The following is a 62,113-nucleotide window of genomic DNA, read 5'->3' as shown; positions in this document are numbered from 1 at the left end:
TACAATCATCACGGAATTGCTCGGGCCCCCTGACTCCTCATCTGTGAAAATGAGCTTGGTAATGGATGAGGGTGAGCTTCAGACAGGACCTTGTGTGCAAGCAATGTATACTGAGTGCTTGCCTTATGCCAATCATTTTGACAGGGGTTATTTATTTAATTTAGTTCTATTTTATTTACTTCTCCAATTCCTCTGTGAGCTATATGCTAATCTCACCTTCATTTGGCAAATGACCCTGTATTTAGGACACCTTACATTGTCCCCACATCCCTAGTCCACCAATGTCCTATTCTTCTTTAATAAAGATATGTCCTTTCAGTTAAGAATGCCCAAATATTCTTGGAGATGTCTATTTTCTCAGCAGCCACATAGCCATGAAAGGATTTCCTCTGTATGTGGAATTTCGGAGGGATTTCTCTCTTAGGTGTGTGATAGTATGTATTTGCTCTAGCAATGAAGAAAGGTTCACTTAGTTAATAATTAGCTTATTACAAGGTAAGTGCTTTACAGATATTCATCTTTAATACAACTCTATGAGATAGACTGTTATTATCTTCACTTGACAGATGAGGAGACCGGGGCACAGAAAGGTTAAGTGATATGCCCAAAGTCATACAGCTGATTCCTGGCAGAACTGGGACTCAGGCTCAGGCAGCTCTTCCTCACTGCCATTGCTCTGCCTCCTGAGAAGGCACCCGACAGAGAGAGTATTTGTACTCCCTCCATCCTACCCATCTCTGAATGGCCTGGACCCTGGACTAGACTGCTACAAAAAGGCTTCAGAAAACATGTCACATGCACCCATCAAAACTACAAGCCAAATCCAAAATGTATCAGGTCTGCTTCATGGGGAGTTGAAGAAAAATTAAATAAGCTATCCTCCTTCTTGTGATTTAACATAGGAGCAAAAACTGAATTGAAAACATTTTATTCTCATACTCTTTGCTATGTAGAAGCAGCCTACCTAGGGGAGTTTCTTCAGGATTTTATTTTGAGTTATAATAAAGAATATTTTCATTACAGATTTGGCCTTGGGATATCATTTAATCTGAATGTCTGTTCAGATATCCAGAGTCAAGATCTTAGTTTCTGGTAGGAAACTGGACACTCATCTTCCCCCCTACTAAATTGACATCCTTCGTGCCAATCTTTCAGCACTCTCTGAGGGGACCTTCTAGTGGCCTAATAAAACCATCACTGTGATGATGGACTACACACTTATGGAAATCAAGGTGATTTTATTAAGAGACATTTTGCTGTATCTAGGGAGTTAGATGGCATAAGTAATTTAAGATAACAAAAGTCCTCATTTTGTCCCAGAATTGGCTCCCACTGCTGATTCAGCTTTGGAACAGGTACATGTTGAACGAGGGAAGGAGGCAGAGGGCATTTTCACATTACCTGTTGGTCGGGTCCCTCTGAAGTCAATGGGAGTCCTGTCTGCAGAGATGCTCCTGCACCATTATGGTGCTAATGGTATTATTTTCCTTGGCCATTAGTGTGTGCTGCCCAATTCACTGCAAAATGCTAATAACTGCAGCTCTCTGTGGTTTTTCCAAGTAATGGGCCTGTGGAAATTCATCTCCAGCTTCCAAATCAAGTTGTTCCAGGACCCCTGTGGCAAGTGTGTTTCCTCTAATGCTCTCCTGCATGTCAGGAGCTTCGCAGAAAAAGAAGTGATTCCTAGGAACAGAAGCAAAATGAGGGCTCAGCTTCTAAAGAGATCCTGCTTGGTTTAAAAAAAAAAAAAAATTATCCTGAAGTTTTGACCAAGCCAGAGCTGGGGGCTGTGTCAAAGCACAGGCCACCGAGTGGGTGCCAGGCCTAGGAGAGCTAGGCAAGAGAATGTGGTTCATAGTATCTGAGGTGCGAACCAGAAAGGGTCAGGCAGATCTGGGTGGAACAGCAGCCAGTTTTCAGAGACCAGACAAGCAGTAGGTCAGGGACCAGGGACTGGCTATTGGCCAGGGGATTCCATAGGGGGAAGCTGCTCAGTGAACTTGAGATTTAGCATCCTACTTTCCATCCTTTTGTTAAGTATCCTACTCAGGGGTAGAAAGCTGCCTTCTGCAAGCGTTCCTAATAAGGTCTTCCTTCCACAGGCCTTGCAATATGTCCCCTCCCCCTGGGGTCGGGCCTTGCTCAGGGAAGCAGTGATCAGTGTGTCTTCTAGAAAAGCATGTCTGACCGCTCGTAAAGCCCTGGCAAGGTTCTGCTCAGCCAGAGGACCACAGACCTGGTAAGAAACTCAAGAGAAGGTGGATACTTCTTCCTTTCAGGTAAGAGCTAACTTCAAGACAGAACAGGAAAGTCTTGAGAGGACAGGTGATGGCGGGTAAGTCAGGCCTGTCAGGAATATAGCCCCCTTTTCCCAAACTTTGCTCACCAAGAGTTCCCAAGACTCCAAATGTTCAGGCTCAGGCCCACTTCCCTCCTGAAGCAATTCTGACCAGGATGGACCAGAAGTCAAAGCCAAGTAGAGTAGGACCCTAGTACATGGATCGAGTTGCTCTCGCTGTCACAGCCTAGTAGTCTGAGCTGCCCTTGGATCCTATGGACTTAGTCAAATGGATTGTCACAGCTTTAACTTTCTGTGTAGTATTCTGAGTGATCCCCTCAGATTTGCCTTCCAGTTCAGTGACGTTCTCCTCAGCTATGTAGAAACTGTTGTGTTATAGATCCGTGGAGTTTTTAACTTTAATGATTATAGTTCTCATTTCCATGATTCCTATTTGGTTCTTTTGCAAACCTTTGTTGTTGTTTTTAATTTCTTCTTTCCCAATCGTTCCTACATCTTACATTCTTTAAATGTTTATTTTATAGTATCTTCCAGATTGTTCAATCATCTTTAGTTTTTGTTTCTCCCATGGTGGTTCAGTTTGTCTGTGTGTGTGTGAGTGTGAGTGTGTGTGTGTGTGTGTGTGTGTGTATGTGTGTGTAATCTTGTATAAACACATCTTCGGTAGAAAGTATCTTTGTCTGGGAGTCCATGTTCTGTGGACTATAAGGCATCTGCCCTAATCCTGTGCAGGTATCCACTGGACATCTCTAGTTTGGACCAGTTTTTCCTTAGCCAGAGATTCCTGATCGACATGTGTAAATTCAGATCCCACCCCTGAATATGAAGAGTCAGATTGGCTTTTCATTTGATTCACAATAGACATTTTTTCCTACCTGGAAAAAAGCTTCCTTAATGCCATGGATGGAGCCATTGGATGGAGTTTTCTGGACCCCTTCTCACAAACCAGAAGCCCTTCAGTAGTTCTGGTTTTAGGCTGAAACCTCTCTTCTAACTCCTCACCTTGAGTGGACTCAAGGTCATGTTTTTTATCCATGCATGGGAATTAAAAGTCTAGCTTTTAGCTTCCTGGTCCACTGTGGCTTCAGCTTAAGCTGACTGTTCTGATTTGAGTTCACTCTTCACTTCTGGCATGTAAGAGTTTCCATTTCTTTCTTTTGAATTCAGCTTGTATTGCAAAACAACATTAACAAACTTTTTTTTTCATTCTATTTCATCTAGGATCTCCTGTGTTTATAGCAGGAGGAGTGGCTGAGGCAACTCAGTCCATCATGTTGCCAGATGTCAAGTATATGTACTTGCTTCTGGAAGTTGACTTTTATCTTCTACGGACCTGGTCATTGACAGGTCTTGCTCTGAGCCAGCTGATAACCAGGAACTGCAAGGCTGCTCTCTGCTCACTTTGAGTATCACTGCACCTGGGACCTCTGACACTGACCTCATCCCACAGATTATACCCAGGTATCCTTAGGTGTCAACCAAATCATGACTACTTGTCTCTTCCTCTCAGGACCCTTTTGGTGGCCAGCTAATTACCCTCTGGCGAGCCAGCCACTGAGGATACATGAGAGGAAAGGTTGGTTGGAGTTTCTTAATTCCCTATTCAGACAGCCTGTGCAGGCAACCTGGCTGGACAAGAACCTTTCACCATATAAAATCCTGTAACTTTTGGTGGTCACAAATCCCTTTGGGAATCTGAAAAAAACTGTGTATTCTGTCCTGAGGAACAAAGTATGCAGTACGTGCACCAAAACTTCTGCATACATTTCAGGGTTCACTAACTCCCTGTATGCCACGTTAAGAACATCTGCTTTGGAGGCTGTTTGTTCTTTGGTGAATTGGAAACCCTAGTTTGCTGGCTTTATTCAAATCAACTCTAATGAAAAACCTTGTTAAAATGAGACTCAATGACATAATAATAATAATCTTTCAATTTTTCACTCTTGACGCCATCTTGAAACATAATAATGGTACCAGGAGTAATGTCAATAGCTAGTGACAATCTCCTATAAAATCTTTTAAATTTATTAATTAAATTTTAATTAATTAAAAATCAATTAAATAATTGACTGTTACAGGAGCATAATTTCTTCAAATACTGCACTCTGACTCACCCCTATGCCATCTACAGGGCAGAAAAAGCTTCATGAAATGAGACAGCTGATGTGGCATGGTAGAAATAAAGGTGGATTCTAGATTCAGTTTTCAGGTTTGGGATCTGGCTTTGCTATGAACCATCTAGTGCCTTTGGGAAATTCCCAGTCTTCCCAGGTTTCTTTTCCCTTATCTGTAAAGTAAGGAAGTTGGACTAGCTTCCAGGTTGACAAACTGAAACCCACTGGCCAAATTTTGCCTGTTCCCTATTTTTGTAAATAAAATTTAGTTGGAACACAGCCACACTCATTTGTTCCCATATTATCTATGATGGATTTCATGCTACAACAGCAGAGTTGAGTAGCTGTGACAGAGACCATATGGCCTGTAAAGCCTGAAATATTTACTATCTGGCTCTTACCAGGAAAGTGTGCCAGCCTTTGGCCTAAATGATCTCTCCATCCCTTTCCACCTCTCGATGATCCGTGATTCTCAGAGGTAAAGGGAATGTAATCCAGCCCAACTTAAGGCACATGTGGAATAGAAGCAAATGATGGATGAGCCAAGACAAATCACTTATATTATTTTGTTGAAGCAGTTCCCTCAATAACTTGCTGAGGGAAGTCTAATAAATAGTCAAGTGGAACAACTTAAGACAGTCAAACTTAATGTGTGCTCCAAATTGTTTCATCATCCAGACATTCAGTGATTCAGAATGACCTTTTTCTAGTGTATCCCAATCAGTAGATTTTTTAAAAAATTACTTAGTCTGATCATATACATTAATAAACACATTTAAGTTTAGGAACTGACAGGATAGTATATACAATCCCTTTTACCGAACTTCAATCCTACATTGAAATGAGCTAGAGCATAAAACGACGACAGAAATGTCGCCCTTCGGGTATGAATGATAAGAGTGGTGTTCACCTGAACATAAAGTTTTAGGCTGAATATTTAGGAGACTGATATATTTTTGTGATCCATGTTATCCAAACCATGCTTTCCAAACCTCATAGAGCGAAGAAGTCACTGTACCATTAGGGCACAGCTGCAGGGTTTCCCACCAAGTCAAACTTCCAATAGTCTCATTAGATTGAAACGTATCTATTTTTTTTCATTGTTCTCTTATTTTTTTAATTAAATTTACTCTAGTGACAGTGGTTAGTAAAATTACATAGGTTTCACGTGTAAAGTTCTATAATATCTATTTTTTAAATTTCACTTTCTATTCCTCTTCACTTAGTTCCTCCAAGAAGAGATTAACTGAACTAAGTAACAAGATTTTTTTTTTTTTTTTTGGAAATTAACATATATGAAAGCACTAAGCCTCTACATTAAGTCCTGAAAAATGAGACAGGGACTAGTCCCACAGATGTTCAAAATTCCAGACCCAGAGGAGCGGGAAAATCTCCTATCGTTGATATAGTTTTACCTTATAGTTTCAATCTTTTTCTACCATCAGAGTGCTATTTCCCTTTCTGTCCCAACAGCAACTTTGCATTTGGCCATTGTCATGTTTTGGTGCAGTGGAAATAACATATTATAGTGTGGGCTTTTTCTTAACTGACCCTGAGAAGCTCTTTCCAAACAGCTTTGCAAAATCTCTCATTGGCTATTTTGTTCTAATGGTGGCAATTGGAACAAATTTCCCCAAATGATAGAACACACGTGATGACAGAGAACATAGTGTCTGAAACCCTCTCGCCTTCCTCAAAATCACAGGGAGTCTGGACGCCAACCTAGCTTGCAAGTTTCCTGGGGGTCATGACTAGAGCTGGGAACGTAAACCCAAACCCCCAAAGGTGCCCACACTGGAGGGTGAGCAAAACAGAAGTCAAGTTCCTTCTGAGGAGCTTGAAGAACACTGGAGACCTTCCTGTACCTTGGAGATTAGGAAAACTGGGCACAAATGCCCAATTTTGGCAATCTGGGGAGTCCTGGGTCAGCCCCACAATTGCTGTTCTGGCTTAGGAACTTATCTTCTGCTCCCTCCTAGCTACCACAAGAAATTTGACCTTATCATATACATTTTCTTTGTTTCTGGTGTTCTTTGTTGGGAAGATTCCAAGCATCATTTCATGCATCTTGCACAGCATTCCTCTGCTTTCCTCTTGGCCCTCTGCTCTGATTCCTTTCCCCGGGAATCATGTCTCTCTCTCTCTCTCTCTCTCTCTCTCTCTCTCTCTCTCTCTCTCATTCTCCCACATGGACCTCTCTTCCCCTGACAATCTTTTAACAGTTTAAGATGGTCATGGTTCCATTTTTTTGGTCCGCCACATCCCACTTCACCCCTCCTTCTTGCCGAAAAATTCTTTACTTCACTTGGCATTTGGGAGCAACACAAATCAGGGAATTGTCTAGTAAAAGAGCTTTTGCTGCTCACAGCTTTTTTGGGAGTGGGGCACGTAGCTATGATGTGAATCAAGGATGCAGAGTGGGATGGACATGTGATTTCATGATAGCTTAGACTGCTCGGAACTTACTAACTTTTAGAGTCAACATAGACAAGGAGAAAAGAAGAAAGTTCTGTGGTTGACGTTACAATCCATTACTTTGCTGCCTTTGAATTTCTTTAGTTTTTCTAGTAAAGAAATTTTTTCATTGCCTTGTTTGGCTCTGGAATGTTGGTCGTGCTCACAGCCCTGAAATGAAGTTTTCAATTCCAGTGTCTATCTCCGTTCCAATCTTGAGTCTATATTTTGCTTTACTGTTTATGTTTTCTTATTCAACTTCCTGGTCTAAACTCTGTCGAGTTCACCTTCAGCCTAATATAGTTGTAATACTTTCTAAATTAAGTGCTGGCAGTTCCCAAAATACAAACACCAAATTTATGAATGTAGCTTACACAAAAAGGCTGTCCCTTCTTGCTTCTGGGTGGCATCATCAAAGCGTGGGAGGAAATTCTCTCTTCTTTGGCAGCAGTGTTCACATCCAGCTTCTCAGTGGGGACTAATTTCCCATAGAAACCATTGCATGCGGTGGTCTAGCTCCCAGACCAGCCCACAAAAGCCCACTTAATCCATAACATAGCTGAATGAGTAAAAAAAAAGACACACAGCTAATAAAAAACATTTTTGCTAATGTGTAGGATTTAATTTTCATTAGGGGTTAAATTACAATGTTTCTATGGGAAAATGTTTGCTCCAGATTCTAAAAACTAATTTACAAACAAACTTGTGGAAGAAAAATCCAATCTAAATTTAGAACTTCCTAGATTAGCTCTAGTTTTAAGCACATATTTTTCTTTTTGTTTGCATAAGTCAGCTGGGGACAGGTTTACTGAGGCTGTCTCTGCAGGCTAACCCAAGCCACGAGGTGGGCACCTGTCTGGTGTAAGTGCCCCAGGTGTACAGGAGCCGAGGGAAAGGAACCTCTGTAGCCAAAAAAAAAAAAAAAAAGAGTTTTGGCTTTAACTTGAACCGATTTTTCTGGATTACTCTTACAATGCTATCATCACTCTGCCTGTGTAGAGCAAACATCAGATAGACGTTAAAAGCAGTTTCTCCCTTTATACCTTCTCAATCATATACTTTGTGGTGAATATGAGTCTTCCTTAAGAAAATACACACAAAAGCTAAATAGTACACAACCCAAACTTCCAGATTGGTACATCAGGGAGTGGTTCTCTACAATAAGATGGAATTAAGGCCCATGGGATTTACCCAGAATCTTTTGCTCCTGCAGCCTTCCTGCAGCAGCCAGGTTGGCCATATAAAAACCTGGGGTGGGGCCTCTCTTCCGGTGTTCACCTGAGGGACACCTGAGTCTAATTAACCATAAATGAAAAGGCATCCTTGTGAATGTTGCTCTCAGGACATGAGCCTGGCTACTGGGCCAGGTGCTCTGGGAGTCCTTGCGCCTTGTGCCAAATCACTACAATAGTCAAGGTGTTTCTTACACTGACACTGTAGCTCTTTTGTTCATGAGGCTTATAAGTGGCATTTTATTTAAGCAATAATAACTGGTAGAGAGGGCATTTCCTGATACTTAATGACCAACTGGAGGTATTGTGGGCCTGAGGCAATGCATATAATATGCTATTAAACTCTGAAATTTAAAAATGTAAAGAAAAAAATAATTACCTTCTTATGCATGTTACCATGGATACAGGGTGTTGTTTATAGTTTTAGTCTTTTCCTAGAGGTTAAAGTCCAGTGGAGCACCCAATAGGAAAGAAGAACTTCAGTCTCAATTTCCACTCACTTTATAATGTTTGACATTACCTAGTTAGTGTACGTCTCTTTAAGAAGGTGCACGTCACCCCTGAAATAGGATATGTAACATGTGATATGGATTGCCATAATAAGTATTCATATTTTATTGAACAGTTTGGCAATCAGTATTTAAAATCAGCTAACCTTGTAGATAATCATGTTCTGATTCCCCAGAGTGGCAGTAACTTTCATTCTTTTCCCCCCAAAGAATGAGCCATTTTTCAGTTTCCAAATTGCATGCACATATTTTATGCATTAGTCCCAGAAACACTTTTTCAGTTGGATCTATTATTACAGTGCATAACTCAGAGATTAACATTTAAGCATGAAGGAGAAAATACTCAAGAGATGCACCTAATACTCCATAATTTACATAGTAGCTATTTCCTGTATACTTTTTAAAATCTTGGAACACTTTTTCTTTTCTAACTCTTAGGGAAAGATAGGGCATAATTAAATCAATTTCATAACACTGCAGGAGTGCTGGCCCAAATCAATACAACTAACTCCTCATCTATTCCAGGGATAAAAGAACACTGAGGAAAATTTAAAGACTTAATTTCATCTGCAGCTCCAAACTTTCTCCCACAAATATTTTTTCCATAGTTATCAGCAAGATTTATCTACCTTTATTTTTCTTTATTCTACTATAATCAAAGAGTAATGTAACAAGCCTTTATCCAATACTTAATACAGAAATACCATTCACTTATCCATCCATTTATTTATCTATTAGGTATTTTTAAAGTGTACTGAGCCCTGTCATGAGCCGGACCACAGAAACACGGGAATGAAAAGGCCATGCTCCCCACCCTGGAAGAATTCTAACTGCTAAGGAGTCAGGCATGTAACAGGCATTACAGTTCTTCGCTGGAGGTGCTAAGCTAGAGGTATAACAAGATGCATTGGGAGCACAAAGAAAGGTGACAGCAACTCTCCTGGGAATTCAGAATGGTTTCTTAGAGAAGGTGATGTTTCCTTAAGATGTAAACAGTAAAGCTCTAGACACAATTATAAAGTTATTCTTATTTTGTTTCATTAACTATTCTTCTATAGGAAAACAAAGATGGACAAATTCCTAAAGAGAATACAAGTCAGCTGGTAGTCAAATAAAATAAAAAAAAGAAAAATGATAGTGGTTATAAAGCCCATTTTAATACACCTCCCCTCCAGATTTCCTCCCAAATATTGCTATCTATAAACAGCGCTACATTTACATAGAGAACCATATCTTGACACAGGGACATTAGGAGTCCCTGGGAAAAGGAGGTAGACACCCCTTACTGTGTTGATTTCCACACTGACATGCAATGCTGGAAGCCCTACACTTCCTGTCTTTATACAAGTACATGAGGAGAATCCTGATACCTTTCTTTGAATGATTTTTGTCTGTAGACCTCCAAATCATGAGCATGCCAGTGTGATTTATCTGGGTCTTTAGAATTACATTGTATAAGCTAAAAACCTAAGTTCTGAGTAGAAGAGAAATAAAGGGATCAGAAGAGAATTCACTAAGGAGCCTTACCTAGACCCCTTGAGTTTGAGCAAGACCTTTCAGGATGTAATGACTATATATTCACAGAGAAACGCTAGCATGGACGAAAACAGCCAGACAGTATCCAGATAGTCCTTGGGGATTACAGAAAGCAGATTAGCTTCCCTGGAACAGAAGGGCTGGCTGGCTGGGGAGTAAGGAGAACTTAGATTAAAAAGATACGGACAGGGAAGGGAGCAGATGGTAAATGGCCCCATCATTAGCTGGAGGAGTGTAGAAGGATTGGTAAATTCCCACTGTCCTCCGGACTCTGCCCAGACGTTGTCTCTGGATTGCTTTCCCTGACTCCCACCCCCACCTCAAGTGCCCCTGGCCTCATAGCACTTAAAAATGTTGTAAGAGAAGCCCAAGGCATAGATGGTCCACCAATAGCTAATCAGAGCCGAAAATGACAAAGTTATCAATACTGGAAAAGTTTACTATTAGGTTAAATCGCAGGCTTTTCAATGGAAAAATCCAGGGGAAAGTGCAAATGTTTTTTAAAGGAAAAGGAAAAGTACTACTACAAGTATTTTGACATCAAAACACATATTGATGAGGCAAGCAGGAGGGCTGGGCTCAATATTCTCTTGGACCAAATGCCCCAGGCGCTGGCTAACTCAATTGTGGAGGCCGTCTGAGGAAGGTGGCCTAACCTAATTGAGAAAACATATGGTCCCAGATAAAGCGAGCTCTGACTCACACTCTGACAGAACCTGGGCTAACTCACTTGCCCTGACTGCTTCGTTCTCCTCGCCTCTCCATGCCACGTCCCCCACTGCTCCCAGCCCCTGCAGCCCTCATTACAGAAGGAAAATGGTGTTCGTGTGCTCTACCTTCAGAGTTGGGAGAAATGAGGGGGTTCGTTCTTGCAGTCCTTTTAACCAGAGAGTATTAGAGCTAACCGGATAGCCAAACGATGAAGGGGAGAGTGGGGGGAAGAAAAAGGGGAGGCATGGCCCACCTGTGACCATGTGTGATAACAACATCACGCGATGAGTTAGTCCATATGCCCCTTCCAGTGAAAGATCTGAGAAGTTTGATATCAAGTGGAAAAGCTAGTTCAGTTGCCTCAGAAGGATCATCTGAAAGGGAATAAAGTTCTCAATCTTTTACTCAAATCCAAATTGTGGGCTGCATGTCCACCTTCCTTTGTATCATTTGTCAGAATTGGCCTGTGAACATGGCCACTCAGGCTCATTACACGATGAGTGTCAGCAAAAAATCAAGTGTGTACATTTCTTTGCACTTGTCCCTTAAGGATGCTCAGTATATGCTGTCCAGAAGATTTCGCAGCAGAATGTGAAGACTTACCCTATTTAGTGTAGAGTGCTAAGTTGTGCAAACTTGTGGAAGAGGCTTTCTGAACTACTTCCTCAGATCAATAACATTTGGTCATGCAAGAACGCAGAAGAAGACTTGTTCTTTTCCCAAGTCTCCCAAGATGGAACTTTCTTGCTGAAGAGACAAGACTTGAACTTGAAATGGCAAGAAAGAAAAACTTGCTTTGCTGATTTGTCCAGGCACGTGAGCCAACAGATGGCAGCTGGGGACATGCCGATTCCATTTTCCTGAGCTGCCCTGCGTTCCCCAAATCCTCCTCAGAGCTTATAGAGCTGTTATTGAATGAATATGAAAAGAATCAATTCAAGAAAAGATTCATAGTGTTTGACAAAAATGAATCATGTTTTTAAGTTCCTACAGTTGCCCATGGAATGCAAACCTCAGCATATATCTGAATTATTAAACATTTGCTTTAGCAGTGTGGTTTCAAGAATTGATTGGGCTGGAAAAAAAATAAAAAAGAAAGAAAGAAAGATAAAAACAGAAAAAGCCATGCAAAGAAGGCACAAAACCTTAGGATTCTAGAAATGAATATATGAATCTACAAATTGTCCTAACGTTTTTGACTGTGTATCAAAACTCTGAGAAATGTTCACATCTACTGAGCTCTGTGAAAATGCATTATTTTTTATGAAGTGGCTAAAATCCAAACTGAGAATTGAAATCAGGATTTGAACACTAGCATCTGAAGTGACATGTGCCCAAACTGCTGAATCTACTTAGGAATTCTCAAAAAAAGTTCACTTTGCTACATATATATATATATATTTGATCAATATCAATTGGCAATTAGCAAGAGGCTCATAATTATAGTTTGGTGTTAATAAAATTGACTACTTTTTATAATCAAAGTATTTGCATTTGTAGGCCTCACCAGCCTATGAATACAAATTGTCTCACCTGGTAATAATCTAAGTTTTACTGGCTGCTGTAGGTGCAGTTTATTAAGGAGTGCTCTTGGGATCAATATTTATGAAGGGAGAGGAGGAAAGCAGGATGAGACCCAGGGACAAGTTGAGATGTGATGCAGTGCCAGTGAAAGCATCAGAAAACCCATGGAGCTCCAGGCCTGGGGTAGCCTTTCAGAATTGTCCCAAATTAGGGCAAGAGGGTTATTTAGCACAGGTTGCCTGTGGAAGGAGGTATGAGCTTCAGACCACTAAGCAGGTTTTTTTTGTTTTTTGTTTTTTGTTTTTTTACATAAGGCAAACCCCAAGGCTAAGGGCCATCTTCTGACAGCACTCTCAGGGGCTTGGGAATAAGACCTTCATTCCTGAATAGGAATCTGGACTATGTGGCAAAGCATCCACTACACTCCACCCCTTGCAACACTTGGATCTTCTTATATGTTCTAGGAAAAGCTGTTCTAAATTATCAGTGAGCATCTGTTCCTAGTGGAAACTTAGAATAGGAAAGTTACTCGGACAAATTATAGATAATAACTCTGCAGCTGGTTTCAGGGTAACAACTGATGTTCATCTTCTCCCTCTTCTGTTAGCTACTGAAGATTTCCCTCATTCTCAACAAAGCACCTCTTCTGATTTCTCAGTGGCTTTCCTGGTGGCGAGACCAGTCCCTCATCCCTGATGGGTCTGAGGGCCTGGCCTCTCAGGTTGTAGTCTATTTTCTTTCAAAGCTGGGGAAGGGCATAACAAGAGGGTCCCACATAGATCACCTAGGTTCTGCATTATTCCTCCAGTCCCTGGATACAACAGTAGCCCTCTCTCTTCCTGGTGACCAGGTTTAATTATTGCTTCAAGACAGTGACTCTCCTTCTTGCCTGTTGGCTTCTTGGTGCAAGGAATTAGAAGTGCTCATGGATCAGCCACACTTATAGTTCAATGGGGTGGTTGCTATGTCCCATTAGAATAATTCCCCCTTTAAGAATCAGGACCTCAAAACCCATAGAGCTTAGTGTCAGGAGGATGGGAAGTCCAAATTCTTCAAGTAGGTCACTGGGAGTGATGCTTGGCAGGACCATTCCTGCCGCTACTCCTTGGTTCCTGGATTTGTGTTTTTTATCCATTGTGAACACAGTGCCATGCAAAGGTCTTTGATTTCAAGTGTACCTTGCCTCTTGGAGAACAGTGCCCCATCCCCACAGAGTATCACCTTTGAGCTGGTGTATCAGCTAAGCTCTCAACAGGTTTGTCTTTACTATGCTTTGGCTGGCTGGCAGCTTCTAGATGGTATAGCATGAGATAGAACCAGTGGAGTCGTCCATGGTCATGTTCCCATTCCAACAACTCCTCTGTGAAAAGTGTGTTCCTTGGCCTGGTGTGATGTTATGTGAGATTCCATGACAGGCAATTTAACGCTGTATAAGCCTTGGATCGTGGTGAAAGCTGAGGCCCTAAGGGCAGGAAACATGAACCCATGTCCAGAATATATGTCTTCATGTTAAAATGACTGCTGTTTCTTCCAGGGTAGAAGATGTCCAAAAAGTTTGCCAGACTGTCTGGTTGGTCCCCTTGAGATATGGTGCTATACTGGGGACTCTGTCACTTTCTGCTGCTGGAGTGTTAGCTATCTGGCAGTAGCAGTAGGTAGAAAGGCTTTGGTTAGTTGGTGCCCATGCTAGTGGGCCCTGTATTACCTCCATCCCTGCTGCCCTGGTTCTTCTATCCATGTGCTTGTTGTGCCAACACTGCAATGGCTGATGACAGATGCTGGCTGCTAACAAGTGGTGAGTCATTTTGTTTACATGCATATTTAGTGCCTGTCTCTTGTGGACACTAACATGTATACAAAGATGTTCACACTTTGTGCCCTCACACAGGTCCATGCATGTGTCTATTCCAGAACTTCATGTTGCCAATCTGCCTACTTTTCTCCTTCTAGACCCCTACCCATGGGTCTAAGCTCAGGCCATTTCTCTTTCAACACAATGTAGATGACCAGGGATACCACTTGTGGCTTTCTCTTGCCATTGGCTTTCAAGACCCCCTGGAATGAGGCTATGGTGTGGACACTGTCCATTTTCAGCTGGCACCCACACGCAGTCGGCCCAGCCATGAAGCAGCATGAGTTCCTTCCTCTTCAATCGGCTAATCCTAAAGGACCCTGCATACGGCCATAGGTGTGGGCTGATGGTGCGGTGCTGGTGCAGGAAGAGTGGGTGACGTGGAGCTCCTGTGCAGCTTGAGTGTGTTGTCTGGACCTGCTTGTGCTTCCTTCCAGAGGTACCAGTCCAGCCTTACAATCGATGGTTCCTGAGCCTATCCCATAAGACATGGTGATTCTGACAGAACCCTGTCATGAAGGGCTGCTTTGGCCATGTGGTCAGTTGATGCCCATGATTAGGTGCTTGCACCAGGTCTCACAACGGGCTAGAGCTATTGTGAAAAAGTTCTAGAATTCTCTCCTGCAGATGGCAGAGCTTTGCTCCAGAATCCTGGGTTTCTACATTGTGATTTTCCCACTCAGGCTTGTCACAAACTCCACATGGCATCTTTTCACACCACTGATAGCTCTAATACCAGAAGACTTGTTGGCTCATACGGCCTGAGTGGGAGGGCTGCTTGCACTGCAGACACACTGATGCACTGCCCTTTCTTTTTCTGGTCCTCTCTCAAAGCTGGTAACCTTTGAATGGTGAAGCAGTATTCCCAGGTGCAGAATATGCTGCTTCCAGAACTCAAACGCACTCATCAGGCTTTGAGCTTCTGTCTTTGTGGTGGGAGGTATAAGATGAAATAATGTGTCTCTTACTTTGGATGGGATGTCCCGGCATGCCTCACTACTGTACCCATAAAAACTATACTAATGTGGCAGGTCCCTAGAAGGAAGCCGATAGGAATCCAGTGGCTTATTAGTGATTAAACAAATTTAACAAATAGTCTCCAAATGAAGACAAAGGTTTTCTGCTGCTATTTTTATTATAAAAACCATGATATTGTTATGATTTTAAAAAGCTTGTCACATGGTAAGAGTATTATATGTGACTTTGGGACACTGAGCCATACGATTTTTCTTTTTTTTAAAGCCTACTCACACCAATCTTTGCTTATTTATAGCCTACAAATCCATAAATGGAGCAAGATAAAATGAACAAATAAAAATCTGAGGAGGAAGTTAAAAACACAGATTGGAAAAATTAAACAGAGCCAGGTTGAAGTTAGCAGACACAAGCGCAGGACTAAAGTCGCTGACCAGTTGCCAGATGAGGGCTGCAAACGGCACTCCGGGTCCTGCTGTCGGGGAAGCAAAGGCAGCCAGGATTCACCAGTCTCACTAAGACCCACCACATCCAAAGCAAGGAGGGATGTAACTTCCTCAACCATTTCAAAAACATAATAACTGGATGGAGACTCACACAATGAAAAGAGTGATGGGATGAAGACAGCTTAGACACATAATTCCATCTGGTAAAAAATGTCAGAATGAGTTGGTCTTAGCCTGGGTCTCCTTGATGGCGGATCCTGAGACAAAGGATTGAGTGCAAATACTTTATTGGGGAATGTGATCCAGTGAGTAGGAGTACAGGACAAGAAGAATGAAGCAGAGAAGGATGGAAAACCAATACCAAGATGAGTTATGAGGTTGGCCACAGTCTCTGGCAAATGAGTGCTGGCTTTGTCTGGGCTGCCTGGGGAGTTGTATGAAAGACATCTCAGGACTGTCCATGTGGGGGAAGAAAGGAAAGCATTTACCCATTAGCACTTATGCTTCATTGGTCAAAGGTCTGACCCCAAAACATACTCCCCTACAATTCAGGGTTGGTCAATGCACAGGTCCCATGTGGCTCAGAGAGGCTCCGGGCAAACTCTGGAAGCTCCAGCAGAGGGGAAGGCAAGGACATGAGGCAAGGCCCTTTGAGGTTGCACCTATAAAAAGGCACCAGCTCAGAGGCAGCATCAATGGCTGGAATAAGGGACAGGGGATGCCAAAGGTGGGCGGTGGTACCCAACAGGTCCCTGAGGCACACTCTAGGTCTACAACTAGATGATACTTTTCAAGTACCATCTTAGAGAGAATCTTTTGATCTTTAGCAAATTGCTGATCCCTACGTAGTGACCCCTTGTAGGAGTTAAGTGATGTCAAGATATTTGGGTCCAGCACTGCTCTGGGCATCGAGATTCTATCTATGAAAAGAGCCAACATTTAAAAAATATGTCCTGTTCTTCCTGTTCCAAAGTATGACAGTTTCATGGATGCATAGGGGATTGTATCTGAAAACAGATATACTGCAAACATCTCGTCTAGCAATCTCTGTCCAAGTTAATGCCCTTGCAGAAAATAAAGAGTTGAAGGAGTAAAACTGTTGATACCATACATACGGGTGTGTATCATTTTCAGAATACCTTTGAATTTCCAGAAGCAGCTTTCTTTCATGCTATGGTCTAATATACAGCACCTGAAAAAATTTTCTTCTCTGAAAATCCAGTATTGATTTTTTTCCCAGGGTCAAATTAAGCTGCAATAAACAAGGCAAGAAAGATCCTATTTACTTTTTCATTGTAAGTAGGTCTCTATTGTTTAAAATCATATGGTCTTCTGGATCGTAACCCTGTTGCTGAGGATTTTGCACTTGGCTACTGAATCAGTCCTGGAAAACGGATTGTAGGCTAAAATTTTGAATCTTGATACACAACTGCTCCACTGCTCTGTTTGAGAAAAAATGTTTAATGAAATCGCAACTTAAATTTACTGAGGGACAGCTCAGCAAATACTGTTAAAGAACTGGAATCCTTCTAGCTGGAAAGGCAATGATAGACACAGAATGTTTCACTTGAGGTCAGAAGGAAGCAAGCAGAGAAAAACTCATCCCTCAGGCCATGGTCCCCTGTGATCCCTCTTCACTAACAGGAGACTTAGTTAAATTAATCTATTAGAATGTGGATGCTCAATTTTTAATTAATCAATTAATAGCATGTAAGTAAAATTTATACCCATCATGATAACTGTAGCTACATACAAGAGCTTTTAAAATCTTAGCACCACCACTATTAAGTTAGATACTATTATCTCTAGTCACAAATAAAGTACCTGAGACCCAGAGAGGCTAAGGACTGCCTCCAAACTCACACAGCTAAACGTGGTAGAGCTGCATTCCAGCTCCCGCAGCACCAACTCCTCTTGAATCTAAGCCCTCTCTACACCCTCCATTCTCTCCTTACCGCCAAAAACACAAGAAACAAATTTGTCGCGTGGTGTAACAAAGAAACCAAGTGGAAAAGCCAATCTTCATGCTGGCAAATTAATCTTGTTTAGCTCTCCCCACAGCAGCTCCTTCCACCTCCCAGGGGTTGGGAGAAATGGGGCGGCAAAGTTACCATTTAGCTTCATCCCTATCCTGCAGCTGCAAAATGTTACTATTAATAGATGTCCTTTGAAACCAATAATTTGGGTTAGGACACTGTACATGAGCATGTTGAAAGCTCTGAAATCCTGCAGTTCAGGAACCCGTGTGTCAGGGCCCAACCTGTCTTCCTCAAACTTATTTCATGATGGTATCTCTTTTTGAGCAGCCCCAACCTAACAATGATTCTGCAAAAGACAGTTGTGAAATCACTGAGTGGCAGAACACCACAAAATAATAAATTCTCTACCAAGGCTATATAGCTCCATGTGGTACTCAAAGAATGGCGTAATCACAGTCTGGCCTCACATCCCAAACAAAATGTATGAAAGGACTTCTCATGAACTTAAAAAATGTCTGATTATTGATCAGTTCACCCAATATTTAGGGAGCACGATGGGGTAAACACTGTGCTGGCTATGGTGGCTCTATCCACCAACAAAATGGCCAGTTTCTGCCTCAAGAAGCTTAGAGTTGAACAGAGATGATGAACTCTGCCCACCTGTACATGTCATGAGTATCACAAAAGAGAAGTGCCAGGTGCTACAAAGTCACTTAATGGGACAAGCCTATCTTGTCAAGGCACCAGGGATATGACATTTCCCCTGAAGCCCGAAGAATGAGGAGATAACAGTGGGTTGGGGGAATTCATTCCTATCAATAGCACTTATCACCCAGAGCCCTGGTTAGCTGTTTACCCAGACATAGCACCACTCACAAAGTGGTCACATCTTGAGGACTGGGAGTCTCACTTCTTTACATCCCTGTTCCATTGCCTGATATCTGACACACAGGGGCACTCAATACATTTGTGAAAGACATGGAGGGAGGGAGGGTGGGAGGGAGGGAGGGAAAGAGGCAACACAGTAATTAACTAATGCCTAGCCATGTGTACAGGTTCATTATCCACAATGTCTTGTTTTGGTATATTTTTTAAAAAGGAGAACAGTTATACTCATTGCTTACAAGGAGCCCCCCACCCCCACGCCCCACTCCCCACACACACATTGATTTAGTCTCCAAACATTTGTGTTCTGTGGTGGAGACACAATAAGATGAAGTGTCTTCATTCAAGGAGTTAATGATGTAGTAGTGGAAACTCAACAAAAATGCAATTCTTTTGCCCAAATATGAAGCAGAAAAGGCAGGATGAGTTCTGATGTCAACTGTCGAGGCAGGATTTTGCCCTTGCCTACTGACAGCCAGCTTTAAAACTGCCAGCGCTGAGCACGAGGGAGGGCACAGCTGGAATTTCTCACTCTGGTTGCAATAAACTTTCCTGCCCATCTACTCGTTCTTCCCAGCAATATTGGGAGAGTCAAAAATCCAGGAGACGGGCCGCGGGGCTGCCTAACCTGCCGTGCAGAGCGGGGTTCCGAATCCAGCTGGCTCCAAGTCCCCACTCCCCAGCCATCGCAGCCCTCTCCTCTGCAAACCCGGGATACATCAGTGCGTCGCTGGCGCTCGGGGACCTGCGTGCCCACTCCGTCGACCCGCCCCACCCCGCACTACGTCACCTGGATCACGTGAGTGACCGGGCCCCTTACCCCCCTCCTCTCCTCCCCTCCTGCCAGACTCAGCTGCTCGCCTCTGAACTGGGGAGCTGGGGGCGGGCGGCGCGTCTGCTCTGCCCCAACCCGTCCCCTCCCCCCGGAGCCAGAGGACAGCGTCTAGCAAGGGGCTCCAATGAAATTGGAACCAGCGTTCTAAATTAAGGGGAGCAGATGTCCCTGTGTTGCTTGGGAGGCCTGGGTGGCCTGCTGTTCAGACAGAAATCGTTGAGGCACTGACCTTCCGGGGCTGCTGTCAATCTCCGCGTGCAGATGGCCAGCCGAGCCCTGCCCGCGCCTCTGCATGGGAAATGCGGCAGCGGGGGGAATCCGGGCAGCGAGAGAGAAAAGTCTGCGTGGGGGGTGGGGAGGAGGCCCGGGGGAGAGAGAGGGCAGGAGAGAAAGGCCTGCCCCGCGCACAATGGAGTCCCCGTGGCGGCCCCTCGGAGGACAATGCGTCCCCCGGGATCCGCGGTCGTCTGCGCCAGGTCGGCGGCCCGGCTCCAGCTGCCTCTTCAGAACAAGGCCGTGCAAATGTGCCCACTTGATTCTAAATCCTCTTAGGCACTCTCCACGTGAACGAGGAAAGGGGTGGCCTGACAATCCTTTACAAATCGGAGGCCTGGGAACCCTGATGCTCTGCAAAATGTCTGCACCACGCATGCAAATGGAGCCTATCACTCGGAGAAATAGGCAGTCTTTCTGTCCTGAGTCCGTGAAAAAAAACCAAACAACTGCATTCAGTAAACACTCCTATCCGGCCCTTCACTGCCACTCGGGGATCTGAAAAATTTTCAGGGTGTTTCCCCTGGAAGAAACTTCCTATTAAATGTTCAGAAAAGCCAGCTGAGCTGGGCAAAATTATTAGTCACCCAGGTATTTACACTGTTTTTCCTATTTCCTTTCTCTCTTGGCCTCTGTGGTCAGCAGTATAAAATTCCTAGGAACTCCCACCTAAACACCAGCTTCCTGTTTATGCTCTCAGTGGCTTTAATGTTTAGCTGTTAAAAGCAGTTGACCAAGGCTCTATGAAACAATCAACAGAGGTTTGCAGGTGAAAAGGAAAAAAAAAGAAAAAGAAAAAACTCAAATGGGTAGGTCAAAGGTCCAGGTTCATTTTTAATCACTTATGTCAAAATCACAGGAGGGAAAAGGTAAAATTAAAGTGTAACTTAATGCCTAAGATCTTGGTTCAGTTTCATTTGGCCCCTGGGTCTACATGAACCTATAAAATACGATACACTAGTCTAAAGTATGTACATTTCCATTTCATTTCTAAGGCCTTTTTTTTTTCCATGTGGCATGACATTCCTTTGTTAGAGAAGGTTAAAGTTCACACATAAGCACAGCCTGTGTGTCCTGTGAGTGCCTTACACGCTGCCATGGCTGTTCTTCTTAAGTTCCTGCCGCAAAATATTGCATTGATGTAGCTCCCTGAATTGCAGCCTCCCTGACCTGGAAGAGAATCCTATAGGGCACCTCCTCCAGCCCTTTTCTGATACAGAATTCCGGGTACAGTTCCCAGAGAGTGAATAGCTATTCTCTGATAGAAACCATCTAGAACTCCCTACCTTAGATGATAGCATCTTTCCTTGACAATCTTATATTTTTATAAAAATTTTCTATATATAAAACTGGAATCTGTCTCCACATATGGAGCCATGCAGAATAAATCTAATTTCTCTTTCACATGATATTACCCTCCAAATATTTGGAGACATCTCCCATATCCCCCTAGAGTCTTCTCCCAGCTAAACACCCGCAGATCTGTCAGCAGTTTCTCCCATGGGTTCTGAGTCTTCCACATCATCCTGAGTTATCCCGAGATGCTCCAGTTAAGTCCAAGTTCGTCTGAAACTGAAGATGGTGCTTCAGTTCCTGCGGACACTCAGTTTAGGAGGCAGCACTGGAGGAATATGGCTTAAAACCAACAAGGGGATTCAGTCAGATCATGTCCAAGTGATTCAGACAAAAATAAATTTTAGTTTTCCATCTTATTATTTTTCTACTCTCTCAGTAATGCCAGACTCGGTTATGAAGCCCAGGACAGAAGGAAAAAGTGAAAAGCTGTATTGTGGGCTAGCACTGTGCTTTTCATGTTCTCACAGTTTGTTCTCCCAAAACCCCTCTGAGTGGGTATTATCGTTATTCCTCTTTTAGAGGTTTAGAAGTCAAATAATCCACCCAAGGCCACAGAGCTAGTAAATTGTAGCGAGGTTTCTAACCTGTGACTTGCTCTTTACATAACACAAAGCTGCTGCTATACCGTCACAGAGTTAAAGCTAAGTCTTGAATTTGTTTTTTAGTGTAATCTATAATATCCAGCTTTAATTCCAGGCCAGTTTGTGTACATTGTATTTATACAACTACAAAAACTTTTCAAATACAAGTTAAGAACTTTAAAGGGGCGAAAAAGTTCTTTCTGGAAGCAAATGAAACAGAAATTCCAAGTGGAAGCCAAAAGTCATCCCAAACATGCTTTTATTCCAATGGCATTACTTAACAGCAAAGTGTTATATTACCCTTGAATTTCCTGCCTGGGCTAAGGTTAGGCCAGGCTCTTGATCCTATTTAAATTGTTGCATGTATTTCAGCTCAATCATAAGCAATGCCATTACCCCTGACTCACGCCTGCTCTCCAATATGTCAGTTAGTCAAGAAAGAGGGAAGAATATATTTCCCATGCCCACACTGTAATTTTTTTCCAGTGTTGCTCAGCCTGCCAGAACAAAAGTAAAACCACAGACAGAAGATTTAGATCAGCCTCTTGATCACCCTGCTGCTATTTCACAGTTTTAGAAAGGGTTGGACATCAAACACTTAAAACTGTCATCTACACATTCTGTCTCAGAATAAAGCAGCATTGGCATGTGCCCCTGCTAAATTATTTTCTACCCCAAAATGTTGGAAACACTTTCTCTCCAGGAATATACTCTACAGAAGGCACATTGAATTAATGGAGTTAGTTCTGAGAAAGGCTCTTAGTCTACAGTGAACTGTCATATGCAGACATCCGGCCAGGTGGACTCTACACCTTAGCAGGATGCTGCTGAGACGTTTAGATTTTTCTAATTTGTTTGTTATTATAAATAGTACCTGAGAGACCCTTTCTTACTGTCCATCTAAAGTACCCCCTAAATCACCATCACATGAATCTATTTTCTTCATGGTATTTATTAATGCTTTATTGCTTACGTGTTGTTTATGGTCTACCTTCTTTAGATCATGACTTGTATATTAGACAAGTAACCTGGTCTATCTTGTCTGTTACCTAGCACATAGTAGGTCCTCAGGAAATATTTTTTGAATGAATACATCTTCTGTGCATATATATTGTTTCTCTTGTACAAGTCTCTCCTTAAAATAAATTATTTGACTAGTCAAATTTTTAGACAGAAGTTAGAACATAGCTATCAGGGGTTGAGGGGAGAGGGACTGGGACAGGGGTGTCCAAACTGCGGCCCACAGGGCAACTGCGGCCCACAATCCATTTTTAATTGGCCTGCAGCAAATTCCAAAAATATATTTAGTTTACTTAAATAAACCAGGTGAGGCAATACGTACTTCACCTCAAGTGAGTGGCCTGGCTGTTTGTGTATTTTACCGCATATGGCCCTTGGTGAAAAACGTTGAAAAAAGTTTGGACACCCCTGGACTGGGGAGTTAGTGTTTAATGGGTACAGAGCTTCAACTGGGGAAGATAACAAAGTTCTGGAGCTGGATGGTGGTGATGGTTGCACAAGAATGTGAATGTACTTAATGTCACTGAACAGTATACTTGAAAATGGTTAAAATGATGGATTTCATAGTATATCAATTTTCCCACAATAAAAATAAATAAATTTTTGGAATTCTTGGGTTAAGAGTAAGTGTGTATATGTTAAGTTGGGGTGTATATTACCAGACTTCCCGGCAGAACTCATGCTAATTTATATCCCAACTACCAGCATGCATGAGAATACTCATTTCCCAACACACGGCCAACACTATTTTCTCAATCTCTTTGATCTTTATGTTTGATAGGTACACACATACACACACTTTAATTATTGTTTTATTTGTGTAATTGTACTTATTATTAAGAGTCAAGTATATTTTTATATGCTTGGTATCTCTTCTTTTGTGAACAGCCTATATGTATCCTTTTGTATTTTTGTTGGCCTTTTGTTTCCTTTTATTGATTTTTCTGGGCTCTGTGTATAGGAAAGATAATAACACTTGGTCTATTATATAGTTTGCAAATAATTCTTTCCCAGTTCATTATTTCTCTTTAAATGTTATTTATGACTTTTTGCTATATGAAATTTAAAATTACATACTATATCAATATAATCTTGGGGGTGAAAAAAACCCTTCCTCATCCCAAGATTATAAAAAAAATTATCTATGCTTTTATCCAGTACATTTGTGACTTTGTTTTTTGTATTTAAATATTTGACGCAGCTATACGTTGATGGTAAGAAGTAAGGTAAAGATCCAACTGAATTTTCTTTTAACTAACTAGTATTTTTCATCATTTATTAAATAATTCATGTTTTCTCTCAATAATTTGAAATGACATCTTTTTTTGTAATAAATAACTATATCCTTAGTTCTATTTCATTGATCTATTCCAGCACCTAGACCATGTTGTTTTATACAATAAGTTACCAATATGGTTAGAAGGTGCCTTTTGCCATAAATCCTAGACTAGCAACTAACCCTAGATTATTGACTAATCTCTATGTTTGGGAATTAATTGATTATTGCAAAATTTTAAAATTATTTAAATTGTAAATTGGAAAGGTATAGCCAGATAGAGAATTCCCTCCACTGGGAGTCAGCAAGGAAGAAGCAATGTGTTGGCTGTAGACCCTTAGATGGATCAGGGATGGGAAGGAGGAGGCTTGCTTGGCTGGGATGCTTGGCAGCGTGTCAGCGTCCGTTCTTATATCCAACTCATGTTCCCGAGTTAGATTAACTTAGTTACTGGTATGGTTGGCAGAAAGCTGGTGGGCTTTAACCTCTTGGTATTGAGTTCTCTGCTCTTTCCTAGGCTTATGGTCTTGGGTAAGTCACATAAGCAATCTGTTTATTCCAAGGCTAGTAACAGCTACCTAACATGATTGTTATGAAGATTAAACAGTACACTTAATTGCACTCTGGAAATGATAGCATGTAAACATATTATTATTATTATTATTAATTATTATTATTATGGCTGTAAGGGATGGAGGGTTTCCCTCCCGTGTCTTCATGCTTCTGCCTGTTCATCTGTGTCCTGGTATTGCTCCTTGCTCATAAGACCCCTTGTCCTCCAAGGAAGAGCTGCTGATAGAATGAGGAGACTCAGAGGCCACCCTTATTTGATGGTGTCTATAAGGCCATCTCCCTTCTTATCAGTGTCATCCAGGACACTGATGGCTTGGTCAGTTAGGTCAGGTGCTCTCTAGAGGGCAAACCTTCCTTCTTGCACCCTTTCTCATTCTACAGACATTCTTAATTTGTGAATGCAGTGATTTTATTTATTATTATTTTTTTTATGGGGGGAGAAGGAGGTTTTTGTGCTAGACTAGAAGGTCTGTTTGGCTCTGAGTCTAAACCATAAGCTCCAATCCAGCTTCACCAGGAGTACTCCCTGGGGGGCAATTGGGAGATTACTATAAAATGGCATTTTGATTGCTATTCTACAATTATTCCTTGTGCGCTATTATATACATTGCGCTGTGTGTTATTACACACAATCAAATCCCATGGGAGGAGGATGCGTTGACAGAGAATTGAGCCATTCCTAGTTCTCCAGTTGATACTACCATCCTGGCCATTACATCCTCACTTTTCTGACCTCTAACCTCTGACAATTACCAGTCCTTAGCATGAGTGAACTCCTCCCACAAAAAAGGGATACTCTGCATGGTAAACATAGTCAAAGTTCAATAAATAGTAGTCATTATTATTGCTATTACTATTAGCTCTTCCCCTACAGAAGGCATGTAAATGGGGTCCTCTGTGAAACAGGGGACCTCAGTGCCCAGGTCTCCATATCCATAACCTTGGCCTTTGGCTGACTCCTTGCCCTCCATAGTGCCTTACCTGCAGGGCCCCTGTGCTCCCAGGCCTGGGACTGCAGACCTGGCTCTCCCTTGACCGTTTGCTCTCTGGATCCAGTCTACCCTTTGACCTGGCCCTTGCCTTTCCTTCTCACGTTTGCCTGTGCTGCTCCACATTCTCTGTCCATCTCTCAGGGTAGTGTTTCACCAGGAAGCTTGCCAGGGTGGATAAAAGAAATGCTAACAACTGTTCAAGGCATCCTGGGCCAGAACAGGGGAGGATGTGAGAGCCAAGGAGTTCTGACAACCTGCTGGCCTGGTCTTACTACAGGGAGGCTGGGTCAAGACCATCATGCAGTGTCCATTCAGTTAATGAGTATTTGTTGAATGCCTGTGCTACATAGGGAATCAGAGATGGGCAAGATGGACACGATTCTTAGCCTCAAGGAACTTACAGTCCGACGAGGAAGACAGACAAACACCATAAAACAAGTGAATGAAACAATCCCATGTGGCAGATGCTGTCCACGCATGACAGGGTGCGGAGATCAAGACCAAGGGCTTTCTATCTCACGACAAGGAAGCCCTCTCTTTATCCTTTACTTCAACTTTCAACATGAACTTTTTTTCTCATCCCGTAAATATTTGGAAATATTTCCACCAGCTCTTTCTACATTAGCAAGTTTTCTAGTGACAAAAGAAAAAAAAAATCACAAGATGGTGAGCTAGAGAAACCTGAAAAATAGAGCCTCACTGTTCCCAGTCTTATTTCCCTTTTCATTTGCCCTTTGACACCTTTTACTTGATTGCTTTTAAGCCTGGATTAATTTTTCCTGGCCCAAGGCCCATGCTAATTTGCATGGCTATTCTATATACAGGTCAGATCCACGAAGCCAGCAGGCCAGGCTGAATTCACAAACAGAGTCACATCCATCAAGTGGCCCAGAGTTCAATATACTCACTGTGAAAGAATAGAGGATAATGAGAAATCCTGCCACGACCTGAAATCATGACTCACCAGGGTTGCCCTGTGGTCAAGCTTATGGGTAAACCACTCCATCATCCTTATGTTCTACTTGTCAAACACTTGTGGGATTCCATTTTGGGCTTTAGACATGTAATTATGGTTCCTATTGTTTCTAAAGCCAGAATTAAGCCTCAGATTATATAATTAATTGTGAGTTAGGTGGAGTTCCTTCTTTCATTTTACACTCTCATCTATGATGTTAATACAAATCCTCGTTTTGTTCAGTAATACCATGTATTGCCGAGCCACACAAGTTGATAAAATATGCCGCAGTATTGTCATATTTAGCTGTTGTTATGAATAAGTAACTGGAAGTGTTGCTTACAATCGTAGTTAAAATCCATTATGGGAAACTCTGCTCTTTCCCTGTATTTGTTGACATGGTCAAGAATTCTTGCAGTCACTGGAAGTATTTGTTTATTTATTCACATATTCATTCATTCAATCAATCAACAAAAATTACTTTAGGTATATTATGTGAAAGGAACTGTGCTAAGTGAGAGGTTAAAAAAAAGGCATGGCCTGTGGCCTGAATATTGCACAACAGAGATGGTGCCCACCTTGAGACAGGGAGTGGCAGGCTGTTGTATTCTAGTTCCCTGGGCCACATTCTAAAGTCAGATATGCCTGCCCACCCCATCCCAAACTCTTCTGAGATTCTGATTGGCCAGGTCCAGAGTGGGGCCCTGGCATGTGGATTCTGAATAAACTCCTAGGATAATTCCAGGTTTCAAACCACTGCTCTAATGATCTTCCCAGAACTCCATAGAATTTAGCTCTTTTTTGTGGGACAGCATAGCCATGAGCCCCTCTTCATCCAAGCCAGAGAGTCACCTGAAGGCTCACTGTGCCTGACTAGTGCTAGCAGTACTCCTGGGCTCATGGTCACTAGAATCACCCATTCCCAAGCGGCTGTTCCAAATCATAAAGTCAATCCTGCTCTGGCCACCCATTCACAGGTCAACTCTGGACAGGTATCTCCCTGCTGCACTTTGTCCTCAGCTCTTTTGGGTCCCCCACGCTGAACTTACCTGCTCACCTGACCTCTGAACTTGGCTCTGAAACCCTGCCTTCCAGTGTTGGCTCTGCAATTTCACCTCACACCTGTCTGATTCCCTTTCTGAGTCAAATGATTAGGGCACCCCAGTCATCGGCAGACTCCTGGGTCCCGAGCTGAGAACATGACTGTCCTGTGGGCTGAGGTGTGTGGAGTTGACAAAGTGCTCAGAAAAGTAGCAGTTAGGAAAGTTGAATCCAAAAAGGAGGAGATGGATAGGAAGATTCGGCCACCCCAAGAAGAAGTGAGACAGAAGAATTCAAAGTGATGCCCAGAGGAAGAGCAGCTCTGACAACACAGAAGGTTCATATTGGAGGTGGGTTTGGGAGAAGGCAAGTTCTTTTCATCGAGTGCGCGCAGGTGTGGGAACGTGTGACAGAACAGTTAATAGCCCGACTGGAACACAGGTCTCAGAAAGGACACAGCCCTGCCTGCCACTGCCTCTCTAGCATCTCTTCATTCGAGCTGCTCCCACAGCAGCCTCGCTCCTCGGCACCCAGTCCAGACCCCTCCTGCTCAGCCTCGTTCAGGAGTAAGCGTGACTAAGCCCTGATGATCTGTATAAACATTCGCAGGGACATTGCCAAAATACTTTGAGTGACTGGCAATGGTTTGTCTCATGGAAAGGCCCTTGCCAGCTTGTGAATTCTCATTCTTTTAAAATAATTTCTATTTTCAAGTCTGATTATTTTGGATATGATATCTGCCTGAATATGGCCAATATTGGTGACAAGTCAGAGAAGATATATTCAATATTTTACAATTATGTTTTAATTTACACATGTAACATTTGGCCCAACCAACCCAGATTGAGGTACCGTAAATCTCTTGAATTGGAAAATGGAGTCAATTCATAAAGATTTACTTAAACCAATAAGCTTTATAATAAGTACAAATTAAACCAGATACATGAATTAGCTAGTTCTATTTTTTTCTAGTTGTGGCTATGTACTGGTTCTTGACTTTACATTATAGCATCTTGTTGTCGCAAGTCATTTGTTCATTAATTTATTCAGCTTTTACCGAATACTTACTACGTGGGGTTACCTATGGTGCTTCACAAGCTGGCCGCCAAACCCTGCCTCCTGCGTCATCTCCCACAATCCCTGCCATGTCCTCCCCACCCCACCCCACACATACTACCAGGCACACCTGCAGTATATAGTGAATAGACAGGCCCAATCAGGGGAGGGTGACAGCTATGCATCATTGTTCTGAGGTGACAAAGGCTATGGGAGCATTTGACCTGGGTCTTGAAGGACACAGAAGACAGTTCTCCAGAGGCAACAGGTGCCAAGCCCTGGAGACCAGTGAGTGATGCGGGTAGTGAAGGCTGTGCCTGCATAACAGGGTATATGGCAGAGGGCAGGCTGGAGACGCAGCTGTGTTCCTAAGCATGGCCTGAGCATTCTGTGAGTGGCTGCACCTGAGCGTGACATTCCTCACTCTGCCTCTTCAATGTGACCAAATTCCCAGTCACATGTCCTCAGCCACTCTCCATGGCTTGTTGCTAACGTGGAAGAGAAAACGCAGACCTTTGTTCTTGGGAAACAGACAGGGAGTTGGTTAAGGGTGTTGATTTCTCTCCTTTTTGCCGTTAAAGCAAACCACATTTAACTGCTGCCTGGATCCCTGTTCAGGTGTGCAACAGACCCACAGCATATCGGTCTCTTCCCTGGCGTGGCCCAGCCCCATAGAAGACTCACATCGGAGCCTTCAGAAAGGTCTGCAGCACAAGTCTAAAAATAGGTGAGCAAAGAAGCACAGACTCAGGGATAAATACTCTTACCAGGCCCCAGGACAGCCAGCTGTATCCAGTTCAGGCTTCCTCCCGGCCAAGCCACAGGGTCGTGAGAGACTTCCCAGCTTGGCTTCTGGAGCTGGGAAAGGGGAGGAGGAAGTGGAGGCAGGATGTGGTGGAGGGGCTGTGTGCTGCCTGGAGGGCCAGAGCTCAGAGCAGAAATCCTCCCAAGGACTCTTTGAACGGTGCGAACCGGTTTAAAAAAACAAAAGAGCACACAGGCACACAGCCCCCAAACAACTCTTCGCTTTCATCTCCTTCTGTGGAAACTGGGATTTGGGATCGTTCTCATAGGGGGTGGCCAGCTCATGGTTTCAGGGTCTTCTGAGTAGGTACAACCATCAGCACACCACGAAAAACACAATATTTACCCTGACATCGCTAAATGTACCCCAGGTTTATGGTCATGAATGATGGACAAAACCCAGGGTAACACCTTATCGGTGGTGATTGGCAAAGAACCTGGCTAAGTCGGGGTGTGTGACTATAATTTGAGTCACTTTTCTGACCTCTCTGTGCCAACACCTTTTCCTTCTGCCCTTCCAACAGTTCAGCCTGTTTGCTGAAGGTTAGAACAGTTTCATTTCAGCGGACTTGGGTCCAACGGTTTGGAATGATAAAAGATTTCAATACTGATTCAAAGTATTCAAGGATGGAACAGACACTTCCTCTTTGCTTCTGACCTCCTTCCAGAAGCAAAAAGAAGAAAACTACTCCCAGGAATATACCCCAACATAATCACCCCTGGGTCCCCACGGAACCACTCAGCAAGCTTCTATGAGCAGGTGGAGGTGCTGTTTTCCAAGTGTATTAAACATGAGCAGCTTTGAGCACATTTCTGGTGAGTCACACTGAGGGGGATGACTACTTCTTTAGACTCTGACAAAAATTGTTACTGTAAAATGTAACGCAGCTCTCATCAACGCTTTGGGACTAATACATTTAGAGATATTGAAAGCCTCTACCCTTTTACTTTCTTTTCCAATTTACCTTACGTAATGCACTTTATTTTTTCCAGCTTTATTGAAATATAAATGACAAGGTTCTACCCTTTAAAAATCTTCATGCAACTTAGAAGGAAAGGTCTCAGACACGTTGTTCCCTTCCTCTTTCCTCACCTTGAGAAGAGTCTTTCTTTAACATATGGCCTCTTCTAGGGCTGTAAGATAGGGTTGATGGAAAAGGATAAGAGAAGGAATTAGTAGTATTTCCTGGCTGAATACAGGATTCTAGATCAATGAATGGCCAGTGAGTCAGAATTCTAACCTGGTCCGGGCTCCTCCATCAGACAAGCATAGGAAACTTGGAGGCAGGGTAGCATGTGGTTAAGACTGGAGCCAGAAGTCACATTGCCCAGGTTCATATTCTAGTTCTGTCACCTCGAAGCAATGTGACTTTAGGCACGTTGTTGAATCTCTTTGCAACTCCATTTCTTCTATAAGATGGAGACACTGAGTTACCTCCCCATGGGTTTGTGTGGATTTGAGGAGCTAACAGAAAAGCACTTGCTTGGCGCAGTGTCTGGAATAGAGTAAGTACCTAATAAATGCTAGCTCCCTCTCCTCCATTCATTATCGTTTACAACCAATAGATCTGAAAACACGTTACGTTAATTAAACACGGGTTTATTTGGAAAGATTGGCCCGGCATTAATTGTAACTGCTGCACAAGAACTGTGACTTGTGTTGATGCATATTTTGGGCGGACAAGGCACACAGTGGTCCATATAACAAACTAATAGTTTGTCTTTTGATAGTGTGGAAATGTGTACCTACTCTATGCTCTCCTGGTGCTTTTCACTCACAGAATTAAAGCTCCCCAAGTGGAAAAAAACCTCCACTCCCAGGGAGCTGTTTGGATCAGGCTATTACTTGATCCTTCTCTCTTTCATTTCACAGAGGCTTTTTGCAGTTATTCAATTTAGTTCTAAAGACCTGAAGTGTTATGGAATAAATTTGCTTATGGTGATGGATGGGCATTTTGACAACCCAGGACTTTGCTTCTAAAGCATTTTTATTACCATTCAATATCACTAAACAGTGAAATAGGACAGAACACCAATCAATGAGGTGCATATTCCTCTCAGGTTGCAGAGAGATCAGGTGACCTGTTTAAAACTGCCCAGAAAACCAGTGACAGGCAAATCGGGATGCCATTAGGCCACACTCTTTTACACAAGAGGTAAAATGAAGGCACAGACCATCCTCTGCCCATATGTCTTTAATTAGAAACAAAGGAAGTCAAGACCTTTTATGCACTTGAGAAAAACAGTGAAACTTTACTAGCTAAATTGAAAATCCCTGTCACCAACAGTCTTTGTGATTGAGCTTCTGGAAGGCCAGCCCAGTAGTGAATACAGGCGACATGCCTGTCCAGTTGTAGTGGATGCAAAGAGAGTCCCCAGAGAATGAGGAAGCAGCTGGAAGAGGAGGAGGATGCAGGGCTCGAGCTCTGCTATTCCCAGCGTTCCCTGAAGCCCTCAGGACAGGCACTGTCCCCTTGTTCTGCTCTCCTGAGGAGAAAATTGCACCACATATTTTTTCCAATCCACATGCAAAACCAAAAACTTGACTCCAAATGTTCTCAGTCAAGTGAAAACGTTCCAAGACCTCAGAAATGCTAGTTCACCAAAGACCCTTTTCCTGACTCGTAATTTTATCAGTTATCACCGGTTTTAGAAAGGTTCCGGGTGGTCCAGTTTCCTCTGGGCACTCTGTAGCTTTCATGGTTTCAATTTCCGGAGATTTCTGCTTGCCTTGGAGTTCCAGGGACACCGAACTTGCTGAGGAAGTAAGCGCCAGCAATTCAGCTGTGGAAGGTAGTTCAACGCTGAGGAAAGGAAAACCTAATTAGGATTTCTCCCCCTTTCTTGATACCAGGAGCTGGCCTGGGCAGGGCTGCTGTGGAGATGGAGGGTTTGGAATTTTGATCCCTACTACACCTGTATAACTTAAAATTTCAGAACATTTTATAACAATCTATCCATTTTTCATAAGTGCCATTAGCTCTCCTTCCACCCCTTTGGGGTGTCAGAACTGCTGAGCCTCAAGCTCCTTCCTCCCTAAGGGCCTGAGTTGGTTGTGACTGGTGTGGAGTGAGTCTCTGATTCCTGCACGATTTAATGCAATCCTCTAATTTGAAGTACGCAAACTAGGTTTTCTCCCTTTGGAACCATCCCATATAATTTGGTTGAGGAGCTGTGCACATTTCCCAGCAAGAGGCTAGATAGGGCCCATCCAAACGGGATGGAAATTGCTCAAATGAACGATTTGCACTTGCTGTCCTCCTGGGGGAAAATAAATGCAAAAACATCTGTTGTGAAAGTTAAAGTGTAATCTTCAACTCTTCCACTTTCTCAGTCCTTGTTTTGCACAGCAAAGCACTAACTGAAGACAGGGTATTTGTTTATTTTTTTCTTATGCGCACACAGAGAGTCTAACATAGAACAAGCGGTCCAGGACACCATTGTGCAAGAGAAAAGCAGACCATTCAGGTTGCAGAACAAGACAGAGGAGGTCCCTCTGACAACAGAACTTGTGGAAGAGTGTCAGGAAGCACAGCTGGGCAGCGTGGGGCTATCTTCCCACCAGAGCCGGTCGTTATCCTGCCTTCAGTAATAATAAACACCAGAAAGCACAGCCCCATGTTCTAAGTAAGTAGAAACCTTTCACACTTTTCCAGCTCCAACAAACATTTCTTCTTCCACAGGTTGGGAGATCGCGTGTGTCTTGAAGTTAACCAAATGGCGGACAATTTGAGCCGCCACGTGGAGAGCCAGCTGTCCGGAGTCACTAGATTCAACCTTCACTGCCTGTTCTGGGGGAGCCCACATGGCTATCAGATGGGATATCTGCCTCCCAGCTGCATAGCCATTGTGGGGAGACCAGGCAAGACCAGATCCAGAGCTCTGCATCCAGTTAGCGCAGGTACTTTATTAAATGCCAAACTACAAGTTGGTTTCCTTGTTTCCGTTCAGAGTTGCTTTTTCTAATTTTATTATGTCCCTAAGCTTAACATCAAGACCAATTAGAAGAGAATAAAGATAATGTCTGGGAGTGTGTGGGGCCAAACAGATAAAAGCTGTCACTTGTAGATCAAGTGACATGATCTCTGGTGGATGTAATCTCTGGCTGGAGTGACTTCTTTGTCAAAACCACTTGGAGCTGATCTAGCGGGTGCTTTGACCTACCAGGGCAGCTAAGAGAGCTGCTTCCATCTGATTTGCAAAAGTACCCAAAGTTTTTCAGCGATGACCTTAAATTTTCTCTTCTTTTTGTCCCTTCTCGTCTGTTCAACCAGACCACTCCCTGAATATAGTTTGGTTCCAGGGGTCAAAGATGTTAGAAGCAAGTGCTGGGCTCAGATCTGTCTCTCAGTCCTGCCCTCTTGCCCCTCAGGATGGAGGGATTCTGTGCAAAGATCTTATCTTTGCTGATTTTGGCACCTTCTGATATCCTGCTTGTGTGGGCCCCAGATGAGCCCCCCTGTGGCCAGCTGGATGGATGTCACCAGGGAAAACCTCTCATCACAGCAGGTCACTTCCTTTCTCATGCTACAGACACAAGGACTGTGTCAACTTGGGCTAGGGAAAGTAGGTCAAACCAGAACTAGCTGGAGAGGGAAATCTTGCAGAGTTTATTTGGAGGTGTCTGTGATCCACAGTGTGATAGATAGCCTGACCTCTGTTGAGGATGACTTTGGAATTATCTCCATTGCCTTCTATGTCTGAAGGTCATGTACTGTGTTCCAAATCATGTAATTCACCAAAGTTAACACAGATGAACTGGCTTTTCACATCCAACCTTCTTTTCTGAGCATTAGACTATTTCTACCTTCTGTCTCCAAATATTGCCAACTATGTGTGCCCAGGGTATGAATATAGTGGGGCCAATCTTGGGTTGCCATCTGCACGAAGAGTTGTTCCTTGTATATCCTCCTCTGCTAGTTTGCTGCCTGAAATCCTTAAACAGGAAACTAAATCTTTAATTGTACCATCTGAGCTAAGGATTCTATGCCAATATGACAGGAGAAGATGCTCATTGAAAATGTCCCGCTAAGATTTCAATGACTCATGCAGATTCTTGCCTGAGGTTAAGCTTTTTAGGCAGTTGGTGGTGGGGATGAGGAAGGGCAATCAAGAGCAGGAGGTCCTTGGGTCCCTGAAAAAGGAAGAGGGTATCTGGAAGTACACCAAAAGCGATATGCAGGGAAAAGGAAGATAACGTCACCTTCTGCACAACTTGCCTGGTCTATCAATGGATGATTGTCCTGTCATCAGCAGAGCAGGCCTGTGTGCGAAGTCTTTTGGTGGGAAGAAAGCTGCCTTTCTCGCAGACACGAAGTCCAATAACACATGAAGCTGGGTTTGTGTTCAGTTCACCTTAGACTGTGCGGAGCCAGGAGGAGCTGACTAGGTCTGAGGTCCACTTCTCATTCACCTGGTGATAAGCACAGGGACTCAGCACTGTAGCTTCTTCACCTTTGCTCATGATGCACTTTTAAGTGCAGGCGCATGGCCAACCCAAGTCTCCAAACCAGGAGAACTGATACTAAAGCAGAATTTTCTCTTGATCCAGCCACCTGGACCTTACTGTCAGGTCCTCCAAAGGCCAAGCTAACCTTTAACACACACCAGGACGAGGAACTTCCTATTTGAAAGAGCGCTGTGAGAAGACCAAACCAACTTCCTTTCAAGTGACTACGCTCTCTGCCTGCCTTAGCCCAGCAAGTCCTTCCACCAGCCTCTTCTTCTGCTTGAAGAAACTGCTGGAAAGAAGTATAAAGGACCGATGTCTAACTTTTCTCATAATCACTTCTTAACCATTTTTCCAAAAAGTACAGCCAGAGCACATGGTGTATAAGTACAATAGGAACTCAACCATTGGAATTACAGCATGTGTACTTGTTCTGGAATACCTGGGACCAGGTTGAAAAGACTGGATCACAGCTAGCTGACCCTTGAAAACACTACAAGAGCTGTCAAGAAGTCCTGGAATCACCAGTTGTATTTAAAATATCGTGTGTATTAATATCACAAAGAGTATTTGGTTTCACTATCAGCATTTATTCCAGCATAATTAAAGCCATTTCATTCTTTTAAAAAAATGAGTCTTATATTCACATTTATGATCTGAACTTGAGAGTGCCTTTTAATTCCTTTACTAATTCATCTTTTTTCAAAAATCATATAACATATGAAAAGAAAATGGAAAGATTACTCACTTGACTAGAATCCTGTTTGAAACCACTCTGAGTATATTTCCTAACATTTCCTGATTGATTGCCTGTGAAATAAATAACCCCAAGTGGTAGCATTGTATTTATATTTCTAAGTCAGGAATCTTTCTCTTATTGCTCCTCTTCTAAAATAGATTCCCAAGAAAATGCGTAAATATCAAAATAGCATTTTCAATACCTGCCAAACCTTAACGTTTGCATCTCAGCAAGAATGTGTGTAACTGGTGAGTAAACGGCCTCTTTGTCAAACATAAATGTGGCAAATTCTAAGGTGGCTCCTTTTCAACTAAATTGCCTCAGCAGGCAGAGCAGCAGGAAGAACGTTTGCTATAAGACACGGGCAAAAAACTAATCTTTATATGATTTTTCCAGGAGGGTGTTACATTGAGTCCCAGAGAGAATGATGAGATATTTGTGGTGAAATGGCACATTTTCTTTCAGAATCACCTCCTCCATTTAAATGTGTTCGATTCTTCACAACGTGCCCATAATGTTCCACTGAGTCACACACAGGCTCCCCCTGCCTCCTCTCTCTGATCTTCCTTCCCAAGATGGCAATGAACTCGACAACATGACTCCACCAGGACTGAGCTCCTCTAGACTTAGCCGGACTCCACATACATGCTTTTCAAGAGACACAATTTTGTCTTGTCTGGAGTGCAATGTAATTAGAAAGCAATTTGGCCCACACACACAGCTTCCATGGTCAGTTGGCACGGCCTCAACCTGCCTCTGGCGGGGCTGGTTTTGCTCTGTGTTGGCTGTCCTCCGAAATGTCTAGCAGCTCAGGGATCCTGGTCCTTGCTTGCTCGGAGCCCAGACTTGGCTGGATTCAAGTTGTGTCATATGCTGTCTGCTCGAAGCCTCAGGGGTCACACTGATGCCCTAGGTCAGCTGTGTCCCACATGGCCTCTGGCGCAAAGAAAGGAGGCTCAGCTGCCTGACACCAGCTGCCTGACCACTCTCCTCAGAGTACAGGGACCATCCGCTGGCATATGCAACCCCCAAATCCCTCTCATTATATTTCTGACAAGCTTTCCCTGCGGTCCGTAAATCCCAGCCCCAGTCTTCAAATTGGAAGCCATTTGTAACTCTGCTCTCTCTATTTCTCTCCATATCCACTAAGTTGCCATGCCCTGTAAATTGGGCCTTCTCATTTCTGCTCTCAATACCCTAATTCCAGACTCTTACCCAAAGCTCTATAACAGCCTCCCAGCTTCCTTTAATTCTAGTATTATCCTATGGCCAAATTACTTTTCCAAATACATAGCTTGGGTAATGTTATAATGTCATCCTCCTGCTCACAGACCTCCAGTGACTTCTGGTGACTTACAGTTTCCTTAGCTGGGTGTTCTGGCCCACCGCCTGTTTATATAAATAAAGTTTTATTGGAACACAGCCATACCCATTAATTTACATATTGTTTATAGTTGCATCTCTGCTACAATAGCATAGTTGTGACAGAGACCACACAGCTTAAGATACTATTTGACCCTTTATGTAAAGGCTTGCTATAAAAGTTTGCTGACCCTTGCTCCACATGTTCCCAAATATGGTCCCAAATTTCCTTTCTAGTTTCATTTCCTTATAGGCTGGGATTTCCTGCCTTAGTGCCTTGGCTTAGACTAGTAGACTCTGATCAGGGAAATTCACCCCTCCAGGCCCATCTCAACTGTGTTCTACTCACGGATGCCTTCCTGACTCCTGTTATAGTGTGATGTCTCCCTGCTTTGTACCCGCATAACATTTTGTTATGGCATTTTGCACATTCTTACTTTTACTATAAACATTAATATGTGTACTCTGTTGCTTCTGCTCTCACCCCAGCTGAATCTCTAAGCTCCCTGAGGGCAGGAGCTGTGTCTTAGCCATCTTTAGCTCTTAGCCTAGCTCCCTGCACATAATAATTCGGTATATATAATATTTGGAGACTCGCTTGACTCAAACACTAGGAGTCTTTGCTTCCAGTAGCTCCCAGAATAAAAAATCAGTATTTCCCTCTAGAAAAGACACGGTGGTTAATATGAGGCAGGAGCAGATACAACCTATATTCTTCCTAGGAAGATTAAGATTCTTAGAGAAGGAAGGTTTGAAGAGGTTTTTCGTTTTATTTGTTGGTAAGTGTTTGGGGAAGTACAGAGACCCTTAGGAAATGGATAGAGTAGGACCAGAGGAGTGTACAAATGAGAGAGAGGCTTTGCCTTCTCACCCGTTAGGGCTCCACTGGAGGGAACCATTGCAAGAACAGAGTATATGTTTGGCTGGCCAAAGGGCATGAGTGGGGAGGGTTCATGAGCTTTCACAGAGGGGCTTCAAGTCCCCTGTGGATGAAAATAACACAGTAAAGGAGTCAAGAGGAAGTAGGTGAAGGGTCTCATGAAATGGAGTCTTATGACCAGATTATTGGAACCAGAAGTTATCTGAATGGGGAGAGTTTGATCTTTCAAAATAGACGGTTATTTGGGAGGTATATTCATTTCCTACGGCTACTTAACAAATTACCATAAACCAGGTGGCTTCAAACAATACACATTTCTTCTCTCACAGCTCTGGAGGCCGGAAGTCCAAAATCAGTTTCACTGGGGCCAAAACCAAGGTGTCAGCCGGCCCAGGCTCTCTCCAGAGCCTTGAGAGGAAATACGGTTCCTTGCCTTTTCCATCTTCTGGTGGCTGCTGGCATTCCTTGGTTTGTGGCAGCATCACCCCAATCTCTGCCTCTGTGGCTATATTGCCTTCTCTTCTTTCTGAGTCATATCTTTCTCTTCTTCTTGTAAGAATATTTAGGACTCACTGAGATAATCCAGGATAATTTCCCATCTCAAGATCCTTAATTCAATCCCATCTGTGAAATCCTTTCACTGCCGTAAAAATTTACATTCACAATTCCAGGGATTAGAATACAGGTATGGGGGTGGGGGGGCAGTATTTGCCCAGCATGGGAGGCCTCTAAAGAAAAGCCAGCAAAATGACTCAAAGCGGAGGTGGAGTGTTCCTGTGAAGTGAAGCGGTCACAGAAGTAGTGGTTAAATGTGGAATAAGGGGAGCAGGAAGGAATGCGAGTTGTTGCAAGGTGATGTGGTGCAAGGGACTGTTCTTAGAACAGAGAACCTGACTTGTCCGAGGAGCACAGAACAAAGTATATGTTTACATGGAGGTGAGTCAGTGGAGGCGAAACCCGCTGCGTGAAGGCAGAGGCAGATAAGTTTCCTGGGGACTGTCACTTAGACAATCTTGGAAGATTATTTAAAAAAATAATAATAATCCAAAATTGCAAACATAAAATTTGTTATGAAGTGAATTTTTATTTAGAATGAGAAAAGAAATCACAATAAATCACACACTGTGAAAAGCCTGACAGATGCCATATACATCACATATCCAAAAGATAACATAGTTTTTAAAATGCCTGATGTCACTCGCTGACACTTCCTCCCTATATTTGTTGCCTGTATACTTTGTGAACACGTCTTTGTAAAATAATAATTTTATAATATTTTCCATAGAGAGAGGGGGAAAAAAAGACTTCAGTTATTTCTTCTAGCATGATTGGTCAAAAGGTGGTTTTTATGATTGATAGTTTAGAAAAGTTTTGTTCAGCTTCTCAATCAGTATTGATACTTTTTAAGATGATTGTCAAACTTGGAATAACCTCTTTCAAGTCTCTCTCATATACGAATTGGTAAAAATGTCCTCCCTCCCTATTTATAGTACCGTGAGAGTTACCCTACAGGAATTTTGATCATTTCTATTTTGTGAAAGTTTCATTAAAAAGAGCAAAATGTGTGGTGCAATTATAATTGTCCATGCTGAGTTAAGTGTAAATCCTGACAGGAGAGAGCTTCTGCTTTGGTTCAGCATTAATGAAAAGCAAATTTTCTATTTGTGACTTTACACACTTAATGTTTGGAAGAATTTACCACAGACTAGTTTTTGGCTCTGTACATTTCAAAAGATATCAAAACGTACTTCTCCTGCTGGATAGTGTGGGACCCTATCGTATCTCCTTTGGGTCATCACAGTGGGTGGTATTCCCAGAAGTATTCCTGTACTGGGACGACTAATAGTCATTTAGCCATGCTCAAGAGAAACCACACTCCTCATAAATATAACCCTCTAAACCAACATTAAATGTATCCCCAACTCCACTTCCCCTGAGCCAGATCCCCAAAATGTCCTTGTGCTCTCTGACACCACCCAGCTCAAGGGACCATATGTAGAATGGAATTGGAGTAGAAAGAGGCAGTGGCTTAACTGATTTTAGTTAAATTATCTTACTTTTGCAAATTCAAAAAACAAAACAAAAACTTGACCACATTGTAAGGGCTTTCCCAGGGCCTTGGAAGGAGTCAGTGCAAGGGAGGGGCTGCGAGGCTCAGCTTTGCTAACTTCTCAGTCACTGACCAGGAGGGAGCATGTGCTCTATTATAACGAGGTCTCCAGATCCACCTGGCTCTCTCAGCACTCAGCATTCCCATGGCATAACAGGATCCTTCTACATTTTTTCCACAATCAGGGTTTTAAAACTCTGCAGATTCACTATGCAAAACAGTTTGGCAGTTTCTCAAAAAGCTACACGTAGAACTACTGTATGACCCAGCAGTTCCACTTCTATGTATCTACCCAAAAGAATCACAAGCAGGAACTCAAACAGATACTTATACACCCATGTTCATTGCAGCAATATTCACAATAACCAAAATGTGAAAGCAGCCCAATGTTTGTCAGCAGATGAATGGATAAACAAAATGTGGTGTATGTTTACCACTGGAATATTATGCAACAATCAAAAGGAATGAAGTTCTGATACATGCTAAACATAACTTGACCTTGCTCAATGGATTCCCACTCAGGTTGATATACAGGACTCGGGCTGAACTCCCTTAACCTGTCAAGAGACAATTTCATTTGAAAAGAGAGGCTTAATTTACTCCGAAGAATGACTCTATAATGATAGAATTTGATATCAAGTGGCTAGATCTTTGGGTATGGGGTTGAAGGGGAATCAGATGCTGTGATCCCTAAGGTCTGTTTAATGTGCCTCCTTGGATATCTGTATAGACGCTGACAGCCAGCTGGAGGTGAGGGGTGACCAGGCAGCCTCCTGAAAGTTTCATCCAGAACATAACAGCATCGATATGGGAGGATCATTAAGTGAAAGCGGGGACGCATGTGCTCTCTGAACATTGTGACTTATCTCTCTAAATGTATTAGCTATTCCTGCTTCCCCTGCCCCAGCCCGGGTTCCAGTTGCCCTCTCAGTCACTTCTAGGAGATAGTCAGAACCTGTATTATGAAGGGAAGTAATGCTGCAATTACTAGAGTGATTAGCTCAACAAAAGTCATATTTAGCACTCAAGCAAAATCTGATGTGGCTATCCCTGCTAGGCAGGTGACTTCAGTTATTCGGGGATCTGAGCTCCTTCCATCTTGTGACTCCACCATGTCCTATGTCTTCTGAGTTGTCTGCTGGATCCTATGCGTTTGACCAGTAGATGAGGAAGAGAGGTTGTGCGTAATGGCTGAAGTGGGTTTTTTGGGTTAGGCATGGGCATGATTCACGTCACTTCTGCCTACATTCTGTTGTCCAGAATTCAGTTACATGGCCCCACCTAGCTGCAAAGGAGTCTGGGAGATAGGTTTTGCTGAGTACATAACAATGTCTATTCCACAGGGATCATATAAAGCCACATGATCTAATGCCTCTTCCCATCACTTGTACTATTTTATATTCACTCCATCATGATACAGGAATAGTCTCACCTTCCAACAAGAGGAAATAGAAACACAGAAACCTTGAACTCATGCCTCCACCCTGGATAAATAAGCCTGGCCTCTTGACTGTCCCCAGGAGCTGGCCCTTCCACCTTCCTGGCTGGGTGCCTGGGTACCTTCTCTCGTGATCTTCTCTGAGCTCTGCAGCAAACTAGGACAGCCTCTTCTCAGAGGGAGACCTGTTTGGACATCTGGGATCCAGATGCTGCTGGCTTTCCTAAACGCTCTGAGTGCACTGAAAGGTATTGGTCTTAAGCCCCCAAATCCCGCAAAGTCTGCTTTTTGTCTCTGAGAGATCTTCTCCCCTTTTGCACTCTCTGAGGGCTGAATTCTATGGAGCCAGGCTTCTTTGACAGCTGACAGGGAATTCTCAGTGGAGGACAGTTGATTTTGGAAGAATGCCTTCTGTCAGTCCTATAAAGCCCAGTTTACTGACGTACGGGGCATGATGACAAACCCATCTGCTTTTGCAGTTAGTCATTTGGGGGGCTTAATTGTAAAAAGTTTGTCTAAAGTTAAGCTGAGATGGTGCACAGAAAAGGATACATTTATTTGGTTGGTCATCCCCCTCTCTTCCCTCTTTCTTGTGACTTTGTTCACAGTCCCGTGCACATGGCCAGGATATTAAGACACAGTCTTAATATCTTTTGCCTGCTCTCTGTGCAGATCTCCAACCATTCCTGTCTCGGAATTTTTATTTCTGATAAAAATTATCCTAGAGATGAGGTTTGCCTCTACTCTGTGATCTCTTAATCCATAATAGGGATAGCAACATGAAGAGTTGAGTAGATTCATAAATGGTCAACTCATGATGGATTTTTCAGGGAAACGAAAGGGCACTGTTGCAACTTTATCTTTCCAAGTTTGAGATCAAGAACTACCACACCTTTGCACTTTTCCCCTGTGTGCCCTATAGTCACACGGAGCCCTAACCTGGATGGAAAGTGTGCTGACTCCTAGAGGGATTTTTATGTTCGTGGATAGCTCTATTACTAAAGATGCTTCACAAATAACTGTGAGAAAGGTAAATATGTATTATATTAACGCGTATGTAAAAGCAATGAGGCTCAAAAATACACTTTTTTGAAGATCAGGAAATATAGTTCTCACATGTTCAGGTGAGAGGGATAAGAAGATCTGTGTTTTGGTTTTTTTGTTTCACTAGTTTTGAACATTTGCCTGTTCAGGTTTGCTTCCTTTGTATCATAATGGAGACAGAAGGCATGTACTTTGGGGAATGCTTTCAGATGCAAGGAATAACATACATGACAAAAAGTGGGACTTATTTCCTCACATACCAAGAGATCCTACAGGTAGAATGGTGCCAAGGTTGGATAATTCACTGGCACAAAGACATGATCTTTTGGCTCTGCGGTCCTCAGATGTGCCCACTCATAGCTACAAGATGGCTGCTGCAGTTCCCAAAATCACATCCTCATCCAACTATGGCCAAATGCCACAGTGTCTGTCTTCTTTTCATCAGAGAGAATGACCTTTCTTAGAATCACACAGCCGACTTCACTTGTATCTCATTGGCCTAAATGAAGTCTCAATTCTTATCCTTAATATAATCATTGGCAAAGAAGAATGGGATTATCATAACTGGTGTAGGCCAGTGGTTGGTTTTCGAACTTCAATGTGAATCAGAATCTCCTGGAGGCCTTGTTAAAATGCAGATTGCTGTGTTCCACCATCAGAGTTTCTGATTTAGTATATTGGGTTGGGGCCTAATAACTGGCATTTCTAACATGTTGTCAGGTCATTCTACTGCTGCTGGCCTGGGGGTCACACTTTAAGGACTATTGATTTAGATACATTTTTCATTCATTTTCTGGGAATGGGGAAAAGTCATCTTTCCTGAATGAAGAGTGGGGGTGGGGGTAACTGGGGGAAACATCAGGACAAAGTCAGCAGAAGAAAGCTTGTTAGGTAGGCACCAAGTCCTGCCCACCCCATGTTTTCCTGTATTTTCCCCTCTGTTTTCTGAATACATACATACCTAGACTCTTTTGGCCTTTTTTTTTCTTTTTCTTGGGGGGACTGTTGCAGATTAGATGGTTTTACTGAAGTATTTTCGTGAATTTGATTCCTATAGCAGGTCTTTTTCCTTTGAGAAGGAGATAATTCTAAGTCCATCAGTGTGTACTGGTTAAACTTTGTAGAGCTTAAATTATTCTTTCACTGTCTATTACCTCACTATCTTCTCTGTAAAATGTAGTCAGTCTTTATGTTTGTTCAGTCATCCAGGTTTATTAGATCCATCTTAAGTTTCTCACAATCCTCCTTAGATCTTACCAAACTAAACACTTCTGTGTCATCAGCAGATGTTTCCACACTTCCATTCACTTCATCCACTAGGTCATTAACAAGTATATTGAGGTAAATCACTGGAACTATTAACTTGAACTTCAGGCATTAACACCATCTGAAATGACTTATCAATGGTGGCAGCACCTTAGTTCAGTGTCTCAGTCTCTTATGTTAAAAAATAAAATCCATATTTTATTTCATTGTTTCCAGTGCAGAGCCACAAAATGGAAGGAGCTCAGATCCCCGAATAACTGAAGTCACCTGCCTAGCAGGGACAGCCACATCAGATTTTGCTTGAGTGCTAAATATGACTTTTGTTGAGCTAATCACTCTAGTAATTGCAGCATTACTTCCCTTCGTAATACAGGCTCTGACTATCTCCTAGAAGTGACTGAGAGGGCAACTGGAACCCTGGCTGGGGCAGGGGAAGCAGGAATAGCTAATACATTTAGAGAGATAAGTCACAATGTTCAGAGAGCACATGCATCCCCCCTTTCACTTAATGATCCTCCCCTATCGATGCTGTTATGTTCTGGATGAAACTTTCAGGAGGCTGCCTGGTCACCCCTCACCTCCAGCTGGCTGTCAGCGTCTATACAGATACCCAAGGAGGCATATTAAACAGACCTTAGGGATCGCAGCATCTGATTCCCCTTCAACCCCATACCCAAAGATCTAGCTACTTGATATCAAATTCTATCATTATAGAGTCATTCTTTGGAGTAAATTAAGCCTCTCTTTTCAAATAAAATTGTCTCTTGACAGGTTAAGGGAGTTCAGCCCTAGTCCTGTATATCAACCTGAGTGGGACTCCATTGAGCAAGGTCAATTTATGTTTAGCATGTATCAGAACTTCATTCCTTTTGATTGTTGCATAATATTCCAGTGGTAAACATACACCACATTTTGTTTATCCATTCATCTGCTGACAAACATTGGGCTGCTTTCACATTTTGGTTATTGTGAATATTGCTGCAATGAACATGGGTGTACAAGTATCTGTTTGAGTTCCTGCTTGTGATTCTTTTGGGTAGATACATAGAAGTGGAACTGCTGGATCATACAGTAGTTCTACGTGTAGCTTTTTGAGAAACTGCCAAACTGTTTTGCATAGTGAATCTGCAGAGTTTTAAAACCCTGATTGAGGAAAAAATGTAGAAGGATCCTGTTATGCCATGGGAATGCTGAGTGCTGAGAGAGCCAGGTGGATCTGGAGACCTCGTTATAATAGAGCACATGCTCCCTCCTGGTCAGTGACTGAGAAGTTAGCAAAGCTGAGCCTCGCAGCCCCTCCCTTGCACTGACTCCTTCCAAGGCCCTGGGAAAGCCCTTACAATGTGGTCAAGTTTTTTTTTTTGAATTTGCAAAAGTAAGATAATTTAACTAAAATCAGTTAAGCCACCGCCTCTTTCCAGTCCAATTCCATTCTACATATGGTCCCTTGAGCTGGGTGGTGTCAGAGAGCACACGGACATTTTGGGGATCTGGCTCAGGGGAAGTGGAGTTGGGGATACATTTAATGTTGGTTTAGAGGGTTATATTTATGAGGAGTGTGGTTTCTCTTGAGCATGGCTAAATGACTATTAGTCGTCCCAGTACAGGAATACTTCTGGGAATACCACCCACTGTGATGACCCAAAGGAGATACGATAGGGTCCTGCACTATCCAGCAGGAGAAATATGTTTTGATACCTTTTGAAATGTACAGAGCCAAAAACTAGTCTGTGGTAAATTCTTCCAAACATCAAGAGTGTAATGTCACAAATAGAAAATTTGCTTTTCATTAATGCTGAACCAAAGCAGAAGCTCTCTCCTGTCAGGATTTACACTTAACTCAGCATGGACAATTATAATTACACCACACGTTTTGCTCTTTTAAATGAAACTTTCGCAAAATAGAAATGATCAAAATTCCTGTAGGGTAACTCTCACGGTGCTATAAATAGGGAGGGAGGACATTTTTACCAATTCGTGTATGAGAGACTTGAAAGAGGTTTTTCCAAGTTTGACAATCATCTTAAAAAGTATCAATACTGATTGAGAAGCTGAACAAAACTTTTCTAAACTATCAATCATAAAAACCACCTTTTGACCAATCATGCTAGAAGAAATAACTGAATTCTTTTTCCCCCCTCTCTCTATGAAAATATTATTTTTCCATTATTTTGAGCATCAGAAATGAATTTGTCCTCATCATGCTATTCATGCATAGAATAGTTACATAAAATATTTATGTGAAATGGTTGCAATCTTTGGAATAGACTCTTGTAGAGCTGACTTCACATTAAACACATTTGTATTAGAAAATCTTTCAGGTTAATACTAAGCCAATGAAAATTGATATTAACCTGGTATAGATTCACCAACCTTCCCTATACTTGTCAACAATCAACTATAGATTAATATAATGCTACGTCTTCAAATTCACTGATCTTTTCCTCTGCAATGTTCTCCGGCTGCTTTAGACACCAAGGTTACACAGGTCAAAGTTTGATATGACTTAATTCTCATGCTTTGACCCTCAGCAAGTTACTTACCCTCTCCAAGTCTCATTTTCTTCATTTTTAATTGAGGAAAATAATAGTTCTCTGATGGTTAATTTTATGTGTCAGCCTGGTTAAGTTGTGGGGCTCAGTTGTCTGGTCAAACATTAGTCTAGATGTTACAGTGAAGATATTTTGTAAGTATGATTAACATTTACAATCAATTGACTTTAAAGGGAGATTACCCTTGGTAACCTGGGTGGGCCTCATCCAATCAGTTGAAGCAAAAACTGAGGTTTCTGGGAGAAGAAGGAATTCTGCCTCAAGACTCTAACACAGAACCAGGCTGAGTTTCTATCTAGCCAGCCTGGTTTATGGATTTTGGACTCAAGACTGCAACTTCAACTCTTTCTTGAATTTCCAGCTTGACCTATAAATTTTGGGCTTGCCAGTTTCCACAGTCACATGGGCCAATTTCTTAAATAAATTTCTCTAAGCAGGACAATTGTTATGACCATTTCTTTTGTTCTCTCTCAGTCTCTCTCCCATACTTCCCCTACTATGTATTTGAAATGTAAAAATAAATAAATGTTAAATAAAAACAAATAAGATAAATGTTGCAAACAATTTAAGTGTGTGTGATTGTATTGTATCATTTGAAGAAGGTTATCTTCCATAAACTGCAAAGTACAAGGCAATCTTTAAAGTGAAGTAAGTCTTCTCTTAAAGTGTGTGAATTTATATATTAAACAAATACACGTGTGTAGGTTCAGCAGTTGAGGCCTATGGAGCAAGTGACAGATAGTGTTTTCCCACAAACTTCAAGTTTCTAAACTTACTTTCTGTGTAGGTCTGCCCTGAAATTCCCTTTGACTCTACCTCCTCCCTTCACAGAAGCAGTCATTGGGACTAGTGAAAAACCTGGGGATAAGAGCCAGGAAACTGAAGGTGGGGAACCCAGAGCAGTGGCCGAGTGAGATTGGACTGATAATGAAGCGCCGTGTTTTTATACTGTGCAATGCAGGGCGATCCTTGTACATCAATCTGACTTAACACTCCACCAAGCAAGACGTAATAGCTCTGACTTCTACTCTGGGCCCTAGAGAATTAAGAGAGTAAGAGAAAAATCTTTTAAACTAGAAAATTTTCTGTTAAAAAATATTTAGGCTGTTCTTTTTACAGTGTTATTTATACTATTACCATAATATAGTAAAACCTAATACTTCTGGCAGTGTGTTTTCACTATTAAGCATCTATACAGAGATTATGAAGTGGGACTTCAAGCAGAAAATTTGTGGGGACCTTCATCCTATCAACGCATTTGCTAAAATAGATGTATGTATTAATTCACTTATAGAAATCGTAACTTAAATAATGGATGAACACTTACCACTTTCTCTAGACAAAGGGATTTAAGCAATAGGAGAAAAGGCAATGTATTCATTCTAGTAAACATGTATAATTTATAGCATTGGGAAATAAATGGAGAATAATGATAGGAAAATATTAGATATTTAATTTATCCAGTGTTCTTTTCGCAGTGGATTTAGGAAATGGAAATGTGTAAGCCAAAGCAGTTGGAGTTTTAAATCCAAGGGGATTCTGACATGTGACTATTTTAGTCACATAAAAATTTAAATTTCTTGCTTTGGAAAGAGATAAGACAATGGGAAAAGAAAAGAGACACTCTTATAACCCAAGAAGAATTTTTAAATGGTGCTGTATTTACTCATTTAACCTTCGTGATTTGATTTATGCTATGAAACTGGCACAAATAAACACTGAATGAGCCATTTTAGAATAAATTTCAGATGGAAATCTTTGGTAGAGAGGGAACTATACTGTATATCACTGGTAAATCTCATTTCTCTGAAATTTTTGACTTTCTCAATGCTTTTATTGGCTTTTTCTTGCCAGTTTCTAGTCTCCATAGTTGAGTCATTATGTCTGTTAAAAAGAAAGCCAAATTTCATGAAAAAAAAAAAAACATGAAAAAGAAGACTAGATTAATTTTGAAATTACAGACACTCCAGGAAACAGTAAAGTTAACACACGTAGTATAAAACAGACTTGGACCACTTTCATATTTAATGAAAAATATATTCCACTGAGTATGAACACGAAACAACATTACCTAGAAATCCATTAATAGTTTTGTAGCTTTATTGGAAGATTGAGATTTTATTATTCCCACTATAGCAGAGCATTATACAAAAATGCCTTTAAATCTCAACAACTAACCCTGAAGTCATGCCAAATTACATTTTACCCCCAATCAGTGAATGTGCTATTAAATGAAAATATGAAATTTTCAAGAATATCTATGAAGACAGTACAAATTAAGTATTAAATCATCTCATATAAGATGGATTGATGACCAGAACGGGAAGATTCTCTGAAGAGGACAAAATATTTATTTAAAGGGACAATGAATGGGTCATGGGATACTTAGTGGGTTTGTAATATGTTCAATAAATCACTATGTTCTCACCTTAGGGACGCTGAACTCTGCAATTTCCTCTAAAGTGAATTTTGGTTGTGCAACAAAACCAGATATTACACTATACTAAGAAATAACCTAATAAATAGCAATATAGACTTTAGGTTTCCCCCTCCTTCCTTTTAAACTTCTCTGGAATTTCCTGATTCTCTTTTATGCAAGAGATTTATTTTTTCCATCATTCTTCTAAGGGTGATTGGTTTGCATCATTTTTGAACATGTATTTTTCTTTTAAAATATCAGATTAAAAAATTCTCAGCCTTACATTGTCTCATAAAGTTTATGCTCTGATTAAAACCAGACCCAGATTGTGGATCTGCTTTCATTTTTTTCTGAAACACAAACAAGAGAAGTTTTAGTAAAAACATTCCACTTCCCACCAGAGACGCTGGTGATGGTAATCCAGGTATTACCCTATCTGCAAATATGTGTCCAGCACGCAGGGCCTGCATGGAAGTATTTTAAAAGCTCAACCTAAGATTTTCATATTAAGAATGGAATGTAGTATCTTTTGATTCCTTAAAACCCTAATTTTGAAAAAAAAAAAAAAGCACCATTTTAAGTGATCTGGGTAATGAGCTGGGACTACTACCAGGTATCTTGTGGAATAACGAGCTCACCTCTCTGCTTCTCAGTCCTTTTTAAAAGTGGGGAGTCAGCACCCCAAAATACATGAAAAGGTTGTTCACTGCAGCATCCTTCATAACACCCACCAATGGCACACAGCCTGACTGCCCAACAAGAGAGGACTGAAAACGAAGTTGAAGTATGGGAGGCATGTAGAGGAGGGGTTAGAGCAGAAGCACTAGAGACCAGCTACCAGTTACTAGTCATGTGACCTTGGGCAAGTTACTTACACCTTAGTTTTCTCATCTGTAAAATAGGGATAAAAATAGTAGCTAATTCTTAAAGGTGAAGTGAAGCATGAGATAATAGTTGCTAGTGTCCCCAGCACCTAGAGCAGTGTCTGGGACATAACAGGTGCTCAATAAATGTGTTGAAGAACTATAAAGAGGTTGCAAGAGTGCCCAAGGAAGAGGCAGCATCCAGATGGTAGCTGTTATTATGGTATACCAATACAACATAATATTAGGCGGTAATTTAAAAACCTTTTATATCGATATCTAAAAATAAATCTTTATTATGATATAAATTTGAAAATATAAGGTGCTACAACTTTTATAAGAAAATGGCCAAAATGTACAGATATGTACATACCTATTTCTATATATGCACATGTTATATATACACGAGGTATCTCTAGAAGCATCCACAGGTACTGATATGCTTATTTTCCTTTGCGCACTGTTTTTTATTGTTTGACTTTTAGCCACTTGCATAGATGGCAGGTGTTTTTCTGGGAAGCAGATTTTGAGCTGAGACTAGTGTGAAGGGGATTTATTAGGGAGGGCTCTGGTAGAGGAAAGGGGAAGGAAGCAGGACTGGGTAGAGGGAGAAGTTGATCTGTGATGTATTCCCAGCAAAGGCCTCAATTAATCCCCCCCCAAAGCTCTGAAGCTGGGATGGACCCTCAGAGTTGTCCCAAGATGGGAAGAGGGCACAGACCTTCATACCGCCAATTGATCAGGCACTGGATGCTGGCTGACCCTGAAGGAAGTGAACCTTGGGTGAGGTCATTTTCTTTAGCTGAGGAAATCCCCAAAGAGGGTGGAGGTTAAGGACCTTCTTCCACCACATTCCCAGCAGCTGGGGCATAAGTCCCCCCTTCCTTAAAGGGCACTGGGCACCATATGACAGTATTCATGACGTTCTTTGTTCCTCCAATAAATGAATGACACAGCTATCAAGTATTTAGTGTCCACTTGCGAGAGTTAGAACACGGGGCTAGCCCACTCATGGTGGGTAGGCAGCCTTTGCAGATACCTGCCACCTTGCCTCCAAGTTTTTCCTACACCACCCTTCCCAAAGTACATTAAGTGTTAGCAGTTTGTTGAGGGATGGTTTAAGAAGTGCTCCCTGGAGAAAGTTATTGGTGTATACTCACTGTCTTAATGGGTTACTCAATAATTGTAACCTATCAATAATTCAGGAGTACATGAATTGACTAGTAGAAAAAGACATTGAAATTATCCCATTTTTCCTAGTTTGGACCTTATTCATATTGGGAAGAGTTTAGGGTAGAGTCTCTGTACAACCAAAGAGCATGAGCATAGCAGAGCAGTGTTCTACAGAGTGGGATGCGTGCACACTGGGGACACAAAAGACATCCACTGGCCCTTTCTTTATAGCAAAGACATTTCTTATGCAAAGGAAATTTGAGGACTCCTATGTATACATATTTTTGTCTTTAAAAAAGGAAAAACAAGGAAAAATAAATACTCCCTAACATTTAATAAACATGTAAATTTTGATTCCTTAGTCCACAAGCAAGACCACATCATTTAAAGTATTGTAGACGAGAAAGCCCTAATTCTAGGACAACACAAAAGAGAGTGACAGAGACACCTCTGCTTTTAGCTTCATGTGACATTTGCATTTAACTCATTCTTGATGAACTGGAATGCCAAATAATACTATTTAGTTGTAACTAAACAAATCTTCACAAAATTATTACGTGGCATTGACTATTGACTATTTTGGTAACATAGTATCTTGGAATGGATCCTGGAACAGAAAAAGGACAATAATGGAAGAACTGGAGAAATTCAAATAAAGTCTGTAGTTAATAATACTTTACTAATGTCTTAGTTTTGATAACTGTACTATGGTTATTAAGATGTTAACATTAGGGGAAGCCGGGTGAAAGGTATATGGGAATTCTTTATTCTATATTAGCAATCCTTCTATAAATCTAAAATTCTCTCAAACTAAAAACTTCTCCTAAAAATATATTTGAAATATAGCTTTCTACATTCATTATTGTTAACCATAAACATTGACTTAAGTATATCGTGTTCCTTTGCAATATTAGAAGATAATAGAACAAAATTCTCATGATTAGCAAGCTATTTGAAATGTAAAATTCAGAATATATATATTATAATTCAGAATATATATAATATATATAATATATATAGCTGAAGTATAATGTTGTATGATTTTCTAAATCTAGGTTGTTTAAAACAGTTTACAAAATTTTATACACAGTTAGAAGCCACTTTGGAGATTTCTTATCTAATAACAGATATATTATTGGAGAAACTGTAGCAGAGAAACAATTTACATATAGCAATGATAAAAACTTAAAATGCTCTCTTTAGTTATAAAATCCTTTGGAAGATACCAAGCACAAAGTGTTTGTAAAAATTACAAACCATGAGATGATTATTGAATGAATTGTTGTTGAATGAATTCAAGTTGAGACACTTCTTACATGATGCCATAACTGAGCTGCTTGATTCTGTTTTAGTAATGAAATATGTGCAGAAATGGTTTTATATGGCCTGCCAAAGAAAAGATGTACCAGAAAAAGATACATTCTCAACAGTCAATGGCTTCTTTAAATAAGAAGAAATGAGGACCAGGGGGATATCCACATGCAGTTGACCCTTGAACAATGTGGGGGTTAGGGACATGACCATCCATGCAGTCAAATCCCACTTATCCCCATGACTATTTTGTAACTACCAATTTGTATATAACCAATAATGTTGTAATAACTATCTATGGTGTCAGATGGGTACTAGATTTAGCAGGGTGATCACTTCATAAGTTATATGTCTAATCATTATGCTGTACACCTGAAATTAGCATAATATTGTATGTCAATTGTAATTGAAAAATAAAAAGTAAAAAGAAAGAAAGGAAGGAAGGAAGGAAGGAAGGAAGGAAGGAAGGAAGGAAGGAAGGAAGGAAGGAAGCAACTGCAGCTAAAAAGACTTGGCTCAAATACAGTCACGCCCCCCCCCCTCCGTTATCTACAGTTTCACTTTCTAAAAAAAAAATCTACTTATAACTTTTAACTCCCCAAAAACTTAACTCCTGATAGCCTGCTGTTGACCGGAAGCCTTACCGATAACATAAGCAGTTGGTTCACACATATTTTTTATGTTATATGTATTATATACTATATTCTAACCATAAAGTTAGAGAAAATAAAATATCACCTAAGAAATCATAAGGAAGAGAAAATACATTTAGAGTACTGTATTTATTTATTTTAAAAATTCCACATATAAGTGGACCCTCACAGTTCAAACCCATGTTGTTCAAGGGTCAACTGTAAACATAACCACTCGTGGAGTGGTGGCTTTGATAGGATTACAAATCCACAGGAAAATTCACAGATCTGTGTCCTTCCCGTGACTTTCATTGAGTGCATCAGTCACAGGAATGCCACTGCAGCAAAAAAGCTGAACCAGAAATCCACCAAATGTTACAGGATGTCATTAATGAGATTACTTGAAAGCAAAATAGAAGTAGAATCTTAATGAGATGGGGAATGACCATGTAAATCTTTTGTGCCCTTCGAGGGTTATAAGTTATCTCATGGCAAAGTACTTTTAAAAAGCATTATTAAACTTGAAATATTCATTATTCTTTTATAAGTACAAATGTTCCAAATATGCTGGCTTTTTCTGTGGTAACAGGGAGCTGACATACAATCCAGCAGATATTTTCAAAAATTGCCTATGCTTAATCTGTCCATTTGAGATAAAAGTGAGGAGGAAATGATATTAAAATGAGCAAGAAAGTAATAACTTTTGAATGAAATTCATGCAATAGAAAGAGTAATTTGAAAATTGATGGTTGGAAATGTTTCTAATTTATGTGGTTTTTATTGCCAGAAACAAATGTAAAATCTCATATCTGCACACATAAAATCCTGGAAACAGAATTTTCTAACCTGCTTTAAATTTCTCCAAATGAAGTATTTTATTATGTTTTGAATATGTTTGTCAGAAACATAAAAAATCTCACACCTTCCAATTAATTTGCAACAACAACCACTTGACATCCAGAAAAATGGAAATTTATTAGCCCATAAGAAAGCTTGGGATCATTAGTGGATGGAATTAAAAAAACGGTATCATAATTAAGTAACTATAGTTGAATAGTTCTTGAATCTGCATATCTTTGTGAAGCATACTTTCATTTATTATAACTAATGAAGTATAGTGAACTCAAAACCAACATCACAATATGTTTCTGATCTTGCTATATCACAGTGTTGAACAGAGATTCTCACAAATCAAATTTTTAAAATCTTATTTCAATTTTTTTCCTTTAAAAACATTTATTTTTGGTAGTTTTAGTATTCATAACATGTTAATACTGAAGCACAATAGAGTATATCAATAAATGCAGATATTAAATATTTTAAAAGTTCATATATCGGAAGCACATACTCAACAGTTTTTTACTGATTTGTACACATAATATGTAGTTTTGTATACAGGATAACTAATCAGAAACAGTAAAGAAAATGGGTTGGCTTAGACCTTTATAAAATCTATCAGAGAAATAAATGTTCCCCACAATACACAAAACAAATCTTAATCCTAAAGTGTGCATTGATCCTCGAGTGTCAAGCAAACAAATTTGGAAAATAAATTACATAAGCATTTTTCCAGTTGTTCAGCAATGTCGTCCATTTGCCTGTGGTTAAAAGTCACATCCCTGGAGCACAGTCCCAGAGATCCAGATTCGTCAGAAGGAGTGTAGTCCCAAGAATCTGGTCTGTTAACAAGTGCTATGAACTCTTAAGAAGTAGCTCCTCATTTGGAAGATGAGGAGAGTAAGACATAGGAGTTGTCTTGGCCTATGGTACATAGGTCACTAACCAGTGCCAGGACTTGAACTATCCCAGCGTCATGTTTTCCCTCTTCGCTTCCCCCCTTTGGGTACGTCCTGCCCCTAAAGCAAAAATCTTGTGCCTGCCCAGTTTATATTAGCAGATTGGAGGAAACCAACTGAGGGGCACCAATGTCAAAACTTCAACTCGAAATCACTCTTCACTTGCAAAATATCCTTTGAATTTTCTGGTGAGAATAATGGCCACATTGCTTTATAGAGCTAAAGACAAAAGGTTTGTTGGGTTTGTTGGTGCCGCCATGTTGTTAGGAGAGCCTCCACAGTGGAATTTACCATGTCCTACTAGCTTTGTTTCTCCAGCACAGCCCTGCCATATGCAGAGGACACTGGCTGTGTGCAAGGGGAGTGAGACGATGCATCCCAGGCCCAAGTCCAGAGCTCCAAGAGAAAGGGAAGATTTCCTCTTGGACTTTGTGAGAGAAGAACTGAAGTCTAGCCCAAAAGTCCTGAAATCATAATGGGGTTCTCACAAAAAAAAGCATATATTAAAATTTCAAATATTATTCTGTTTTTGCTTTTGTAGTACCCAAACCTAGTCATTTCTCCTTGACAATCATTCTACTAGCAAACAGCAGTAAAGTGGGCCAGAAAGGTAGAGCATATTTTGTTGGACATAGGCAATGATGTTCCCCCAAGTTTGATTTGCTGGCCTTGGGAACTCTCCAAGCACGTTGGTTCGAGAGTGGGAAGTAGGCCAAACACCTTGTTGATCAGATGAGCAAACGCAAGTGAAGAGGGCGGCCGAGGTCCGAGATGAGCTGAACAGATGGTCCACGGGTAAGGTAGTTAACAAGGTGCTAAACTGGGTGCTGAAATGAGGGGCACATATGTCCCTCCTCTAAGCACCAGGATTCCAGTGCCACATACTTTCTTTCCTTTGTTATTTACATCCTAAAAGTTATCCCTCCAGATGTAGTGTGTGTGTGTGTGTGTGTGTGTGTGTGTATTTTTTCAGAGTGAGAGACATCAGAAAGAATAAAAGAAAATTTGACTCACCCTCTAAAATTTTTGAAATGTTCAAAAACTGTCATTGGGAAGGCAATACAGTTTTTGCTTAGAAAATACAACACGTTTTCATTTAAAAAAAAAAAAAAAAAAAAATATATATATATATATATATATATATATATATATATATATATATATTTTTTTTTTTTTTAGGGAGAACTTGTTTTATAAAACCTTCCCAAATGGAGTGTGGTGGTCATTTCTGGAGTCTTCCTGCTGAGGGCCAATGTGAGGCCATTTCCCCTGCCACCGGGGGCTGGAGGGCACAGCTACGTGCTCCCTCGCCTGCTTCAGAATTCTGAGCATAAGGCCGGAGAGGGAAAGGGCATGATGTTTGCCCAGGCAGACCCTCCCCTTGGGTAAAGTGGGAAAACAGGAAGTGGCCAGGAAGGATTAGAGTGTTAGAATTATGGGGAAATCTTCCACTTCCGATGCTCGGTGGGCCCTCAGGATTTAGGCCTGCCCGGAGCTGGTGGTGGAGCACTCCCCAGTCACCCCTCCTGCAATGCGATGTGCTAGGGATGACATGCTGACAGGGTGGGCGATGTCTCCAGCAGAAATTGGGTGCTCCCTCATCAGAATCTACTCACTGGGAGGGGGAGGATCTGCTGTCATTTGCATTATTTTCACAACGTGGCTGTCACAGGAAATGGTAATATTTGTATGGTCACTAGAACCGCAGCTCAAGGTCCTGGGAGGGGAGGGGGACCAATTTGTCAATACACCTATTAACCCAATTGTCACAGAAGTTGGGAATTTTGGGTTCACACTGTAACCCTTTCTCTATTTGAGGAATGAAAGCTTTTGTCCCCCAATAAGGATTCAGAGGCCCTTCTTAGTGGCCGTGATGTCATGGGTTGTGTCATGTTGTGTAGGCTGCTGTCATATTTTCCTGTTGTGGGAAAGCAGAGGCTGCAAGGACTGAAGAAGAAGAAAAAAAGCATGCAGTCCTGTAAAGGGTTGGAAATAACAGCAGGTGCCCCAAGTAGAAGAGGGCACCCCAAGAGCCTGGCAAGTGGAGAAGGAAAGCAAGTGCCCAGAGGCCACAGCTTCCTAACTGAGCACCTGTCCTCCTCTGCACAAGGGCAGAGGGCCACAGGCAAAGCCCTGTGCTGCCTCCCTCACCTGGATCCAGACCCTGGGAACATGGCTGTCCCGTGGTCCTGCAGTGGCCTCCCCCTGGGGCTGCCCTTTGCCTGCTACTGAGGAATTATGCTGCAAGGGAGAAGCAGTTGGCAAGGCATGGCATTAGAGTTGTATTTGACAAGGAGAAAGTGAAGAAATCTTGGCGGCTCATCTACAGAGAGAGGACACATCAAATATGATCTAAGGGAGGTGGTCTCGTCTCACTGCACGTCTGGCAAAGAGGAGGTCATTTCATTCACATGCAGAAAGGAATGGCCCCCTCACCAACAACCTATGGACCTGATCAAGAGTGTTTCATGTACAGAGCTTCAAAGATTCTGGGAGCAGGCTTTTCATTTACAATTATTTTAGTAATTCCAAAGCAAACTGTTTGCCAGACCAAACAACAAAATTCTATTCTTGTTTTATGCCAGAGTTTTATCAAGATGAATCATACTTTATTAGACAATTGTGTTTTTTTTCATTTGTAGTCTTTACAGAGTCCCAAATAATGGTGCAGCTAGTCGTCACCAGTGTGTGATACATAGCTGGAGACAGCCAACCACACCCCAAAGTCTGTTTGCAATTTTCTGACCAACTTCCTCAGAAATACCTTCATTCCAGTTCAGCTCAGATGATATTTGGTATCAGATTATTTTCCTCATGCCCTCATTTTGTCCCCACCCTTTCTAATAAAAGCTCAATGACTTCAATATTCCATGACCAATAAGACCATACCAGGGTTGAGCTACGACTGAGCAGGGATGGCCAGAAAGATCCAAGACCAGAAATAGGGTTAGAAGATCCTATGGCTCAGGTGAGCCAGAGTTGGGAGCAGGAGGGACCAGGGCTCTGGCACCGGAGAGACAGAGCCCAGGAGAGTTGGCTTGGCAGCAGGCAGGTACTGCAGACCTGGGAAAGTAAGACCCAGAGTCCAGGAAGTCAGACAGCAGGGATGCAGCTGAGTGGATGACACAGGATGCAGAGCCACGAATAAGCAAAGAAGCTGGGAAAGGCCTGGTGTGCCCATGGGTGGAGGGAGTATGACCCTGTGAGAGCCTGTTGCTCTCACACTCCTCCCTCCGTGGCCAAATCAAATCCCAGCCTGGAGGCTGGGCCCTTCTGGGAGCATTGCAGTGCCCACAGTCTGGAGCTGAGAGCAGTCAGCCTCAGCAAGCCTGACAGTGTTTCCAAGGGAGCTGTGCCGTTCCCCTTTGCTTTAAATGCACAGCATTTCTTTGGTGATGCCCACGGCATTCTCCTTCTCCTTTGACTGTAGTGACTGATGCCTGTATCACAAAATACAGGAAACTAAGTGGCCACGTGTGAAGATGGAGAAGAAGGGATGTCAGTTTGAGCTCGTGTAGGTAAAAGAACTGTTGTTTCATGTGGTGACAGGAAGCTCGTAGTGGTATAGTGTGGTGAACTTGGGAAAAGAAATGTTTAAAACTGTTGCAGTTAGAGCAGGGAAGTCCGAATGATGGTTTTTGTAAGGTGTACTGGGATAAAGGTGTGTTTGCAGCTGAAAGTAACAGGTGTTGGGTGTCAGCTGCCGCAGGATTCACCTGGAAGCCCCCAGCGCTAAGTTGGGGGCTGAGGGTGGCCCATACCACCTCACACCTAGAACTCATTCAAGGCACAGAGATGAGGAGCTCAAACTGAGAAAACTAGGAAGAAAGAAACAGAAGGGAAGCATGGCGTGACGGCATTGGGATCAATCCACAAGACTCCATCTTGCCTCCCCTGTGCTCCAAGCACCAGAGCTGAGGACACCTGTGGGTGTCAGCGCCTGCTTACACCTACCCTCCAAAAGCCTGAGTGGTGGTGGTGGTGGTGTGTGGCACGGAGAATGGAAAGAGAAGCACACTTGTCAGGATGGACACACTAGGAACCACAGGGTGTAATGACAAGGTAAGTTTATTTTTATCTTCAGGTTCCTTTTAGTGCATCTCCTGGGGCCATCCTTTCTCGGTTCTGGGGGACAATGCAGGGGCCCATGAGTTTTCTAATCACATTTAGATGTGCCCCAGTCATTTAAATCTCAATGCACCATCTCATGTCAGTAATTAATATGGCTAATCAAGTGTAATAATCAAAAGCTTCACACTTCATTTCACAGTAAAACTTCCCCTCCCTCCCTCCCTCCCTCCCTCCCTCCCTCCCTCCCTCCCTCCCTCCCTCCCTCCCTCCCTCTCTCTCTGTCTCTCTCTCTCTCTCTCTCTCTCTTGCATTGCCCTCAGGCTAATGTCTGCAGGAGCAAGGTAACTCCACCCCATCCCAGCTGTGGTTCTGACTCCTCCTGCATGGGTTGGGGGGAGGAGGAGAAGGAAAGTCAGGGAGCCATGAGGGTCTTACTGGACTACACATAGCAGTGTGTTTGCACTCTCTGGGCCTGACCAGTGTTCCAGCAGCTTCTCTTTTGCACGGAGCCTTCACAGGCTCTCCCAGACCCCCACCTCCCATTCCCTGCTCAGCCTCAATCCTGGGGATGTCTCCACTGCAGACCCTTGATGTTTTGCTTGTATCTGCTCTGGCTGCTCTCTTTCCACTCTTTTCTCAGCTCCTGAAAATCTGAAATCACTCTCTATTCCTCTACTTGGCTGTCTTGCTCCTTCTTTCTGCTGAATGGCCCTCACAGAACCCTCCAGAAATGCTGCGAATCCTCTTCCCCCAACTTTGAGTGCAGGCTGATCTCGAAGCTGCTCCCTCTCCTGGCTTTGCCATCAGAGCTGCTGGCCGCCAGGCTCTCCCCTCTAGACTCCTCAGCCAGACCCCAGCCCATGCTGTCCTTGAGCTTCAAGGGAAATAGGCTAATCCTTCCAATCCTTCCTCAAAGCCCCTATACATTGTTTGAGGTAGGGAAAGTCACCCCATCCTTCCAGGTGAGAGCCCAGCTTGGCTTTCTCTCAAAAAATTCTCTACTGTAAACTTCAGTTCTTTTCTTGGCCTCTCTGTTGTCTTTTATAGCCTGGAGGTGGGTGGTTGGCTGAGAGTATAAAACTAGTTTTCATAAGCACTTTTTGCAAATCTTGCAGCTCACTTTGGAATGTTTCATCTATTGTTTTGCAGCTTCAGTTGACACTGAGACTGAAAGAGTTCCAATTTAGCATCTTGAACAATTATCATAGCGCATCCCTTTTTCCCCCCAGGGCATAGCATGTGCAGCAGATGACAGTATTTCTTACCACACAAATATTCATTGACTCTAGGGTCAATGAATGTACTGTTCACAGCTGGAGGCAACTGGCCAGGAGCTCCAGCTGCTCTAGGCCCAATGCGGACTCCCTGAGGCCCAAGGGCACACCCACAAACTATGTGCAAAACACCACGTGCTGCTTAACATTGGTTGGGAAGCTATGCATTAGACTGTGCACATGACCCCGGGTGGCACGGAATAGTAAATGATTCATTTGAGCTGTATGTGGCCTTAAACTACCCAGCCATGGTGATGCCTGAGCTGGGTTTTGAAGGATGATGAGGAGTTCTCTAGGAAGCCAAGCAAAGCAAGGACATTCCGGGTAACTGAATAATTAGGTACAGTTGGAGAATTCAAGTGTGCAACAGGTAGAAGGGGATGGTGGCTGGGCAAGAGGCTGCAGGTTCCATCCTGCGCAGCCCTTTCTCTCAAGACCTCCTTGTAGCTGTTCCCTACAGCAATTTCAATTTCATCTCAGCCTCAGTCTTGACTCCTTTTTATCCCTTCTTCATACTTTACACCTAATTACCAGGTTCTACTGGTTTCACCATTTAACTTGTTTTCACGTCATCCCCTCCCTCTTTCCCACAATCACTGCCATAGCCTTGATCTTCTTTTTCCTACAATTGTAAAGGAGAACCTCATGCATCTTCCCTCCCCACCTTCCTCTCTCCCAATCCATCGTCTACACAGAAACCACAGTGATGTTAAAACATCAAGCCCCGCTTAAAACCCCAGTCATTTTACATCTCATCCGGTCAGACTCTCCTATCTTGCCATTGCCCACCCGGGCCCACAGGCTCTAGAACCTACTGCCTGTGGGAGCTCACCCTCCACCTCTCCCCTGGCCCCTTCCCATCTGCTCTGGCCACACTGGCCTCTTAGCTCACCCTCAATTCTACCAAGCACATCTCTGCCTCAGGGCCTTTACTTTTGTTCTTCTCTCTTCCTAGAAAGCTTAATTCTCAAATAGTCACAGGTTTCTCTCCTTGTATCTTCAAGGCTTTGCTCAAATGCCACTCTATGAGAGACCACCTGTAAACAATAGCAAGCTTCCCCCAACACTCCTATCCCCTTTCCCCTACCTCAGCTTTCTCCAGAGCACTTATCACCACTTGCCCTGTTGCAGGTTTATTTGATCACTGTCTGCCCCAGTAGAGTGTGAGTCTGTGTGGCAGGAGTTAGTCCTCTTTCCTGATGCATTTCCCAAGCCTGGTTGGTAGCTGCAAAGTGACCTGCAAGATTTGCAAAAAGTACTTCAGTGATAGTCATCGAATAAATGGGTGAATAGAGTGACGTGGAAGGAGGAGGAGAATGTCTGACTTACTTTATATTTAAGGTGTCTTCATGCCGTGGAAAGCCATCTCCTTTGATAGCAATCATCCAATTATGTATTGCAGATGGTACGTGCAGCGCTATGCTACATATTTCACATGTATTACCTCAGTCTCTGCAATAATCTAAGGAGTAGGCACTATATTTAGCCCCCTTTTAACATAATGTGAGTTCTTCTAGTAAATTAAAACGTATAATAATACATCGAAACATACAATAATGTATACTTTGCATGCATTCACTCCTGCAACTTGTTTATTTTACCAATCTTTATCTGAGTACACATAAATGCACACATCGCACTGGGAGTTGGTGTGTGTTTCACCTGTTTGTTTTGATTTTTCCTTTATAAAAATGAGATCCTACTATATATATTGTTACACAATGTGATGTGTCTCAGAGATTTTTTTCCATGCAAGTTAATAAATCTACCTCATTCTTTTTCTTGGCTTCATAAGTAGGATACACCATCATGTGTTTAATCAGTTCCCTACTGATTGACATTCACATTGTTCTTTTGTTTGGTTCTACTTGTATTATAAACAATTCTGCAATAAAATCCGTCTTCCTGAATTGTTGATCAGGGCACCGGTATGTTACTATATCAGGAGGGAGCTTCCTAGACATGAACTTGCGAGGTCAGTAAACATGCACATTTTATTTATTTATCATAATCTGCTACTGTGGCTATGGTCTCTGTAGCAGATGTGCTTAGTGCCCACCCATATGCCCTCCACCTACCACGGCCATGAAGGCTGGGCCAACTCTGTGCTTCCCACGACCACCAGAGCTTGCTCTATCTGTCATGACCCATGGAAAGAACACACAAGAGGGGACCAATCAATGACCCACAGAAGTTGATGCACACCTCAGCCCCTTTGCCTTTGGTGGTTAATTCTGGGGTACAAGTTTCACATTGGATCACAGATTTTCCAGCTTCCCAAAGTGGTAACTTGATTGACAACACACTCTTGATTGACATCCTTCCCTTTCCTGTTTCCCTTCCTCAATCCCTACTCATGTTTCTTAGGTTCACCTCCTGAATGAATCCTCACATTCAAATCCTTGTCTCATGGTCTGCTTCTGGAGAGCCAAAACTAAGACACTTTCATTTATTTC

The 62,113-nt window shown here is 42.2% G+C and overlaps 1 long non-coding RNA gene and 1 other non-coding gene across 5 annotated transcripts in view; one reads left to right on the top strand and one right to left on the bottom strand.

Annotated features, from left to right (window-relative positions):
* The first annotated feature begins 2,091 nt into the window (after positions 1 to 2,091).
* Positions 2,092 to 39,025, top strand: LOC109447285 (uncharacterized). Of its 4 annotated transcripts, XR_012493754.1 has the most exons (6): positions 2,094 to 2,279; positions 19,094 to 19,315; positions 29,056 to 29,201; positions 29,803 to 30,094; positions 32,962 to 33,179; positions 33,651 to 39,025. It is a non-coding gene; the product is annotated as an uncharacterized LOC109447285 (transcript). The 4 variants fall into 4 exon arrangements; XR_012493752.1 differs by having other exon boundaries at positions 2,092 to 2,279; positions 29,093 to 29,201; positions 32,962 to 39,025; XR_012493753.1 differs by having other exon boundaries at positions 2,092 to 2,279; positions 29,947 to 30,094; positions 32,962 to 39,025.
* A 13,658-nt stretch (positions 39,026 to 52,683) lies between these two features.
* LOC141569987 (uncharacterized) overlaps positions 52,684 to 62,113 on the bottom strand; it is a 112,181-nt gene continuing 102,751 nt past the window's right edge. Inside the window, exon 5 of the long non-coding RNA XR_012493749.1 lies at positions 52,684 to 54,776. This is a non-coding gene — a long non-coding RNA (uncharacterized LOC141569987). The remainder of the gene's footprint in view (positions 54,777 to 62,113) is intronic.

Source organism: Rhinolophus sinicus, linkage group LG02 (genome assembly GCF_036562045.2).
Source record: "Rhinolophus sinicus isolate RSC01 linkage group LG02, ASM3656204v1, whole genome shotgun sequence".
NCBI lineage: Eukaryota > Metazoa > Chordata > Mammalia > Chiroptera > Rhinolophidae > Rhinolophus > Rhinolophus sinicus.
Note: the sequence above shows the minus strand (reverse complement) of the source record. Positions and strands in the feature narration are given on the sequence as shown.